This window comes from Anas platyrhynchos, chromosome 33 (assembly GCF_047663525.1).
Source record: "Anas platyrhynchos isolate ZD024472 breed Pekin duck chromosome 33, IASCAAS_PekinDuck_T2T, whole genome shotgun sequence".
Classification (NCBI taxonomy): Eukaryota; Metazoa; Chordata; class Aves; order Anseriformes; family Anatidae; genus Anas; species Anas platyrhynchos.
The window spans coordinates 9,447,227-9,502,500 of NC_092618.1; the positions used below are offsets into that span (position 1 = coordinate 9,447,227).

The following is a 55,274-nucleotide window of genomic DNA, read 5'->3' on the forward strand; positions in this document are numbered from 1 at the left end:
TCACAGTGAGATTGTGCAGTGTGCCTCAGGACACGGGAGCTTTCATCTGCGGGTCCTCGCTCAGCAAATTTACCACCGAAATAAAAAGAGAGAAAAATACCTTCAGCTTTCGGAGCGGGAGACTATGGCATGGGTTTCAGCATAGCAAAAACGTGCACAGTGGAACACACCTGATTTCAACCGGTTCGTGAAGTTTTACAATTTAGGAAGAACAAAAAGCGGGGGCTTCGTCCTGCCCAGAGGTAAATCTGACTTCCAAGAACAAGAGGAGGTTTCTCGAAGGCACAGCCTAGACAGATAACAGCTGTTACAAAGCAAACAATACGAGTCCATATTTCTGTGCCAGCGAATAATTCCAAGAGAATATGGTAAAGTACTTAAAGTACTTTCAATTTTCTTTATTTCTTTTCTTTTTAAAGTAGTGCTTATATTTTTATTTATTTTTTTTCCATAGGGAACCTCTACTAATTTTACTTCTTTTGTGAGCAGCATGTATACAACATACCTATGGCAATAAATAACTCCGCATTGAGACTTTCTATAACACATCATTCCTTGAAGAGATGAGTAGTTTGGTGACTCTGCTGTGAGAAAAGAAGTCTGAAGATCCTGAGAGTACGTCTTTGCTGCTGGTCAGTAACCAAATGAAAAAATAGTGCATTTCACTACAGACAAACCTAGTCAGAATTTAGCTATGTTGCTGCCTTGATACCAGAGGTGTATGCTATAAAAGAACCAGTAAAAAAATCTTGTAAATCACACACTTATATTTAATATATTGAAACAAAATAGTTAAGAATGCAAGAACTGTTTACAGATTAAAAAAATATTTTTTAAACCATCTGATCTTAAAAATAGACAATAGTAGTGAAGCTTAAAATACAACCACTCGCATTAAAATGTTTCAAGCAATACCACCTTGGTGTGTCCTGTCAAATGGCCATTAAGATAACGCATCGGTTGTTAAAAAGGTTGTGTTGGTTGGAGTCACTTTTTCACAATCCAAGTCTACAACAGTTTTTCCTTTGCTGGAAGATCCCGAGCACTCCTGGTGCAAACTTTCCCGCCTCTCTGCCAGTTTAGAAGTGGATCGAGCCATCGAGCCACTTTGACTTCCATTGGTTTGAGAGCAGACGTTATTAACTTTAGTAGTTTTGTTTTTGTGGTGATTGTTGTAGACTTTGTATTTCATGAGGAGGATGAAAATGAAGACAAGAACCGAAGCCACAATGATGCCCCCAATAATGATGATCATGGTTCCTCCAAGAAACTGCGCGTGAAGGGATCGGCACTGCTTGTATTCCTCCTGGGTTGTGAACTGCACGCATCCGATCACTCTGGTTGCAGTCAAAGATGTCAAGCCATCATCATAAACAGCAAGGACACAGAGGTCGTACTCACGTCCTGCAACCAGATCAGTCAAGAAGAAGGATTTACTAGCAGCAGGGATCATCCTGGAAAAGAAAATAAGTACAGTAAACATCCAAGCTGATCGAACCTAAGGAGACCAATTCAAGCTATCAGTGCCTGCTGCAAGGAAACCAGCAGAGCAGAAGACAAGCATGGCAATCGGAACAAGCAGAAACAGCTAACATTCCCTGGGTTACTCGGTAGGGACGGAAAATACAGATTTTAGCAGCGAAAATGTCTTTACCTCGGCCAGTTCAAACAAACATGGACTGGAATGCACAAGCTTGTGGTGGCTGGAGGAGAAGTCAGACCTGATTTATTGTTCTGATCTGCATTATCTTCAATTTCTGCAGTTTCAGCCTAAAAGGGGGCATTATGTGCCCCATGCGGAATGGAATACTGTCAACGTTTGAAAATCTATAAAGGAACATACTTAAGGGCTTAAACAGCAGAACAGGATCAACTGCAACACTCGGTAATTAAAATGTATTCCAGTAATCTTACACCCACAGGAAGCACATTGCGAAGACGAAAGGAAAAAAGGCAAATTCCAACCTTTGGTCCACAGATTAACCTCATTCCCACCTTCCAGCAGCTCCATGGTGCTCAGTGTCTCGTAATCAGGCAGCCAGTAAGAACAATTAGAGCAAAACATGTGCACTCACAGCTACGTGGCATCTTCTCCACTCAAATAACAGCACAGACCGACCTCCTCCCCTTGATCCAGCCCTAAACCTTGGGATTGTTCTGCGTGAATTCCAATTATTCATTTACCACAAAGAAGCATGAATGGGCACTAAACCAACAGATGAAAAGGATCCCAGGATCCCAGCTGTGTGCTATGTTAACACATTCCCACAGACCACGGTAATGACCGTATGAATCCCAATATATCTCACGGCAGATCAGCTCTCTGTATATTTGGCTCAGATATCTCGCTGGAGCGAAGCGGGGCTGTTGCAGAGGAGTCAGTTTAAACAAACTACATTTGTTCAAAGTGAGTGGGAACGTGGCCTTCTCCTGGCCACCAAGCCTTTTAAAAGAAGAAGAAAAAACAGAAGAATCATAAGCTGTGTTTCCAATTAAAAGAGGGAAAAAAAACACCCAAACTTTCTGCTTGTCATACATTTTTTTTTCACGTAGTCATCCATTGGACTATGTGTATTTAGACTGGAAAGAAAGAAGAGCTACACCTTCAAAGGAATGATCTCCAGACGCATGCCTACTTCATGTAGAACCACCAATTTTCTGTAAATATGGAAAAAAAAAAATGCCCATGTACCATCATTCATAGAAATCCCCCGAGATCTCCAGCCCAGCATCCCACTCAGAGCCTACCCCCAACAGAAGTTCAGGTCAACCACACGTCTACCTTGCCAACCCTTGAAAACCTTCCACGAGCTCTCCAGGCACCGTTCCAGCACTGAACTACCCTCCTAGTAGATATTTTCCCCCTTATCTCCAATCTGAATTTCCCAAACCTCGACTCTTCATTTCTAACAGCAGCTTCATGACCTGCAAAGAATGTGGCCACGGGCTGGGCTTTAGGGCTAATGAGATTATTTTTTTATTATTATTTTGCAGGAAAGGCAGGGTTGGAGAGGAAGCTGCGCAAAGACCCATTTGTCAACCTGAAACACCCAAACGGCATTAATAAGTCCTAGTGTGTGCATAATGAGAAATAAATTTGAGATAAATAAGATAAACGAGAAAAAAAATCCAGCATTAATGCATGGGAAAATGTACAAGGTTAGCAACTGCTGCAGACCAGCAGAACAAGCCCTCGGAATTATTCATGGCCTGACCTTCACCATCCCAAAACGCACACCAATGGCCAATTATCAGATAAATAGCTAATTAACATTTCAGGCTTCCGCTTAGCCCTGTTTTATAGTGACCAACCACCCCAAGAGATGGACTGGGGAACTAACTTCATGGCCTATTCTGGCCAGCAGCCCTGCCTCATCCTTAAAGCTTGCTGGGGTTTGGGCATCCCAGCATGAGCACGGAGTCAGTTCAAATACCAAACTGCACGAAAATTAAGCATAAGAGAAGATCTTTGCTTGTCACACTGACGAGGCGGAGATTTTTGTTCGTCTGCCTTCACCGCTAAAAATCAGCCGTGCCCCCTGGAAAAATACCACTGGCGACTGCATCCGATCGCGGCACAACGTCTAAAATTGCTTGACATCAACAAAACCGTCACCCGACCTCAGGGCACAACACGCCAAAAAAAAATTAAGGGATGTCAGAGAGAACGGCTGCAGGAGGCACTGCCTAGAAGACCAGCTGAGCAACGAGAAGCAATCGATAGCAAACACCCCGCAGAAAGCATCTTGTAGTGTTTAGGAGCCTGCCCATCTGTGAGAGGGAGGTGTAATTGCCAAAAATTATGCAAAGTACCGTTTTCCTAATGTCCGCATTATCTGGCTTATTCAGCAGCCTTTGATGCTCATTTTTCTTCTTTCAAACAACTTTCTGCAATACGTTATTGTCGGGATTATTCAGTGAAGGGCTTGGTATTGAAATTTGGCTAATTACCATGGGAAGCTATGTACAGCATGCGCTGAAATACTTCTACAGTCATCATCATCCCAAAAAGAGGAGGTTCTAAATCCTCAGCACAAACGTTGAATAAGGCCAAATATGTATTTGAATTTTATCGTTTTTTTCTGGTAACGCGAGGCTATTTTCAACCACATGGAGAAGGAGAAGCGTGAAGTCCTGATAAGGCAGCAGATAAGGATTCATCAGTGGCTAAGCAGTTCTGGCCAGGCATGTCTCCAGGGAAAGGCAGCTATTTTGGCATATTTAGGAAGTTTCAAGGAAATCTCTACAAATTCGGAAGGACAGCTCAGAACTGCGTATGCAGGCAGTCAGGGCTGAATCTCTGCGTGTGCTCGTGCTTTTGCCTGCAGAGCATTTACTTCTGTCCTCCCTGCAGCTGATTTACCTTATGTAGTAAGGCTAAAAAGGATCAAATCAGCTTGACAATTAGCACGGGCTTGCCTGTAATGGTTATAACGAACCTGGCAGACCTTTAGGGCCAGGCAGGGATGAGGAGGAACCACCCTAAAGCACACAGGTAGGTTTGGGGAGCAAATGTGTCACCTGAGAGCTTTCTCGTTCCACTAAAACCCATGGTCTAGGGTTTACAAAGCAGAACAAACATTCCCAGGAACACTTAATTTGACCTAATAACAGCTTAAGTGGAGTGGACTATGTAGGTCCAGGCCTATCGAGGGTGCTGGAGGACCTGTGACAACCCAAGAGACTGGATTTGGGGACACCGTGGGTCTCAGCAGGATAAAAACTCATCGGTCTCTCCATGACCCGTGGCTCCGTCTCCAACTTGGAGCTCTCAGCAATCAAAATCTGCTGAAATAATGACTTTGAATGAAAGACATTTCACAATAGTGATGCAAAAAATGAAAGAGTTTTATCTGCCACGAAATTCCCAAGGGGGATGCAAAAAACTTTTCCTTGGTTATTCTTTCTGGGGCTTTTGCTTTTTTTTTTTTTTTTTTTTTTTTTTTTTGTCTTTTAATTCCTCAAGAAATGTTCGCATCTGTATTCCACCATAACTACCAATAATTAGACTTTTATCAAAAAATCTTAATTCACATTTCAGCCTTCTGTTACCTCTAGACACTGCTGAAGCCACAATTTTAGGTGCAAATCCGTCAAATCGTTTTCCTGTAAGTGGTTTAAGAGCAACAGCCTCCATCCCATAATCCACGCCAGAGTTTCCCCTGCCATCTGCAGTCAGCCAGGAACAAGTAAAGCCCTTTGGTGAAAGCTCAACTGTGAAATCTGCTCACAAAAAAATTTGACAAAACACCGTTTTCTGGGATTGGAAATATTTCCTAGCAACACTGTCAACAACAACAACAAAAAAGCAAACCCCAAACCCAAAATAAACCGAGCAGCTTGAAACAGAGATGGAGCTTTTTTTTTTTTTTGGTTTGTTTAGACTCTAATTAACGGTAATATAAGAAAATATAATACGATTTGCAAAACTGAACTTCTTTCCTGCCCTTTCAGTGGTTCCAGTCGGAGGGGAAGGTGCAGGGGGGGAAGGAAGGGATGGGGAGGCTGAGGTGTTGGAGGGACCCCACCTTTTGGAAACTTTTTGAACCAATTCTGTCTTTTTGAACCAGTTCTGTCGTTTTGAACCAATTCTGTCTTTTTGAACCAATTCTGTCAACAAGCTCCCGAGCACCCAGTTTACTCAACTGATTAAAGGGATTAAAAAGCAATCAGTGTAGAGTCTGTTTATCTCGCAGAAACATCCACGGAGATCTGAATGTGATCTATGGCATCTGTGGAGGTAAAAACAACAACAAGACTGTTCTCAGCATAAAATCCTCGTCTCTTCCTGAACCCGGGCTGCTGGCTGCATCTTTCAGCAGAATTATATTCACGTGGTTGATGCTACAGGCTGGAGACGAAATGACCACGCACCGAAAGATGGAGTTATGAAGCTTTCACACGCATCATGCCAAAATTTTCGATAGAAGCAACCATCGATTCTCACGTGGGCTATTAAAAAACCATACTTCGGAAACAGCTGGGGCGACACGGGAAGGTTTTCCCCCTTCAAAAACTTGAAATGTTTGGGAAAAAAAAAAAAAAAAAAGACATTGATTTTTCACGCTTGGATGTTCTGCTCCATCGTGCAACAACTGCCAGCCAATATTTGAATCTGCGAGGGCTGCTTAATTTATAAGCCATGGTGAAGCTCCAGCAGCGGTCAGTGCCTGGGCAGCCTCTTTAACGAAGACCAAAGGGACGTGGGGAGGACAATGGAGAAACGTCTCCCGTGCTGCGAGGAATCCAGCTGCGGAAGGGAAATCCTCATTAACTCGGCGCACACCAGCTACGAGCCCAGAAGGCTTTTTTCCAATCAAGGGAAACCTGCGGAGGTTTCCAAGGAGAAATTCCCTAAAGAAGCCTGGGAACTGCCATGACAACAGCTACGTCGCAAGATAAGGAAAAAAAAAAAGCTACCAAAACGCAACCCAAAGAGCGACCGTCACGCGATCCCTCCGATTTCCAGACACCAGTGGCTCCCGCATTTCCCAACTTCTTTTTGCTCCCTCCTCTTTTCTTGAGGTCATCTAGGTGAAGAAACCCAACCGTGACCATTAGACCAGGATTTCTTCGAGCCCCGATGAGCCGCCGGCACACAGATAGGACGGACAGCCCCGAAAATCGCCACGCACACCAAAATCACCGCATCGTCCCCAACGCATCTCCTCCAACCCACACGCATCCCTCCAACCATGCGGGGCACGTGCAAGGTCTTCGAAATCTGGCATCGTCCTGCTGCTTCTCCATCGCACCGCGCTGAACTAATTTAAGGATTTATTTATTTTTTTGAGCAGACGTAGCGTGGCTGATTCCAACTGCTTTTCACGCAACAGATGTAATCATTGCTATATCGATCTGGCAATATATCACCTTTTCCCCGAGAGTGACAGCTCTGCCCTTTAAACAACAGTACTTTGTACTCCCTATTAAAAGTGATCTGCCTCTCAATTTCTAATTTTTTTTCCTCTCAACAGCGAAAACAAGGACATATTATCGTCTGGTTTATGCAATATACAGTCTCTCAATTATCTATAGAGAAGCATCACTGCTAAATACTGATCTTCTAATTTATAGCCTGTAGTTGTGGCTAATTAAAGTTAGATGATCACCAGCTATAAAAGAATAAATTCAATGCTTCGGAGACTATTGCCTTTGATGTTATGAGAGCCAGCTCCTAATTGACTCGGGCATCAATCAGGTTGTTATGAAGCATTAGTAATCTGCTGCTTCGATCAGCGGCGGTACAAATTGAAGTTCATCTCAGAAAGGCAGCGTCACGGGTTTGAGTTTGCTGGCCATTTGAGGAAACACCGGCAGACAAAACGGGAGCCCCTGCAGGGGGTTGGGTTCGTGTCACCGCTCCCCTGCGCTCCTTTTTGTGTTCCGATGAGCCTCCTCCTGCGACCTAAAAGGAGTTATTTTCATAAATATGTATACGGGCTCATTTAACAGGCAGAAGAAATGGAATCTCTATATGTACACACAAATACACCTCATGACAAAGCAGCCAAAATAAAAATAGGGTGGTTTCACTCTCGGATTAATTATCACCTCACAAAGCTTGTGTAAGGTTTGGCACAATGACTGTTTTGGTATCGGAAGGCAGTTCTGCTGCTATCTCTTCCCCGAGGCTAACGTTGGAAACCTGGGCAGGCCACTTGAGCAGTGACAGTTAAACTAAAATTACAGCATTGTGAAAGTCCAAGCCGCGCGGGGACTGTAATCAGCATCAGGATTGGAAGCTGGTTAAAGAATACAGACCCATTTATATCCCCGAGAAGAAAGTGGCTATTACGATTCTTGATTCACTCCGTACAACGGCAGCACGGGGCCACTTCCTGACCTTTCTCCTGCAAACAAACAAAGCTCTTGCTTTCAATATTGATGCTTGCCACAAATTGCTACCTGCGCCTTAATTTACTGATTCGGGATCATTGCTACTCACCGTGCCCGATGCTTCACTCGGATGCAATTTTCTTGCTCCCTAACTAGCACCTACCCTTGGTTTTGCTAACCAAACCTCACCTCCTTCCCAGGAGGCAGGTCAGTGCCGTGGTCACTCCAGAGGGAATTTAAGTGACTCACCCGAGACGAGCAGAGCCAGATGCACAACTCCTAATTTTTTGGGGTCCCCTTTCCGTATTCAGCACTGGGGAAAATGCTGTGGGGCTGCAAGGTGGGAGCAGCAAGGGGAATTATGGTGCATTTACATGCACATAGGGTCCATACGTTATTCTCGTCCAGAAATATTGGTGGCAGTCCAGAAGGAAAATTAGGAAAAACATCACCTTTACTCTCACAGCATCCTAACGCAGACACAGACAGGCGTGCACTTACCCCGAAATACCTACCCAGAGGGTGAAGGCAACGGGAAGGTGAGGAAAAATAAGGGAGTCAAAGGAGCAGCTAAAATTCGCAAGATAAAGCAGAGTTACCATAGAAACTGCTCACCCGTGGTACCACTCAACTTGACGGAAGGGACGGCTCTCTGCTGCATCCTGCACCGTTTAATGCTTTTCCCAGGCGTTGCCTGCCAGAAATAAATTACACGGCGCCAGAGCTCCACCTGTGCTGGAGGTGGAAGGCAGCTCGCCATCCAGCTCCTCTGGCAGGGCTGAATTCCTGTGGATCCTGCACATCTCCACACCTCTGCTGGGAATCTCCGCATCCTTTGCATCCCCAGCCACCACCAGGTTGATGCCGCGGAACAGATTTTATACACCGGTGCCACGGGCTGGGCTTAACCACACGAGAGGGGCAGCGAGCAAGCAGAGGGCTCCTGGCTCCCCAGTCACACGGTGTGCAGTGCTTAATTGCTTAATTGCTACTGCGCTCAGCTTAAATCGCTCTGACATTTACAGCGGGGCTTGAAGAAGGAGCAGTGCAGATAACTGCACATGCAGAATTGCCGCCCAATTACCACTCCCATCACTTTAGCACGAAAACTTCCTTTAAGGATCTCTAGCTGATGATTGCTCGCTGTGGGAACTGAAGAAGAACACGCAAATTTTCATCTCGGAGAGGCCCATTACACTAGGGTGTATTACATTACTTGAAATCGCTGCTCTGTGACTTAAAGCATCAAGTGTTTTATCTGTTGGTCATCAACCTGGGCCTCTCACTTAACGGGAATTTAGGCTGAGAAAGGGACATGCAGATGGAGCACTCTTCCCCATCTCTTCCACATGGCTCTTCTTTCGGCACAAGAGCATTCAGCAGCAAGAGCATTCGATTCAGCTCTTTGCAGACTGACTAATTAACGAGCTGTCGCATGAGTCGGAGGCTTTGGGAAGGTAAAATTCGCCAAGAGCAAATCACTGCGATTGCACCAAGGCTGCCAAGTCATCCGACCAGTCTTATGGGAAAGGATGCACGAATGTCACCAAACAACCCTTATCCTGCACCCACTGCACCCCACTGCCTGCCCAGCCCCAGCCGCTGCTCGCCGTGCTTGGATTTACTTTGAGATTTACTCCAAAAATTGAATCAACGCCCCTTAAAAGCCCCGGCCACCACTATTGAGACATCTCCGCTCCGTGTTTCCCTGCGTTTCACAACTTTGCAGATCCCTCCAGCAGCAGTGTCACAAATGTGCTTGCAGATGACAATTAAATGAGGCTTCAGCTCCCAGCCAGCTCCTCGCCCTCCATCAGATACCAACAACCACCCTCCCACCACTTCCTCAGAGGTCCTTGCTTATCCTCGCCCAGTCTTTCCGCATCCTTTCCAGCCCGTAGCCATGGCAACGCCAGGATGGCATCCTTCCCCACAGGGACTCTGAGGATGGGCATTTTAAGATGAGGCTTTTAAAAATCCCAAGCGACTGCAAAGTGAAAGTCTCTTTCAAGGACTTCAACATTTTTCATATGCAGTTCCTTTTTATTTTTTATTTTTTTTTTATCTTTTTTAACAAGAATTTGCCTGCAAAGGTAGGCATTTGAAATATGAATCCCAGGGGAACAACTACCCTACATTCCCTTCCTTAGGGGACTGCTTACTAAAGCAGTATATTTGAACCCAGCCTTTCAGCTGTTAGATGCAATTCCCCTTTTGCTTATTCCTCCCCATACCTTAGTGCAACCAGCAGCATTACATTAGGTAAATCATCATGGCTTGGTTTAGAGAAGTTGATGAAATGCACAACTCTGGAATATTAACTCCGTATCAAATGCTGGCTCCTGCTTTAATGTCACTCTACCCCTCTTTCCCCCCCCCCAAGCTAATCACAAACAAAAGCCTATAAGCAGCAAGGCATGTAATCAGAAACTCAACCGCCCTGCCCAGGGAGCAACTATAAAAATCTGCACAACATCCACTGAAGCTGAGCAGCAAATAGTTATTCCCGAGTAAATTTTACCAAATAAACTCCAGCCGATGAATCAGCGCCTTTAAAAGTGAAACCCACACAAAATTTATCACCTAAAGCTTCCCGGGCAATGTCCAATTCCCTCCGTGAGCTTTGTCCCTGTGACAGCATGGAAGTGGAATAGAGGAATTGCGTGAGGACTTTTAGGGGCTGAAGGTTTGGCATAATACACAAGAGACATAGTATGGCCACGCATATTTGCCATACAGGCAAAATGTGGCCTTGGGGCATCTCTGGACATCTCACAGATTTGGGCATCTCGATTTCTTTCCTATATATTTAGGTAAAGCAATTACACTTAATCAGCACGAAAGGTAACTAAACTTTCCATCTTAATTTCCCTGGCTGTATTAACTGAGATAATGCTCATCAGCCTCGCTCCGTCCATTAAACTGGACTCTGAAGATTAATTATGGCTGTAAAGGGCTTAGAGATCCTCGAGAGGCAGCAGAGAAGCGGGTGCATTATGAGTTTTTACAGCACAACTCCTCAACGATGGGAATTTAACGAGCAAAGTTGTCCCCTCGTTCGCAGCCACCGCCTGCAATTAGCTGCCGTCGCAGGGAATAATTCAACCCACGCTCTCATCACCTCTTTCTTGCTTCCACCTCCACGAGGGAGGAGGTGCGGGGTTACCTGTAGACGAGGATGTCATCAGAGGAGCTGTTGTACTGGATCTGGTACATGCGGATCCCGGGGAGGTGGTGCTGAGAAGGCCACTGGATGAGAGCAGAGGACGAGGTCAGCTCGGCGACCACCACCACCTTCTCTTGCTGAGCCTTCGTTTCGTTCGGAAAGCTCGACTTGGCAGATATCAGAATATCCGAGGGGCCTGGCTCCGCGTCTTTATCGCAGTTGGTGCTGTTAGCGAGGTTGGGGTACGGGGTAACGAGGAGCTCCACCGGAGCCGTCGACTCTCCCGCGGCATTTGATGCGATGCAGGTGAACGTGCCCTTCTCCGTCAGAGACGTCACCAAAATATCCAGGGTCCCGTTCTCGTAAGAAATCGTCCTCGAGGTGTTAGAGACCAGCTTCCCGTCGGGTGCAATCCAGCGAACGTAGGGGTCCGGATCGCCCACGGCTTTACACTTCAAAGAGACGCTTTGGCCCTCCGTTACGGTTAGCTTGGGGGTTCGGTGCGTTATCATCGGGGGCTCGCAGACAAATTCCTCCTCTTTGATGGACCAGAAGTATTTGCCCATCAGCTCCGGCGGGGAGGCGCAGGTTTCCAGGTCGTCTTCTCTGGTGAGGCGCCTCAGCCACACCAGCTCGCAGTTGCAGTGCAAAGGGTTGCCCCCAAAACTCAGCACCAAAGATGACAGCGGAGATCCTTTGGACTTGGCGTACACGGGGATCCTGGAGAACAACGGATCGGGAGGGATCTTCTTCAGCTTGTTGGAGGTCATGTCCAGACGGGCAAGCTTGTGAAGATTGGAGAAGATTCCCTCCGGCACGAACTCGATGAGGTTATGATCCAAGCTGACCGTGTTGACGTTGGAAAGTTTGGCGATTGTTTCCCAGGGAACGTTCACAAGGTTGTTGTAGGACAGATCCAGGTCTTCGATGGTTTCAATAAAGTCATCCAACGACCCGGGAGAGATATAGCTTAGCTGATTGTTACTGAGTATTAAATGCCGAAGGTTGATCAGACCTTTGAAATGATCTTCGTTGATATAGGTCAGTCGGTTACTATCCAAGTGTAAAGCGTGAAGGCCTTTCAGATCAAAAAATGCGTAAGGCATGATTTGACTTATTGTATTCCTCGACAGCGTCAAGTGAATGAGATTGGTCATGTTCGCAAAATCCTTTCTCCTGAGTGTCGTGATGAAGTTGTCCATCAGCCTCAGCTCTGCCGTTCTCCTGTCGATGCTGGGGGGCACGAAGAGGAGCCCCGTCTTCGTACAGAGGATGGTGAAGGACGGAGACAGGTTTTGACACATGCATCTTTTGGGGCACATCATGGCCTTCACGGCTGTGCTAATAACCAGTAGGTAGACAACCAGCCTTTCCATCGTAAGAAAAATAGCAGACCTAAAAGGGGGGAAAGAAGAAATCCATGTAAATATATTTTAATTGAGCGTTAGAAATAGGTTTACACTGCCGTTGTCGTTATTCTTTGCGTGGGTCAGAACCTCATTTCGAACTGTGCAGCGCTTCATTACTCTGTGGTAATGCTCGCCTCATTTTTTTTTTATTTTTTTTTTGCCATTATGGATTTCTAGCAGCTTTCTTTGGCTTTCCCCAGCTCATCTATGCCCTGCCTATACCAAGCAGGGAGCTCCTTGGAGAGCGCACATTTCAAGGCCAGGGATTTTTCCCAGGCGGTGGCAGAGAACTAAAACTTTTCCAGCAAATAAAGAAGGAGAAACACCTTCAAAGGCATTGCTGAAAAGCAAGCTTGTGTTTAATCGGAGAAGCAGGTATATGTTTTCTGATTTTTTTTTTTTTTCTGTGCAGCTTTAGAAACTAAATTTCATAATTACACATGGTTTTGGTCAATGAAATGATCTCCGTGCAATCTTGTGCGTGCCAAGTTATTTCCCATTGTACCTGAAGTGCTTGGCTGCTATACCAAGGGTTGATTTTCGTTTCGACTTCACCTCCAGCTGGCTGGCAAATTGCTAAGCATTAAGTGTGGTGACTCAAGCGACCACGAAGGCTCCCCATCTGCAATGTAAAGGACTCAAACTCCGTGTTTCGCCCAAGTGTCCTGGTACAACCCTCCTCTAGAAGAACCTTGTCGTCTTTCTGCAAACAGCACACGTAGTTTGACTTCACATTCAAGCCCTGGCACACTAGAGACCACCAATTAAAGTTAATTCCACGTGCAAGCCCTCTTGTATGGTGGGTAAATGCAGAATGCTGTAAAATAACAAGCTATTGCCTCTGAGAACGAGCCATGCAACACAAGACTTAATCCTCAGTTCAGCACAAAGCTGGGACAACAATAACCTGCTGAGTCACAAGGGCACAATTTGAGGTGTCAGCAGAGTCCCATGCTATGTTTGTATATATATATTATATTTTCATGTATATATATTTTATTTATTCAGGGTTACCAGGATCTAGAGCTCCTTTACAGGGAAGCAGATCTTTAAAGTACAGAATTACGGTAGTACAGTTGGTCTAGAAATCAGATTTTCCACAGAGGAAAAAAAAATATTAAAACCAACTGATCACTTATAAAGTATTATCACTTTTTTTTTTTTTTTTCTAATAAGCATCTTCTTCATGTCTTGCTTCCTAATCATTTATCTCAACAGTTTTCCTACTGTCACTCCATCCTGCGCCCTGAACCCTTCTTGCCTCTAACGGCTCCAGCTTTTCACTCCTGCGAGGTACCAGTGATTAACAGATGCGTAATTATCCAAAAAAATGGACTGCTGTGCAATATTGTAATTCCCTTGTTTTGTCATTAACAAATATTAATGCAACTTTAATGGATTAACTGCCATCTGGGCTGTAAGAATCCAGTTCAAAACCATCTCACTTCAACCATTATTCTGTTAAAAAATAATTAAACGTTGCTAATGTGAAACCGTGGCACTAAAATTAATGATTTTTAGAGCCAACAATAAGCATAGTGCAATTACCCTTACAAACTATATGACAGTCACAAGGAAATTGCGACTTGTAAAAGGAAAGCTGCAAAGAAGTGAATTACTGCTATTGCCCTGGGTTCTAGTTAAAAGCAGCTTTGGTACTAGCACCTAAAAACTGCACTGGGAATATACCTGATTGCCTGGTAACACAATAGTATTTTTCAAGATGGTTTAATCCACAGCATCTTAACAGAAGGAGGTAAAAGAAATAAATTTGTGTTTATAGGACTGTGCACAAATCTAGGGCATAAGCAAAAAGAACTTTTTTTCCTGAACTGTTGCTTTCAACTCATTGCCCTGGTTTGCTTCTGCATGGTTGCAGTTTAAAATTCATACCAAAAAAAATTGTTTTAGTCATGTAATTCCGAAATAATAAAGATTTTGCTGGCAGATGAATGGCAGTACATCCACATCTCAGATTTTTTTGCTGAGATTTTTTGGTTCGAGATACGCGACAGGAGATCAGTAGCAGGAAAACATTATTAAAAAAAAAACAACATTGGCTATCGCTTCAAGTCTAAGCGATGTTAAAAGAAAGGGATATTTAATTCCCACAATTTGCAGCTATTGGGCTATTAACTTTGCTCCGTCGGAAAGAGTTTGGATTGCCTTGGCTGTAAATGTAACACATTTTAACAGCTTTAAATTGGTACTGTGGTATGGAGATTGCTTACACTCTGCAAAACACACGCACATGCTTCAGGGCGGATAATAAATGCTGTTTTACCAGCCTCAAGGAATAATTCCCGTCCTCCAAAAAATAAAAAATGAAAGGCCCTATTTAAATAGGAACTCGAAGTCAGCTTGTGGGCTTGGTCCAAAAAAGCCCAAAGCGATTCTGTTTCTAGCAGTGCTGCCGAGCTGCCCCACGATGAAAAAAACCCAGCACGCTATCCTAAATGCAGCAGACCTTGGCTCCTTGCAGCGCAGAAATAGCAATGTATAGGCGGTGGCTAATATCTATTTCATGCCCTCATCACGTAGAAACACGTCCCGAGATGTTTCATCCGTAAAATATTGCTTTTCCAGCAAACAAAACCCCAAACCCATTGTACAAGGCATTCCTGCAGCAGATATCCTGGCCAAGGGTAGTAGGCTGAGCCCCTTCATCTCCCAAATATTATTTTTTTGCCATCCCACCGCCATGCCAACCTGCTCATTGCCCCAACCAGGTGCTCACCATCTGCATCTTTAGACATAACATCAGAAAAAAGCTTTATTTTTTTCTCGGGGGAAGCATCATTATTACTCTTCTCTGGTCCAGCATTAACCACCACATTGGAAAAGTCTCTTTAATTTCCCAACAATAAATAATGTGCTTAATTTACTGTTGCTCGCTCCACCTGGCACCGGGCGAGAAGCGCTTCCAGTAAATGTTTAAAAAGCATATTGCTAATTTCCCATTTTTTTTCCCCAAGACCAACACACTGGGAGTGCATCTCTTGATACACTTGGGCATGGAGCAGATTTGCTGCAAACGCTTCATTTGGAATATTTAGTCTGAAGCCAAATTACTGTAATTGATGTTAATACAACTTCTTGTTTTATAAATCTAGATCACGGCAGAATAAGAACCCCCAACTATTTAATACTAAATGACATCAAAATGCAGAATGTTTATTCTTTTTTCTCACGTTCTTTAGCGTTCAGACAGGCCAACTATGCAAATGAACTCATTTGCATTTTCCCAATGCCCACATTTGCATGGCGATCGCCTGCTGCCTGGGGGAAGTGCATTGGTCACACAAGAAAAAGTCACATTTGCTTCACCTAATGCCTCAATCATCTGTCAAGCCCATCAACAGCTCTGAAAATCTTTTTTTTTTTTCTTTTTAATTATTTGTTATTTTTATTTTTCAAAAAAAATGCTGGTTCCTGTTCCATTTCCTAAAGCCTACCGTGTACCACCTCCTGTGGGAGGAGGAGCAGGATCTAAGTGACGATTGCCACCAAAAGGTTAAGCACTTTATGGATTTACTGCGTGCATACCTGCGCTCCATCACTCTCTCTTTCCCTGTATTAAGCTGTTTTCTCTACCAAAAATCCTGACCTGAAACCATTCAATCCTTGGTTGAGGTAGCCAGGAGACCAGCGTCAATTAGGAAACCGAAGCAGCTCCTGTGGGTTTTAATGAATGGTCCAAGGTCTGCTGAAGATGAAAAGCAGCAAGTGAATTATATATTGATGTTTTATTTAAGGACAGAACAGGTAATGCTGCTTCAGAGCTTCCGCGCTCATAAACGAGCTATTCTTAGCCTTGCTGTATGTCTTTCGTGGAGGCTACACTTAAGCACAGCCAATATCAGCAATTAGGAGCTTTCATTCTTTATTGGAAGACCCATTAAGGACTGCGACACATCCACCACCCCGTTTCTCGTAGAGCAGCCTTAATGAAAGAGTGGAAGAAAGCAGGAGGTCAAGAGAAGGCAAAAACCCTGTTAGAAGCTCCCTGCCTAATATTCAGAGGATGAGTAATTCCTCCAGCCACGAGAAGCCAGCCACTTGGTAAAACAAATGGAATAATGGGTTTATTGTTCACCCAAGCACAGTCGGTGTCTGACAAACCGCGGGATTTCGGTAGCGCTTCGCTCTTCCACGAGCTCTTCAAGAGGGACTGATTTCAGCGCACCGGGTCTGTTTGGTTATTTTCCCCATCCAGGAAATTCCCTTCCCCTTCTGAACGTTATTTCCTCTTGCGTGTTTGATGCTGACTTGAAGGCTGGAAGCAGTCAGAAAACGGCAGTTTTCTCTGCGGAAAAAAAAAAAAAGCCGGAGTTCCGCCCAATTACCCACTAACTTTGTGAATTAAAAAAGCCAACCTCCTACATGGGAAAAACGTGCCGAATTAGTTTGTTTTTAGCATGGCAATAGGAAGGGATGGTGCACTGAGTGAGCGTTGCGAGGCTGTGAAATGAAATCACAGTCGTACAACGACACGCGCCCGATCCCTGGTGGGAACGGCTGCTGGACAGGGCACAAATCCCAGCACTTGGCTTTGCTTCAACCACTTCATGGCGTGCAGATAACACCAAGCTAGTTAAAGGTAAACTAAAAGCTAATGTCAAAACCCACCAAAAATACCATAGCAAATTCCCTCCGTTCAATCCAATGTTCTGAACCAACTGCTGTGGGTTCTCCCAGTATGACCACTAAGACCAGTGCTAACCAGGCCACAGTTGTTACTTGGAAGTGCATTCATCTGAGACTTATTTTTCAGAAATGAAACATCAAGAAATGAAGTGTCCACCTACTACTACTACGAGGCGTTTGCTACGAGGAGGTGTTCAATGCCGAATGCTACCAACTCTACCGCTTCCACATTTTAACCAGCCCCAAATGTTTTACAATTGATGACAGCTAATGACACTTCTAACAAAGCTGGCAGACAATAATTTCATTACAAATCCCATGCCACCACCGTTCCCACCATTCAAAGTCTAACAAGCATAAAATTGCACGCTCGGTATGTATGCAGGCAGGTGTGTCATTACTCTGACAAAGAAATGATAGTATTTGTAGACAGTGCTTTAACAAAAGAACAATATTCATGCGAAAAATCACCTTTAGTTGGATATGAAGAAAGTGGGCTGCATGGAAAAACGCATCTCTTTCTACAGACTTATTTTAATCTCTCCAAAGTTCCCTAAATTCCCTTCTGCTCATCCCTGTCCTTGTGGTTAGTAGGATGAAGACAAATTGTGAGCAGGGCATTGCAAAGCTGATCACTCCATCCTTCCAGCTCATACTCAGGGATCCAAGACCAGCATAACACCAGGATTTATTTCTTTGTTTATTTGTGCTTTATGCAATTCTGTTTTTATGCAATTCTATTTTTATGCAATTCTGTTTTTATGCAATTCTGTTTTTATGCAATTCTAATTTTATGCCATCCTAATTTTATGTAAACTGCATTACACTTTGGAAGCGAAGTGAGTTGCCCCTCTGTGGGACAGCCAAAATGTGATCTGTAAGAATAAGGAGGCTGCTTTAAACCACGTTGAGCAAGCCTCTAAATCCGTTTCTTCACTGAAAAGGAAATATAATCTTTACACTTAATCTACACGTCTGCTCATTAGCATGTGAGGAATTAACGGGAATACTCAGAGCAGTTCAGCGTTAATGCATTCCAACAACTCACTGCTGGCACCGACGGGGCTATGCTGGAGAAAAATCAGTCTATGGGATGTAGAAGCTCTGCTGTAACCCAGCAGAGCGTGCTTTATCGGCCGACCTCTGCCGAAAGCCATTTTGTCAGCTGCTGGGAAGTGTCTTGCCGAAAATTGTTGCTATCGCTGCCTTGCCTCCCCGTTGCGAGGGTGCGCAGATGCCTTTGCCCGACAGCTCTCAGCATTTCCAAGGCGTCTGGACCCTAGGGAATAACTCCTCTGGGCTGCACTGGGAACCCGCTGGGAACCAGGGAAAAATTAAATGGGGTCCTTCCAACGGTGTGCCCACACCTCAGCATCTGAATACTTTGCAAAACCGCAGCCCTTTCTCTTAAAAAAGAAACAGAAATTCAAAAAAACAAAAACACCCAATAATGGCTTTATCCTAGCACCACCACACATCCCAACTCCTTTTGGAAGCCCCACTGCTGTCACAAAGAGTCAATCTTGCCTGCAGATACCTTGGCAAGACAGAGAATGACCAACAAAACGCAAGCAGCACATGGCAGGGCTCTTTTTTGCAAGAGAAATGCAAAACTCAGGGTTTGTTCAATGTCCCCATCGCCCTACCTGCCTTCCACCCTGCTGCCGTCACCCAAAGCAATGACATTTTCACGAGGCTTGCCCAGCATGAAGCTGTTCCCAAAGAGACTTGTGAAGCCCCTCGACATCAGGATTAACAACGTCTTTTTTAAATTGCAATTGCTCAGAACAATTCCGCAATGCATACGGCTTGTTCCTGGCTCGCAATTTCTTCTCCTAGCTTGGAGCAGATTCTCTCTCTCTCTCCCTCCTTCCCTGATTAAAGCATTAAATCAGAAAACTGCGGGTGCCATGAAAGCAGAAGTTTGTAGGAATGAATCCTCCTTGTCAGGAGACGCCAGATCAGTCATCATGGCAAGAAGGAACACAGCAGCTACAAAGACCAGCAATTGATTGTGCCCTACCCAAAACGCTTAAAATTACACTTAAAATCACAGTGTTCCCGAGTTCTTGTGATATCTACTCGCTCACCTATTTTATCCTTGACTGCCAAGTGATTTGCCCAAAAATACAGAGGGTCAGTAAAGGGCTTCCCGCAGCCATCCTGGGCTTGCCAAAATGGGACCTTTTTGGTTCCCCAAGCCCACATTCCTGCTCTTCTCTTCATGGAATCATCTGGGTTAGAAAAGACCTCCAAAATCATCATATCCAAGACCTCCAAAATCACCACGTCCAGCCGTCAGCCTGACCCCCCAAGTCCCGTCACTACACCACATCCCTTGGGGCCACGTCCACACATCTCCCAAATACCTCCAGGGGTGGGGACGCCACCGTTTTATTAACACAAAGCCATAGACACCCCTCAAAATTCAGTATTAACCTGACCACGCTTAATGGAATTTATTCAACAAGCTCTACTGTCATTCCTAATTAGCCTTAAGAACTGGGATGCTGTCCCAGAAGCGTATTTGGGCTCCTGATATAAAATTCTTCTAACAAGGCTGCTATGGAGGATAAAGAGAAGCGTGTTGGCTGCATCTTCTAAGATGACACAGCAGTTCAAAAACTCACCCAGATAATTAACACGCACGTCAGCCAACCAAAGGCTTACGAGCAGGTCATTACCGTGCCTCCACGTGGTGGTGTGCGCGAGGTTTATTCCTAATTCCCATGTTTGTCACTGGCCAGAGGATGTCGAGAGGCTGACACGCCGCCTTCGAGCACAAAAAGCATGCAGAAAGTTAATCCCAACTGGCGTTTTCATTCAAAAAAAAAAAAATGAAACAAAAGGTGCAGCAGAGAGGGGGAACAAAAGAAAGCAGCGTGTTAGCTACACTTTGACCTTCATGGGTAAAGGATTCAGAAGCATTTAGGGGAGGAAAAAAAAAAATCAAGCTCCTCAAAGGCTTGTAGCAAACTGAGCATCAAAAACTACCACCGTTCCCTTCAGAAACAAACGCTAAATATTTAATAAGACAATAAGCCGGCACACAAGGCTTAAAAGGCTATTTTACTCCTCTTTGAATTATGAATCCCATGCAAGCGACCCCTCCACCGCAAAAGATGCGGTACGTGCGTGTAACAATTAATTTCTGACCGCTAAGCATCCCTCGGATTATAGCACTGATTTCAGCTTTGCTGTTGAGAAGCAGAAGTGAAGAGGATTATTATTTTTTTATTTTTTTTTGTGGTCTTACTACAGAGAAAGAGTTGAGTGCTCTGGTGAGACAGATGGACAGACATTTGGCAAGACCTGCAGCCTTCAACAGAAAGGGAATGCGTCTCTATAATCGTACAAGCATCTGCTACACACGAGAGGAAATCCAATACCAGCTAGAAAATGAGCCCTCTCGGGGTCCCCGGGGAGCAGCTCCTTTGTGAAATGCTCGTAATCCTCGGAAAAAGGCTGGAGTGGAGAGTGGTGCACGTAGAGCCGAGATCACAAGTTTGTGCCTCGTCCTTTCATGTACCCTGCAAGTAGGACGAGGAGTCCTCCAACATCATCAACAGCAAGAGAGAATCAGCGGAATGTGCGAATTTACACCAGGAAGGACTGATAAAGTGTGATTCCTCAAAAAAATCTGGCTCCATCTGACTCCCTAAGGAGACAAACCAACCGCGAGGGTTGATGAACCTTCAGAGCTTTGCTTACCACTAAAAGTTAAACGAAAAAAAAAAAAAAAAAAAAAAAACATAAAATAAAATGGGGGTGGGGGATTAAAGAAAAGCAAAACGAAGCCCCTGTTTTAGTGTTTGTTTTTTAAAATGATTTCAAATTGGATTATCAAGCGACATAATGCCTGCTTGCTTCTGGTATGCATAACACGCACCGCAGGAGCAGCCAGCGAAGGGAGATTATTTATGAGCGCCAATTACTCTGTTTTTGTCACTTATCTTGATTTCCACTGCAGAGATAGCTGTCTTCACGACTCAAGCAATAACAAACAATAAACCCCAAAAGGCTTTCATTTCAGAAATGAGAAGCTCCAACTGGAACACGCTTGCTCTAACACAGAGATCTCGACCCTACGCAGGAGCTCAGGATGGATTTGAGCAGCTAATTAATCACCCACCCTCTTTCAGAGGCTGGTTCTGCAGAGCTCTCCTGTACCTATAAGCCTTTTTTTTTTCTTTTTCCACCAGAGAAATTCCTTAGACGACAGCGCATGGAGACAAAAGTATTTTTAGAAATAGGAAGCACTGAACGTCTCCGGCGCACGTTTAATCAGTGCTCAGCCAGCCTGGCTGAACGTGGCTTGCGAGTGTTTGTATCCAAATATGATGGTTTTATTTGGTTTGGGTTTTTAAACATGCCCTTCTCCTTCTTGTAAGCTGAGGTTGAGCCTGTGAGTAGGAACAGAGAAAGAGAGTGCCTTGGCAAAATCCACTGCTGTTTAGAGATAGCTAGATAATTAAGCCATTAATTCAAACATCTGCATTATCGCATAATTGCCTCCAGGCAACACTAAACCTCAGCTTTTTGTGGTTTTCAGAGGCTGGTTAAGGACACTTGTCCCCTTCCAAAGGTTTCTTGCAGCTGCAGTCTCCCGGTTGGTCTCATTTTCCTGATGCAGAGGAAGAAGAAACCAGAACTCAGCCCCTCAACATCTGTGCTAGGCACAACACCCAAGGGGCTGCTTAAATAAAAATTGTACGCATTGAAATGTGATGCACACGGGTTTTTCTGGATAATATCCAGGCCCAGCCAGCTTAACCGTGCTGGCTGGGGTGAGGGTGTCCGCAAGAGCTCATGAAAACAGCCACAGGCTTAGCATCACCTACAGCACGCCTGAGCTGCCTCTGCTAGATGGGGGCTGTCGGTGAGCCAGCGAGATGTTCTCACGTTGTGCATGGAGAAAAGCATCAAGGGCATCTCTTTCAAACACCTTCCTTCCGTTAAATCGGAGCAGGTAGTCAGCACCACCAAAACAACCCCACACAATGTACAGAAAAAAAAAAATACGATATACGATGATCTGCAACATTAAGAATTTACCTAATCCAGGAAGAAAATGAGCTGGTTTTTTTTTTTCAGAGTAAGAGCAAGCACGGCTATAAATATTGAATAGGGTCTAAACACTCTCATTCTCCCCCAAGACTCTACAGTATGCAAATTATTAAAAATGGAAGATTATTTGGAAGCATTCAGTGCACAAATACCACGCAAGCACCAGAAAGCTTTATTTTCTCTCTAGCGCCTGACAAGCAAAAGGGAGCACAGCTCTGCAGGCGTTATTATTTAGTTATTTAGGAGCACACACATCACAGAGGAAGACTTTTTCCCCTCCATACAACACACAGCAGTTAGGTCATACCCATTACTTATTAAGTCGAACCCACAAGTAATTAAGGATGCTGCTGTAGGGCTCTCATGGCACCTGTAAATCCTCTCCCTTCACCATAAATACCTTATTTAACTGACAAGGTCGCGTTTTTCGCACAGGATCAACCATGCCTGACCCATTTCTGGCAGGTGGTCGTCTTCATCAACACTCATGGTCTCTTGACTGTGCTTCTGCACACTCATCACAACCTTCCCCTCCCAATTAAAACCTCTTCTGCAGGCTGAGGAATGCAAGAGTTGAACTTGAAGGCCAAGCTTTTTGACCTTTCAGTAACCCAGGACAGTTGCTTTTGAAAGCCGAAGGATTTCCAAATGCTCCTCGTTGGACATGGAGTTAGAGGATTGTTATTTCTGACACCGTCCTCAGCATGGCTGCTGATTAAATGCTTTGCAAAGCACTATGAGACGTTCCACCTCATGAAAAGCATTATGGAAATCCAAGCCACTCACCGCTGTGAGATAATCATCAGAAAACTCCAGACCCTTTTTATTATATTCGTGTAAAATTTTGTTATGCTGCTCCAGATGACTCTAATTGAGCAGACGTGGGAAATTAAAGCATATCCAATGCTGGCCTAACCTTGGTGACCTCAAAACTTTATGCTTTTTCATGTTTCTCATAAAAAAAAATGAATTAGCCTTCAATGTTCTGGGCTTTTGGAGGCAACGTCCTTTCTCTAGAACCACTGCTAACCCTCTCTGCAAAAGAGAAATGCATTAGAAGCCAAAAACTAATGCCCAGACACTGAGATTTATTTAACTGTTGGAAGGAAGGGGAATTGAAGCAGCACACGTTTTCCTAGGGGTCAGAAAAGATAAAACAAGCCAAGTGCAGCGAACTGCAGCATGCAGAGTCTGGTTGGGGAATACTTTTTGACAGGGAAAAAAAAAAAAAAAAAAAAGATAACTAAATGGTTTGTTAAATTCATTTGTCCTTAACCCAACTTGCTGTGAAGTCCGTAACTTCATAAATACTATTAAAAATAGATCTGTTTTACTCTCGGATGGACTCTGCGACCTGCGGGTTCTGCATCTGACCGGGATCATTTGGCATGCATAAATATTGCCTCTTTCATTCATGTTCAACAGGATGCTCCAAATTCTGTAGAATTGCAGGTTTTTAACGGGATGTTCCAGAGGTTAATATACTACTGAGATTGTTTCAATTTACCATCGGATAAAATGACTATCTATACAATTAAGTCCATTCTGGTGAATTAATTATCTCAAACTGGAGTAAGCTATTAATAATGAACTGAATTATTCATGCTTCAATTCCTTTGCAATATCTGACCTTCTGCTAATGCATGCACCCTCCCAGGTTTTGGTGGGTGTGCAGGAGAAGCACGTAAATCCCTTGCCTACAAAGCCCTCGGAAATGTAATTAAAAAAATTAAAGGGGGGGGCGAATCCAAAAATCAACCCCATTAATTGTCATATCTGGTTGATGCTTAACAAGTTAAGACCTTCTTTGTGTCCCTGCTGACAAAGTGCCTTTGCCAGGCCTGGACCACCATAGACTGGACAAGATTTGCTTTTAAAGTAGTTTAAAGTTTGTTTTAACGTAATTTTCTGGATTGAAAAATGTACTAATATCTTCCTGAAAACCTACAGAGCCAAACCAAGCAACGCCGTGAGCATAGAAAACAAATAATAAGATGCAAAATAACAAAATCTAATGACTTGATGGAAAACAAACTAGGTGTAGATGACCTTTGTACAATATCAGTCTGGGGGACTGTATTCATCCTGGCTCTAGTGGCTATTGCCTTTGCTAATTGAAGCACTTAATGTGTTCCAGCTGCTATTCGGGTCAGTGCCCTGTTCTCCAAAAACTGTTTTTTTTTTGTTGTTGTTGTTGTTTTTTTTTTCTCTAAATGAAGATTGTTTTCTTTCACACAAACTTAATTCTGAACCAGCTATCTCTGGACACCAAAGAGATGATAGTTTAAGGATAGAAGCGCTGCCTGCTTTTTTTTTTTTTTTTTTCAAGGAGATTTTATTGTTATTTAAATTTGTTTGGAGGCCTAAATGCGAGAACGCTGCTCTGAAGCCTTAGAGCTTTAGATAAAATACAAAGAAACAATCTTTAGAAATATGTAAGGGCCCATCTCCTGGTGGAAAAGGGGCAGTTTAAGCTGTTCCACTTTCAAAGTGACCTCCAAGTTGAGCACCAAAGCTGCTTTTTGGGAGCCTGGTGCACTTTCTTTAAGGGGTTAGAGGTCCTAGAGGTGATGGATTCTCCTTTTGGATGCGGTGCAGCATTGTGGCCACCCACCCTGAAATTAAGAGGTCCCATTCCCTTTGGGAATTGCACTTTATCAGCAGTGCAAGGGGTGAGGATACTACAGGGGTTGGATCCCAAACAGGGTGGCTCGCTGCAGGGGGCAGCCAATTTCTGCACAATTTTTGCCCAAGCACCTCTCGAAACCAGGCAGAATTGCTAAAAAAGCCAGGTCTTCCTCCGAAACTACAAGGTGCAGAATAAAACAGGCCCAAGCATCCACCGCAGAATACAGGACAAGGCACCCCAAGTGCCCAAGGAAATAAAATTAAATATTGATCTACCCTGCTATGCACCCCAGTGCTCATAAACCTGTGCCAAATGCTGGGCTGTTAATAGGTCCCACTCCCATTCGCAGGAATTAGATATACCCTGACTGTGCAAAACGCATGAGATTGACTTTCTCTCAGATTAAGCTCATTTTCCCCAAGAATGCATCAAATTGAGCATTTGGGAGATGTCAGAGGCTCTCTGGTCAGAGATTCAGCCTCCTGCCAGGTACTCGGCAGAAGCAGTACATTCTGTTCAACAGCAAAACCGGACCCAAATCCCCAAAATCCAGGAGTGCTGGCCTAGTTAAAACGCCGTACCAACCCATTACATTAAATTAAACTCCAGGTTTCTGCAAAGGTGGCTGCTCACGAGCAGCTCTGCAGCAGCAGCCAGGCTGGAGATGGGAATTTCCTCATTTCACTGCAATTCCATGTAAAATGAACCCATCCCCGCTCCTTCCCCATGGGCTTGGCATGACAAGGCTGAACCTGATGTTGTAAAGCAGCAGATTTTGGGGATTATTCACAGCAGGCAGCTGTGTCCTTCCCATTCTCCCAGTTCTTCCTTCCCTCTCCCCCTTGAAGCTATCCAAACACCTACATCTTGCTTTAAAAAAATAATAATAATAACAATATTTACAGACCCTGCCGCCTCATCTCATTTCCAATATAACTGTCAATTCTGGATGCAAAACGAGTGACTTCGTTAGCTTTACGCTGCCGGAGAAATGAAGATTTCTCCAGGGGAATACAGATGTGCCAGCAACATTAAGAAAAACTCCTGCGCTTCGTCATTACGGGGTGGGGGTGGTGGAAATCCTGGGTGCCAATTAAAAGAGTCTGAACGTTCATTTTGCTCGGTGAGCTTGGTTAGCAAACAATCTAGACCTCCAGAATCTATTAATAAACCAAAAACTATTAATAAACCAAAAACTGTACGATGAGGTGGTTCAAAAGCAAGAAGTCTCCAAACATCATCCAAACCCTTAGGGTCTCCAGTATGGGGTTCTGGGGGGTCTTTCAATACCCAGTGGCTGCAGCAGTCTTTTCCGTCTTTTTCAGGCCACCAAAACAAGTCCTGAGATAAAAAAGAGGAAATTTGCACCCTAAAAAACACCCACTAGAGCTTGGCATTGGGGTTTTGTGCCCCTCACCCTATGTCTGAGTTCTGAGTTTTACCAGCACCGTCAGCTTATTGCAAGGTTAATTAGCGTCAGGATGCCACCGCTGGGGATGCTTCCCGTGGAGGCATCAAGATTGACATTTTGGAACTTACTTTTGGCCACAGAAACCACATCTTGCGGCTCCTCGACGCAGAACGGCTGGCATATATTTTTAGTTGCCGTGGGACTTTCACATTTCACCATTTAGCAGACACGGGAAGGGTTCTCGTGAGTCAACAGCTAGATGGCAACATAAACCGCAGGCACGGGGAAGTGAGGAAATGCAGAGAAACTTCAAAAAGCTCTTAAAAAAAAAAAAAACATACTGTCAGTCTCAAAACTCCTGACAGATCTGAACAAGGGGAAATTTCAGCTTGAGGCCTTTCTGAAGTCTGATGGACAGCTTAATTGCCTTGCTAAGGACGCCAATTAATTGCAAGAGAGGAACAGTAAGCTGGGGACAGCGGAGCAGCAGCAGAATTTAAAGCCCGAGATTTAGCAGCAAAACCAAGAGCAAGACAATAAGGAAGAGAGACCTTTCCCCAAAAAAATGAATGAGAAAGGAAAAGTGTGGAGTCGGTGACACCCCGTTTGCTGGTTTGGGGAAGGAATAAGGTAGAAAGTGAAGAATTGGGATGCCTGACGCAGACCAGCTCCTCCACCTCTGACACCCCTTGATTCACCGATTTGGGGAAGGAATAAGGTAGAAAGTGAAGAATTGGGATGCCCAACTCAGACCAGCTCCTCTAAATCTATACAAGCCATCAGGCTGCTGCGGGTTTTGGTGATGATGAGGATGGAGGAGCTGGACCACGACCATGCCATAGTATCTCGATGGCTTGCAGAGAGGCTGAACTTCTGCTTGCTCCCAGCAGCTGCTCCAAAATCGTATTTGCTCATCGTTTTCTAACCTACGGAGCTCCTAATAAATCACCTTGGCTTCACAGCTCCAAAGACACAGCTCATTAAGCAGGCAAGAAACATGCAGGGCACAGCACTTCCCAACCTGCTTCTGAACAAGCCAAGCAAACACAAAAAACACAAAACACCTTCTGGCAAATGAGTTCATCTCCAAAACCAAGATCCATGGGGAAAGGTCCCTCTAATCCCCCCCTCAACAGAATAGAGCTTGTTCTGAGGGCTCCCATGACCACGGGATGAGGTCTGCGTGTTTTTGGGGCTAATCCTCCAGAAATAGGTGTCATTTTGACATCTGGTGCTAAAATCTGGTCGATGCCATCCATCTGTTGAGGTGGGATTCGCACGATGGGTTATAGATGCTGTCTCAATGCCTCTGTAGACCCAGAAACTCACTCTATCAGGGGGATTAAAAAGCAAGAAAACCGACCCCAAAACAAATCCGTTGACTGACAGCAAGGAAAGTGAAATATTTCGGATGAAGAGGTCATAACAGCTTGAGTGAAATACTCCAGCTTCAAGGCAAAAGATGATGGAGGAATTAAGTTGCACCAAAGGTGATTTCCTTCCCCTAAGCCATACCCAGATCCAGGAATACTTTGCACTGGTATTTCCTACCTTTGTGATCCCCAGGAAAGATTTAAGAAAGTCAAAGTAAACTGGGGATCTTTTCAATCAAAATAAAGATTCGCTTCCCTAGCTCTTCTCTCAGAAAGGCAGCGAGCCAAGCATACAAGGAGAAAACAGAAATAAGACAGAAAATCAGAAATACGACAGAAAATACAAAATAGGGTTTACGGTCAGTATCTAACAGAGCTTCCCCTCAATACTGGTTATGCTCAATATTTAACGTTCATTTTGTGCATGAGCTCCTTTGTCTGTTGAAGTGAACTTTTCCCAAAGCCATCTGATTTCATGTTTGGGGCTGCACAGCACGGGGAAATAATAACCTCTTCTATTGAAAATAGAATTGAATTTCTAAATTGCACAAAGATTTCAAAAATCTAGCTGCTACTTCAGGCTAGGAGAAAATCCTGGTTCTTCTGGATTTTATGATGGCCTCAGATTTGTCCTGGCTGTTTTCAGTGTTATGGGAGTAAAAGAGATGAAAATAATAGATCCTTCACTTTTATTTAGAAAATGCTCCCACACTGGGCTCACTATGCTCTAAGTCACAGAGACAGAAATGTTTTGCACTCCTTATTCTCCTCTGAACTGAAGCAACTCAAGACTTACCCCGATGGCCCACCAGGCATAGACCTGCTGTATCGAGCACAGGGACAACGAGGGCAACTCAAAGATGATTAAAAAAAAAGAAAAAAAAAATGATCACCACATATCACCATTATGAGCTGCATCATAATTAAATCGGTGAGTTAAAGTTTTTTCTTTTGCACCGTTATTATTTCCAGACTGAAGACACGAGGATGCTGCAACAGTCCTGCTATTGAGACAAAAGAATTAGCTAATCATCTTGTGAATTGGAGATCACTTTAATTACATCTGGTATATTCTCATTATCCTCCTACTATGCTACAACATTTTTTTGTTCTTATTCTTTTTCATCCTCTCCTATTGTTATGCTCTTATTCTCATTATTTTATTATTCTTATTCCCCCCCTCCTCTATTAAGTATGGTGAGAAAATGGTCAATACATTCAGGGCAAAGAAACTGTTTTTTACGGTCCTTAATGAGATTTTGCATAGATATTAACGCCTTTGAGTGGTAAACTGCGGTCTACAGCACATAAAGCGATTTTATTTTTTATTTCTTTTTTATTCCAGGCCAACTCAGAGTGCCAGATGAGGAAGGGGGATGTCAGGCATGGTTCCTAATCCCAATTCCTGCTGCAGCCCTAAATCAGCTCGTGGCGTTGATGTTGCTGCAAGTGCTCAGGATCCTCTGCACAGTTTCTGAAATACCACCAGAACTCTTCCTCTACCAACAAACATCCAATTTATTACAAAAAAATAATTAAAAAAAAATCACGCATTATCACTCAGTTAACAGAGGAGTTGTTTTAAACCAGTCCTGAAGGTGCAAAACCTACGTGAGGATTCCCGAAACCCAACAGCAAGACAATCGGTGAGTTTTGATGGAATAAATCAGCGTTTGCTGACCCCAAAATAAGAAATAACATCTTCTGCCTGCCTGGAATAGCACATCTGCACGCATCACCTAAAATCGGGAAGCCTCTGAAGTGTCGCCCCAGGCTGACACCCTTCAGGACACATTCCCCTGTCTCCAAAAGCTTCTCTGCTAAATCTGAAAGGAAATCGGTGAGAATTATGCTCAGAACAATACACGCTTATTAACTCAGTCTTTGCATCTTCCTTCTGTATCTCGGACCTGAAAAAAATCAGGTCCTAATAGCAAACTGCTGAGCATCCAGAAGGTTAAGGACTCAAATCCTCACCAAACCCCTTTTCTCCTCCATTTTAGAGATGCACGCACCCAGGTATACCCCAAACAATCCTCGACACACCACAAAACTCCCAGTAAAGCTGGCTTTGCTCTAGTCAGGCTGATTTCTAGAGCAATACATAAAGGAATGAGCCGAGGCATGTCACGTCTCGGGGGTTTTTCTTTCAGGGCTCAACCTCCTTCCCACCTACGCTACAGCTTGCGCATAATTTATATGAAAAATGCAGTGCTGTCTTTAAGTGACAAAAAAATCTATACTATCCCAGCTTGGTTTCCTGCTGCCTAATGGCAGCAAGAAATGGCAATTATCCCCTAAAGGTGTAATAAATGGAAAAGAGAAGAGGAGAATAATTGGTAGAGAAGCAGAAAAAAAAAGAAACAACACGCTAAAAAATTCAGCTATATGGACCCAGAATGTGCAAATACTTTCCTGATGTTGTGCACCTGCCTTCAACAGCACTGGCTTTGCTTCAAAAAGTTTTCCCAGCTCACGCCTGTGACTTTCCAGCAGGCGATGCAAGTGATCTGTATGATGCTACCTCTTGGCAAACTCAGTTAAAATTCTGCTGAAAGTCCCTGGCTGTGAAAAAATCAGAGGTAGAGTCATCGTTTAAATGCTTTTTTTCTCTTTTTTTTCCCTGTGTTTACCTTGTCGTTGTGCAAACAAACAAAAAACCCCCACGTATAACATAATCCAACACTAACATGAGACAAAGACCTAAAGCCAGGTTGGATTGCGTGATATTTAAGATGTCTTGGTTGGAATTCAACCTCAAGAAGCTGGTTTTAAACCATTATTTATAGAAAAATACAGCTCCTTGGCTCAAAGCAGGGTCACCAACAGCAGGGACCGCATCCAATGGATTTGGAATAGCTCCACAACCTGTTCCGATCACCCTTACAATTAAAATTAAAAAAAAATTAAATTAAAATTAAACATAATCCTTATGTTTAAAGAATTTCATGTATTTCATTCTGCACACAACACCTCTTTTCCCGTCACCAGATAGCACCAGGAAGATCTTGATGGCGATAACTAATTAATTTTGGTTTGTTAACTTCATTTTGTGTGAAAAGACGCAAAATACCTACTCCGAGGCAAGGATGACCCCGGCCTTGAGGGTATCCAAAGGATGATTAACTAGGAAACTATTTAATCAAGAAAACCATTTTGTAAGGAAGAATCTGACACGCATGCCCTTGAGTTTGTTACTAATTGCACCAAAACCAAATTTTTTCTTGGACAACAATCCATCTGCCTTTGCATCCTCTCACACGTTGGTTATTTCCCACCAGAGCCTTCTTTCCTCCAGGCTGAGCAGTCCCAGGGATGCTCCAGGCTCATCGTCATCTTGGTGGCCTTTCAGGGGACTCTCCCCAGTCCCTCCCGTACTGGGGAGCACTGGGATTCCGCTGAAGCCCCGAAAATGCTGCGTCCTTCCCTTCCACCACTTGCTGAGCCGCTCCGAAGACCGCATGAATTATTTCCGAACAACTCGCTCAGAAAAACACTCTCAAAAAAAAAAAAAAAAATGCACAATAACTTTCTGGGTCGTACGGAATCAAATCGGCCAGGATACATCGGGGGTCCGCGGAGACCATAAGAAAAAATCGGCAGCCTAATTATTCATCCGCGTTGGCACCCGCGGATAGAAGCGACGCATTCATCCTTTTCCTTCAAGACAACCCCAAGTGACGGCTGAATTTGTCTGAAAGAGCTCTCCCCTCCCAGGAAGGGGGCTGCACGTGGTGCCAGCGTTTATTTATTCCCCTTTCTTGCTGCTCAGATGGAAAAATGCCCAGGTCAGTCTGCCGCGCTGCAATAACCTTGTTTTATCTTCGACGCCTGTCTCTTCTGTGGCTTTTGTGCATACGCAAGCAGCTCCTCGCGGCGCTATCAAAATAAGTAATAATGGTGTAGCTTGTTTGGGGAGCAAGCTGTACTAAATTATTCCGAAGGCTGATGTCTCAATGAGGAAAAATAAAGTAGCTGCGATTTGGAGATCAAGCAAGTTCAGACCTTTTCATCACGTCTTTAGACTCGCAAATTTGGCTCTCGGAAAACCAGGGGCTATTTCACCAAGTTCTCCTTCTTCAGGGAAAAACCCTTTGTTTGAAGCCTGCACGGATGGAGCTGTTTATCTCCCGAATTGTTTCTGGCAGAGAAGCCATTTCTGGTATTACGCGGACTTAAAAACAGTCCAATAGGCAAACACAATCCCGACGGGAATTTAAGGACCTGCACACTTACACTTAATAAGTGGCAGCACTGCTCCAGTAAATCTAGGTTATTGCTGCAGCTCTAATTGCACTGGATCTCTCCTAGACGTCGTTTCTCTTCCAGCAGTACCCTGCAGAAAACAACACACACGGCGCAGCCACGCTATCTCTGGGATGGGAATCGGAGGAGACGACAGCCCAGGTCTAACAAACCGAGCTCAAACCTGCGAGCTGCGGATGTCTGAGATGCCCAGAGAGGAGTATTAATCTAAAACACCAAAGGCACTGCAAATATTGCGTGGTTACAGGTTTGGCAGGAGCAAAACGAGATGCCAGGGGTGCTCCAGCTGTGCGGTGGGCTTCAGTTTAAGGTCAAACTGGCTAAAAACTCCAATGCAAAGCCATCAAGCTTGCAAGATTCCTCCCCAGCGCAGACCACCCTGACTCCGTACATCTTCCTTCCCCATGCTACACGAATTGCTATTAAACCTCCAAAATGCCAAGCCCCACATTGTCTGGGAAGGAGCCAGCAGCCCCATTGCTGGATCTCCAAGCACTGCCATGCAAACCACGTTTTATTTGCACCAACAAAAATGATCTGCCGGGCGATTCCCTCCGCTGAACAATGCTCATGTGTCCTCGGTGCCAAGGGAGTCATATATTAAATATCGGGCTGCGGAGGGCAGGCTGAGGTCTCTGAATGGCGTAATGGAGTAATGATCCTGGAGGCAGAGGCCAAAAGCTGGACGGATAGACACCCTCTCATCATTCCAACTTCCATCCTCAAGCAAAGCGAGGCAAACGCATTCGGAGTGGCGAGGGCACAATTTGCAATTCGTGACCCATAATTACTGCTGCTGAAAACAAGGGCAAGGAAAAGGAGATGGCAAAGCAGCAGTCCTCGCGTGCACGGAGGCTGCTGGTGAAGCAGGAGAAGAGCAAACCCACGGCACACAACCCATGGCGAGGGGGCTGCTCGGATGGTTTTGGGTAGAGCAAAGTTACCCTCAGCTCACAGCCAGCTAATTTGGGGTCGTGAGTGCTGCTGTAGGATGTAAAAGCAGCATCTAGACGACTTCAGTCCTATGGGAGGATGGCGGAGAGCCACTGAGAGCCTCATAGTGAGTGCCCCTGTTCTCACCTCAGTGATCACCCGGAGGAGTGTGAAAAGCTTGTAGTGAAATTCTCCTCCCAGACAGAAGAAATAGTGCTTCGCCACCAGATGTGGCTAAACTATCATTTAAGGAGGTGCCAATTTACCCCAAAACCACCAACAGTGGTTTTGGGGTAAATTGGCACCTAACACAAAACTTGTCTTTCTTTTTTAACCTAGGCTACATTTGAGATTATCTAAAGTGTTAAATATTTTCTTGATGAATTTCAGATTTTTAAATATTTTCTTGATGAATTTCAGATTTTTACAATGTGGGGAAACGTGGAATGGGCATTAAACCTCTGTCACAAGGTGCCTAATTCAACAGAGACTGGCTTTACACAGATGCAAATGGTTTAATCTGAATTACATTCCCAGTAGATCACTTGAACTGCTCTTAATCCTTGTGTGACCACTTTTGATCATAATTTAAAGGGCTGCAAATCAGGATTAGCCGACTTCGCTCATCGACAGTGGCTGCTCACATCTGAATTCCAAACAAAATAAATCATCCACTTAGGGATTTATATTGCTCTAACTCCCTCTAAGCTAATGCCAATTTGCTAAAGTCATAAAGCTGTTGGTTTAAGAAGAAAAAAAAAAAATTAAAAAAAGAAAAAGAGATGACCATGGCAAACAGCTGTGGAAACCAGACAGGAAAGCAACGATCCTCCAGCACCTGCCGATGTGGCCACCAGGACCATGGGTCCCCTCCCAGCTTTGGGACAGCCCCAAAATTCATGAGAGTCCCAATTCATCCTTTATTTTTATTTCTAAGCAAGGTTCTGCAGCGCGGGGATGCAAACCGGCCTCCGAGCCACCTCTCATCCAGCAACAGCCCCTTTGGCCCCTTATTTCACAACAGCCAGCTGGGCGAGCTGACCATAAATACAGAAATAAACTACTTCAACTATTCCTTTTTTGCATTTCCAAGGAGTCTAAGGCATTTTTGTACTCTGCAATTAGTAGGAATATCTGAAACACTTCCCTATGCTGCTGAAAGACATCGCATTTTGTCCTCTCTTCTACAAGAGGAATGAAGTGTGCTCGCAAGCAAAGCCTAGCTTCTGCCAAGTTTTTGCAACTAAAGATAAGTCTCTTCAGGTCCCAGCTAATGATTCTTTTTTTTTTCTTTTCCCTTACTTTACAATTCATCCTGTTCCAAGTGTTTAAACCAAGTCCTTGACACAGGAATCCTAATGCTGCATTTTTGGTCAGCAGCCATAAGCACACAGGTGTCATTACAAAACAGATTGGAAAGGTGGAAAAAGGAAAAACAAAATGAGGAAAAATAGGAAAAAATATTGTCCCTCATAAAAAAGGGAAAAAAATAGGAAAAAAAAATCCCTCAAATTCCCTAAGACATTTTACTGAGGGATGCAGATGCAAAGTAGAATCATCCCCTATAAACATATATTCTGCCAGCCTTTAATAATAATACAATAAAGATGTAAAAAAAAGAAACAACTTGCTTTGACAGTCCCCTTTTCAGGAGGATTTGATAAATTGGTGTTTTATAGGCACAATTTTAAAGCTTCATTTTAACACCATCTCAAAGGCAGCAACGATTGTATTACATAGCAGTCACAGGTGAATCAGCTTTCGTAAAAACCTTTGCAAACAGCTGAAAAGAAAGAAAATGAGGTAGAGAAATAATGACTATTATACGCAAGAAAGCAACTTTAAAGGATGCAGCATACATCAGGAAAGGCATTACCGTCCTCTTGTTAAATTCAAATACGCTTTGAGATGCAGAAAAGTTCTTTTTTTTTCCCCGAAAGCACCCAGACAAAGGCAAATAGCTCCTGCTGGAGCGTATGCCATGGAGAAAATGTAAATGTAAGAGCAGACAGAGCTCATCATCGCAGCCTTTTTGGGGAGGATTATGTTCTAGTGAGTAAAGAGTAATGAAAACCCTGACACTGAGATTTACCACGCGAAGCCTTTTGGATACCCCAGGGTTGCGTTCCAGCATCCTGTGCTCATCTCCTCCTCAAAGCTGGGATCTTCCAGGCTCAGGCTGGGGAGCCAAAACCACGACAGCAAAAGCATGCCACCCTCTTGGGAGTGAAGACTTTGGAGCATAAAAACGTGGTTTTTGGGGGGCAGAAAACACGTTTCTCCTGCAAAGAAGATCCCCCTGGATCTTCCCAAGCCTCAAACCCACCAGGACAGAAGAGGAGCGACCTCCACAACTCCACCACTGAAACCTTGGCGAGACCCCAAAGAGCAAACCTGATTTCCTTCTAATTAATAGGCTGTAGCCCATCACTTCCAGCACCTTAAAATTCTGTAGACTTGTGAGTACCTCTCCAGTGCGAGAGGCTGGAGGCTGAAAGCATTTTTAAGTGCCTTTTGATGAACACACTGACTTCTTGCTGGTGCCTCCGGGCTTAATAATGTTATCACCTTTATAGCGTTTGGGATTATTTCCCACCAGACGGGGGAGAAAGGTGCCTGAGCAGCTCACAACCTGTTAGTAAACCTCTCCTGGTCCTGCTCCATGCCTCCACTACCGAAAAGCAAAGCAAAGAAAAGCAAAGCAAAGAAAGGAAAAGCAAGGAAAGGAAAAGCAAGGAAAGGAAAGGAAAGGAAAGGAAAGGAAAGGAAAGGAAAGGAAAGGAAAGGAAAGGAAAGGAAAGGAAAGGAAAGGAAAGGAAAGGAAAGGAAAGGAAAGGAAAGGAAAGGAAAGGAAAGGAAAGGAAAGGAAAGGAAAGGAAAGGAAAGGAAAGGAAAGGAAAGGAAAGGAAAGGAAAGGAAAGGAAAGGAAAGGAAAGGAAAGGAAAGGAAAGGAAAGGAAAGGAAAGGAAAGGAAAGGAAAGGAAAGGAAAGGAAAGGAAAGGAAAGGAAAGGAAAGGAAAGGAAAGGAAAGGAAAAGAAAAGAAAAGAAAAGAAAAGAAAAGAAAAGAAAAGAAAAGAAAAGAAAAGAAAAGAAAAGAAAAGAAAAGAAAAGAAAAGAAAAGAAAAGAAAAGAAAAGAAAAGAAAAGAAAAGAAAAGAAAAAAGAAAAGAGCAACAAGAAATAATAAAAAAAATCAATAATGATAATGATGATGATAACGATACTACTAATAATACAAGGGAAAAAAACAACAACAACAAAAAAAGCACAAAGCAGAGAAACGACAAGAATTTTCATTTTCGCTCTTCACTGACAGCAAAGGGAAGGCTCCCAGCAGAAGAACCGAGGGCATCTACATTTTAAAGAGAAAACTTCAAACGGATCAAACCAGCCGTTCTTCCAGCAGGACCCAGCTCCCACCGTTCCCATCCTCGTCTCCATAAGAAACGTCTTCTTAGCACTTTTCTCCAACCTGGAGGCCACTTTTGGTCATCTCCTGCTCATTTATAGCAATTTTTTTTTTTTATTGTGCTGCAAAAATCAGAACCAAGCTGGCTTTCTAAGTCAAATGGAACACCATGAGTGATGTGATTTCTTCTGCCTGGGTAATATTTGTCAGGGAATGCCACTTTTTTTTACTGATAGAACGCAGTTTGCAATTCAGATCTTAGTTTTAGGGACCCAAGGAAGGACATTTTTCTTGATAAAAAGCAGAGAAAAAGAAGGAAATTCATGGCTTCAGAATGAGGATGGATTAACCTGCCATGGGGTGCGGGCTGAGTTTTGGGTACCTTCAGATAAGAGCAGTGTCACGAAGAACCAAAGCTTTGTCAAGCCTCCTTGCCCACTTTTTCTCTGATTTTGGCTTAAACAAAGAACTTTTGGAGCAATCCAGAAGCCACCCCCTGACCTGGACAGAGGTCCAGAACAAATCGCGTGCTGCTGACTCATCCTAAAAGATAACCCAAAAAAAAAAAAAAGGAAAGCATTTCAGGGGTAAAACTTGACCTAAAGACAAAATATTCAGCCCCGTGCTGTGGCAACCTGATGCAGCAGGCTGTGCTTGATGAAGCATTAAGACAAAAACAGGCATCTTGGAAGGGCTCTCAGCATTTTGGCACAGGACTCCCTACACAAAATGCTGTGCTGTCACTCATTCTCATGCAAATATCCCTTAGGATAAGGAAAAAAAAACAAAAAAAAACACACACAAGGGGAACTGGCTGTGCGCATCCAGCCCTGGGGCATCCTGCTATTGAAAGGAATTCAAAGGATTAAGCAGTTTTAGAGGGCAGCACCAGCCCTAAAACAAATCTTACGATTTGAGCCGCTTGTCAGGAGTTCAGCCTTACAGGAAAACAGCCACAAATTGTATTTTATTATATTCAAACTTCATACCCGTCCACCTGGAATACGAGACCAACTGCAGAGGTCAGGCTAATTTAGCCACCCTCAGCCTCACTTTTGATGCAAAATATATATATATCTATTTAAATATTAAATTAAGAATGCACGTTTTGGTGTTAATATAATACAGAAAGCCAGCAGCCCTACCCTTAATGCAGAAAAAAAAAATATATATATATATATTTATATATTATATGAAACTAAGAACGCCTATTTTGGTGTTAATATAATACAGAAAGCCAGCAGCCCTACCATTAATGCAGAAAAATATATATATATATATATTTATATATTATATGAAACTAAGAATGCCTTTTTTGGTGTTAATAAAATAGAGAAAGCCAGCGCCAAGCAGGCACGTGGACATCTCCAAGCTCCTGACCTGGTTTAGGTGCCTTGCATTTCCCCACCAATAAAGAATGGAGGGAAAATGTGCAATCACAGCAAAATCCTGCCACGCAGCAGCCCCCTGCTAGGGTTTCTCTGGGTTGCTGATGGCGTTGAGTGATGCTGGGGTGTTCAGAGAAAGGGATCTACTCGCAGGTGGGTTTAAGAGTCTGTAATTTCAGACAGAAACGGCTTCTAATTACAGTGGGAGAAGGAAGACCTGTGAAAACAGATACTGCTGTATAACCTGGCTTCATTTTTCAATGAAGAGAGGCTCAATTAGCATCCAAATTGCCAATGTGGCCACATTCCCCTGGTCTGTCTAGGACATACCCAACCACTTGTCCTCCGTATGTTTAAAAACCATTTCATGGGCACCTCACATCCAGCGAAGAACCCCAAATCTCAGTGGTTTGCACCGATATCAGCACTCAATCTCCTAGCAGCAGCCTAGAAATTCGATAAAAAGCCAAGTTCCTCCTAAATTGCAGGTCTGGTTTGGTGAATATTTGGGATCGATGGGAGGAGTCGAGGTCTGGACGAAGGCATTTGATGGGAGCTCTACCAAAGCCCATCCTACCAGCTTAATTTTTGCGTTTAAAAGAAGGAAAAAAATAGAAATAACAATGCTCTGAGAACTCTCATTTAATAAAAAAAAAAATAACATCAGGGAAAGAAGCAGCACTCGAAGCGCTCTTGCTGATTCAAGTGCGTTGGGCATGACAGGAACCCAAGCTCTTTTTGCCCTGAAAAGTGTTTTTTTTTTAGTTTTTTTTTTTTTGTTGTTGTTTTTTGGGAAATGTTTTAGCCTCAGAGCAGCTGAGCCGGACAGACGGCAGCTCGGAGCAAGGCTATTTCGGAATTCACGAGGACGTCACCCGGGGGGACCCGTGCCAGGAGCCGTGCTTGGTTCCAGCTGGAAAGGAGGAGCCGCTCCGCACCTCCAGCCTCTGGTGGAGGCCAAGCGGAGGCAGCGGGAAGGGAGAGGCTTAATTCAACCAGCCTAAAAAAAAAAAGCCAAAAAAAAAAAAAAAAAAAAAGGGGGTGGAATAAGGGCTCCCTCTCCTCGTGTTACCCAAGCAAAGGGCACGGAGCAGGAGCCACCAGCTGCGGTTGGAGCAGTCGCAGCCCCAGCCGGTGTCACAGCGGCCGTGTAGTGACATGACCTCCTTGGTCCAGGCTTGGCTCAAATTCAGCCCAGACAAACAAACAGACTGCAAAATCTGTCCCTGCCACCCCTCGCTCATTATTACGCAGAGATACTAAAGCCTAGCGCAGAGCACACCAAAAAAAAAAAAAAAAAAAAAAAAACACAACAAACCAATGCCATTTGGCAGCTGTTGTATACCATGAATCTGCAGAATAATTTGGGGCGGAATGGGACCTGCAAAGGGCATCTGGTCCAGCCCTAATCCATCCTTCTCAACGGCTTCCATCGGAGCTGAAGCGAAAGGTGAAGCCTGAACCATTTTCCCAGGCAGAAAAAAATGAGAAAGAAGGCTTTTCTGAACATAAAGGTCAGCTGGCAAAAATAATCCAAGGAGGCCAGCGATGGGAAAAGAAAGACTTCTAATTCATCACAGCCACAAAAGGTCCTCTGCCAAGGCGAAAACCAGCACCATCCTGCACATGTAGATATAGCAATTTATAGGCACATCACCAGTTTGCTGGGATATTTCCCAAAACACGGATTCCTGCGGGAATAATCCTGTTTGGTTCATTCCGAGAGGTGCACCCCTGCGTTTCATTTCCTGCTCCTCCACCACGCCTGTGCTTGGAATCAAGATGCTGGCTTTGCAAAACCAGCCTCCAGAAGACGTTTTCCAATCAATACGCATTATTTCCATCACAGCCAGGGCTCCCAGCACTCGTCCCAGAAAGCAGACAGGCGAATACAGCTCCGAAATGCAAAGCAGATCCAGCTCGGAGCCGATTCTGCCTCATGTTAGACATGCACGAAGGAAAAAAAAAAAAACAAAAAAAAAAAAACCCACACCACTAGCAACGTGGGCATGAGCTATTAACTCTTTTAGCAGAGCAATTTGGGAGCTTTTTTTACACGCTGCTTGTCTGCCTCCCTCCCACCTCCCATCACTTCCACTCCTCCCCGCAGCCCCAGCTCCCGGGGTTCAAAGGCAAGTGGAGGGCAGCGGGATCTGCAGCCTCCCGGGAGCAGCACGGACCCAGCGTGGGATGCACGTGAGCACCACCACTTGCTCCAACACCACTGAGATCCCAGCACTGAGGAGAGCCACCACGGTTCCAACAACAGGAATCGTACAGAAAGGTACCATAAAATAGTTATTTTCGGATAGAGGGGGACCAAACTCACGAGGGCACTGATGCTGTCATCTAAATTGCATTTCCTCACCTCGCCCAGAAATTTAAGGGAGGGAAGAATTAAACAAGAAGACCCAATCCTGATTTCCCAATTTCTCGTTGCCAAAGTGCTGCCCAGTTCCAACCCAGTGCCCCCCAGTCCTTATTTCTGTGGGCATCCATCTCTAAGCCGGTCACCACCAGAGATCCCAGAGGGGATGGAAGCAGCCCAGGGGGTGAAGAATAACCTTCAGAGCCATGCCAGAACACGGAAATGAGCCCAAATTTCATCCAAGACTGCACACACCTCGCCAAAATATCACCCACTTAAAGCTCCCTGCTCACCTGGCCCAGTGCTTGCTTGCCAAAAAAAAGGACAATGGGGAAAACACAAGGGAATGACTAAAAAGCTATTTGGGATATATTTGTTCTCCAAAAAAGTGTATGCTTGCAAGCACCTAGAAAACAAGCGGCTGCTAAAATTGGTCGAATTTAACAAAAACTTCACACTTTTATATTATAAAGCCTCGTCGTGAAGCCGGTTGGGTGCCACAGAAAAGCCACGGGAAGATTAATAATTCAGCTCGGAACGAGAAAAATCAACGCACACGGAGCAGGGATAGAAGAAGTTATTTGGTCTTGGCGCTGAGTGCCTACGACAGGGCTCAGCGGAGGCTCAGTGATCCTCGAAATTTGTCTGGAGGTGTGATTGTTCCCGACCAGAAAAGAATATGCACATATTTCATAGGCACTCTGCTCGACGGTGAGCTCCTGCCACTCCGGGGCTAAGTGTGGGATCAGAGACGTGGGGATAACAAAATAAAGCAGCCAGGCTCTTCTGGGTTTATAGAGGATCCAGGATTTCCCACCACAACAAAACTCCCTTTGCTCAATCCACATTAGTGAAAAAAATCCTTCATGATGATAACGGTATTTTTTTCCCCATTTTTCAAAATGAGTTCAATGCTAGATGTCATGTTGTCTGCCCTAGGCACCCAACCAAGAAAAATCCCAATTTGGGATGGATGCAAGCGTCTGCTAGAAGCAGATTTTTGGGTTTTGTTCTTTCTCTGGGACAACACGTGAAGGAAGGGAAGAGGGAAACTGAGCAGCAGGAGCACCAGGGGGGAATCCAGCTAAAACCAAGTAGGGCTCAAGCAGCAAAAAATCAAAGACCTCTTGGTCCACGCCATGAAGTTCCCCTTAATATCAACCACAACCATCATTATTTAAAAGTCTTCTTTCATACCTGCAGATGCAATAGGAAGCATTTAGCTTTTGTCCATCCATCTCCTACATCATGCAAAGACCCGGAGCAGACAGGGAGCCCATCCAGAGCGCCGCCCGCATCGTCCTCGTCTGAGCATCCAGCGTCCCCTCTCCGTGGCCCGACCTGGGGGGCACAGAAAGGATTGACAGGCTAAGTAAAACTCTATCCTGCCAAAAAATTTCAAGAAAATTAGGAGCTGCGGACGTCCTTCTGGCTTTTGGACATCCGAAAAGCACATTTTATGGAGAGAAACCAAATTATTTCAAGCAAATTAGGAGCTGCAGAGGTCCTTCTGGGTTTTGGACACCCAAAAATCATGTGTTATGGAGAGTAACCAAAACCATCGTGAAGACAGGGGCTGTGAGATGTCAAACAACATTTTTTTTTTGGTTTATGCTCATTTAGGAGCACATTTCTCAGGAGCATCCCGCCCCGTTCGTGTCACTACCAGAAAATGATGGGAGCTGCTTTAACCGAGCAGAAAGTTTGGCTGACGGTGCCAACAGCAGCCGAAAACGCTGCTCCCGCCAGGAGCCAACACCACGGGCCGTAAATGTGCTCATTTCGCATTCGAGCAAGCTGCCACGCAAAATTTCCAGCACCCAAAATCTCGCAGCCACCCAGGCCCTTTATGGGATTTGGGAGCATCGGGCACCAAAGCACAGAGCGCAAATCCCATGGATCAGGATCACGGACCACTTAACAACAGCTCTTTTTCTAATAAAATTCCCCGTGCTGAAACCACATGAAATATTCAGAGTGAGAATAAAACCCGCGTGCTAAGTGGCAACACCGACTCTAACAGCATGGGTTTTTTTCCCATTGCTCCTCGCTCCAATCTCAGCGCTCTCCCATAGCACCACCACTAAAAACACCCCCAAAAAAATAGCGTGGAGCCACCAGCCCTGGGAGCGCTGGTGCAAATCCCAGCTGGGGATGAGATTTCCCCACGTGCACACCGCCAGAAGGACGCGGGCACGGGCCCTCTCGCGGCGAGCGAGGCAGAGGAAAATCCCCCCCCCCAAGCCTCAGCATGGAGAGAGAAAATGCTGCAACTGCCTGCAGCAACGCCGGCGATCGGCGAGTCTCCCGGGTTACCAACTTGGAAAAAAATCACACGGGAGGTTAAGAACATGTAATTTCCCCCAAAATTAGGAGAAGGTGGGGAAAAAAAATAATAACAGTCGGTCGCTTGTGAATTATGGTCATCCAGGCACGTTAAAAAATTGAGCATTAAGTACAACCAATCCTCGCTGCTGATTTTTTTTTTTCTTTAATAGGCTGTGAAAGGTATTTTTTAGGTTTATAAATAGATTAAGTGCCCTGCGTGCTTCACAGGAAGAGTTTGCACTGACACACATCCAGCTGCGAAATGCAGACGGCAGGCAAGGACTGCAGGTGGTTTGGGGGCTCCTTCAGAGCCAAGCCTTCCTCTGCTAGACCAAAACCCTGCTTCCACCCTGATTTTCGGGGTAACGTGGCCCAGCGCCTCCCAGCTCCTGCCCTGCTCTGCTCGCCAGGTGGGTGAGGATGAAAAAACTCAGGCCGGCTCCACAATCAATGCAGTCTTTTTTTTTTTTTTTTCCCCTCTATTTTCTGCAGAGAATCACCTTATGGGGCTCAATGACAGCACAAGCACCCCCTATAAAAATGCTTCGGTACCCAGAGCATCCTTGGGTACCCAGAGCATCCTTGGGTACCCAGAGCATCCTTTGGTAACCCAGGACATCATTTGGTACCCAGAGCATCCTTGGGTACCCAAAGCATCCTTTGGTACCCAGAGCATCCTTTGGTAACCCAGGGCATCCTTTGGTACCCAGAGCATCCTTTGGTACCCAGAGCATCCTTGGGTACCCAAAGCATCCTTTGGTACCCAGAGCATCCTTTGGTAACCCAGAGCATCCTTGGGTACCCAGAGCATCCTTGGGTACCCAGAGCATCCTTCGCCCCTTTTCGGAGAGAGAACAAGCCCGGAAGGTCGTGCCCCTTGGATGTGACCTCGAGCTGGCAGGGGCCTCTCTCACACCCCTCCGCACCGCCCCGTCCCCTGGCTGCACAGCCGAATATTGCTTGCAGAAAGGGCACGCAGCACTCAAGATCCTAAAAAAAAAATAAAAAAATAAAAAAATAAAAAGAGGACTGCAAACCAAGCAGGTGTGCAATGCCACCCAGGAGTGATGAAAGGGAAAAAAATCCCCAAAAAAAGCACTGGAAAGGCTCAGTAGCCATCATCCTCACGACTCCAAGCCAGACATTTTTTTTTTTCTCTCTCTTTTTTTTTTTTTTCCCCTCCTCTCTGCAAAAAAGCTGCATCGCGGGGCTCGGCGTGCGCCTGCAATGGGCAGGGTGGATCCCACCTCCCTCGGCGGAGACAGGGCAGGCAGAGCCGGCAATGACACTGCAATTTATCAACAACTAGTGGGGCGAAAAAGGAGAAAAAAAAAAAAAAAAAAGAAAGGAAAAAAAAAAAAATAATAAAAAAAAAAAATTAAAAAACCTCCGAGCCCCCTCCACCCCCATCCCCATCCTGATTTTCCCCGGTGCTGAGCGCTCCGAAGCGGGAGCACAAAGGCGGCGGCACCGCTGCCAAACCGGAGCATCCCCCCCCGGTAGCGACCCCCACCCCCCGGACCCCCTCTTTTCCTCCTCCTCCTCCTCATCTTCATCCCCGCTCACCTCTCCCCGGGGCCGAGCCTAGCGCGGGGGCGCCCCCCGCGCCGCGCCCGCCGCTCCCCCGCCGCCCATGGTCGCGGCTCCGCTCCCCGCGGAGGCTCCCGCACCGGCGGAGCCGGCCCCCGCCGCTGCCGCAGGGGCCGCGCCCGCTCCGCTCCGCCCCGGCTCCGGTTCCGCTCCGCCCCGGCTCCGGCTCCGGCTCCGGCTCCGCGCAGCGGCGGCACCGGGGGGGCGGCACCGGGAGGCGGGGACGCGGCGCGGCGCGACCCCGGGATCCGAATTCCGGCTGAATCGCCCCAAAAGTGCAAGTTTTTTTTTTCTTTTTTCCTTTTTTTTTTTTTTTTTACCCCCCCCTTTTTTTTTTTTTTTTTTTTTTTTTTTTTTTCCGGGAACGGGATTGCCCCTTAATTGTAAGGGGGCTTTATTTTATTATTTTATTTTATTTTATTTTATTTTATTTTATTTTATTTTATTTTATTTTATTTTATTTTATTTTATTTTATTATTTTATTTTATTTTATTTTATTTTATTTTATTTTATTTTACTTTATTTTATTTTACTTTATTTTATTTTACTTTATTTTACTTTATTTTATTTTACTTTATTTTATTTTACTTTACTTTATTTTACTTTACTTTACTTTACTTTATTTTACTTTATTTTACTTTATTTTATTTTACTTTATTTTATTTTACTTTACTTTATTTTACTTTACTTTATTTTACTTTACTTTACTTTACTTTATTTTACTTTATTTTACTTTATTTTACTTTATTTTATTTTACTTTATTTTATTTTACTTTATTTTACTTTATTTTACTTTATTTTACTTTACTTTATTTTACTTTATTTTACTTTACTTTACTTTACTTTACTTTACTTTACTTTACTTTACTTTACTTTATTTTACTTTATTTTACTTTATTTTACTTTATTTTACTTTATTCCCCGTAAACGTGATTCCCCCTTAATTATTCTTTTTATTTATTTATTTTTCCCGGCAAACGGCCTTCTCAGTTAATTACAATATCTATTTATTTTTCCTGGTGAACAGGCTCCCCCTTAACGGCACGTTAAATACGTATATGTATATTCCCCTAATGTATTTATATATTTTTTCCCACTAATATAATATATATATTCCCACTAATATCATATATATACCCACTTTTACATATCTATACACTAATACACCATTCCCACTAATAGGGTTTTCCCATTAATTGGCCTTTAATTATAGGGTTTTTCCAGACTGTTAATTGGCCTTTAACTCCACGCCTTTTTTATTTTATTTTATTTTATTTTATTTTATTTTATTTTATTTTATTTTATTTTATTTTATTTTATTTTATTTTATTTTATTTTATTTTATTTTATTTTATTTTATTTGTTTTTTTTGGTTTTGTTTGTTTGGGTGGTTTTTGTTTTGGTGGTGGGGATTAGTCGGGATTACCGTTAGTTACCCGTTAATTATTCTTTTAGCAGACGAGGATTCCCCTTTAACTGCGTGTTAATTACAACTTTGTTTTCACTGATGGGGAATACCCGTGAATCGCCTGCTAATTACAAGTTTCCTCAGTGATTGAATTACCCGTTAATTGCCTGTTAATTACAAGGGTTTTTCTTTGCAGTTATGGAATGAGACGTTAATTACAACCTGTTTTTTTTTTTTTTTTCCTTTTTTTTTTTTTCTTCCCGGTAATTGGAATTACTTGTTAATTGCCAGTTAATCATGTGGATTATTTTTTTTTTTCAGCTGGTGAAAAAATAGATTTATGAAAAAATTAAAATAATAGGCGTAAGTAGGGCTAAGCATCTTTACTCATGTGGCATCGGGTGAGGCTCGTCCGGTCCAAGAAGGGGGGCTCGAAGGGTTGGTTTAGGTCAATTTTGGCTCCTTTGGGATTTTCTGTGACCCTAAAAGGGGAACAGGAACACGCTCCGGAGCTGTGTGCTGCTGAACTGCTAAAGTGGCCTTCTTGCCATGGAAAAAAATCCTTTTTTTTTTTTTTTTTTCCATGGAAAAACTCCTTTTCCACACACAATATGTAGAAAAGGGTATAGAAGAAGGAAAAAAAAATACACTTCAAAATCCTTCCTTTTCTCTTCCTTTAGCCAAAGCAGCTACAAAACTCCAAATCATTCGAGCATCGTGCTGCAGAGGAAGTCTTCGCAATTTTGGGGTCATGAAAGTAACGCATTGGGTGCATGGTTGTGTTCAAATCCCTTGACATTCCCCCCAAAATTATTGAGCTCGTGCCTTTGTTTCCTCCTTCTTTCAAGGACCTACGGGGATTTCCTTTGTACGCCGAGCTTGTTGTGCCCATTGCACAGGGCTGAATGTTGAGGTCATCCTTTTGGTACAAAAAAAAGGGTACATCACCCTTTTTCTCTTTGTTTCATGACTTTAAAACCCCACGGTGCCAAGAGCCAGCTCTACCTTTTTGGCTTCTCCTCGTGTCCCCAGGAGACTTGTGCTCATGTTGATGTTGTTTCCAGGCACCAAAACTAGGCAATACACCCCAAAACGATGTTGCGGATGAAAGCTGGACCAAGAAACTGCTGAGACATCACCGAATTGCCCTGAGACTACCCCGTGAGCCCCGACACGACCTGTTCGTGATCTCCTTGACTTCAGGAGCTGGCTTCTGAGGATATTTGGAATTGCACAGGGATAAAGGGCAGCCTCCGCTGTGGATTTTGGAATACCATGAGAAGATGTTAGGCTCTTATCACCACCGCGGGACCCCCGTGCCTGCCCTTACCAGCCCACCAGCTGCTTGCTGGGAGCCCCAGCAGAGAGCTGGAGCAGCCGAGGGTTGTTTGGCCACAACACGACGGCGTGAATTCGGAGCTTAAAAGCCAGCGTGTGTCAAATCCAGGGCCTTGGCAGCAGGCAGCGCAAACATCTGTGCGATAAGCCTCCAGGTAGGAAAAATGCCAACGGAAGGAGACAGAAGCGACTCCTAGACACAATGGAGCGCGGATGTAAAAACGCGGCTTACGAATTGCACAGACAAATTGCTATCCAAGCACGGCGTATAGCTCCTGGTTATTTTTATTTTATTTATTTATTTCGAGAAATCCTTGCTTACCACAGCAATCCCTCCTAACTGTAGCTGTTGACGATCGTTTTGCAAAACACACAGCCAATATTTCCGTTGAACCCGAGGTGGTGGATTGGCTTTCGAGGTGGCCCAGCAAAACCAAACAGCAGCTTTGAGGAGCTCCGGTTGCTTTCGGAGGCACTTGCATCACTGCCCCGTGGTGGTTTCAGCCCAATGGTCCCATTTTGGGACTGGCGTGATGAGGATTTGGTCCTATAGATGCTGCCTGAGCAGAGCGCCGCCAGCTATTTCCCCTCTCCAGTTGTGTGTTGTCCTAGAATAAGATCAAGAAAATATATATCTGTTAACGTCTGTAGGCTGGAGGCATTTGAAATGGGGAGGAACCGCATTTCTTCAGGCTGCAATCTGAATTTATTTGCATCGCTGATGACTTCAAAATTAGAAGCAGTTATTGGTGTCTGGCTTTCTGGAGGAAAGCAAAGGCTGCAGAATTGCAAGTGCAACTCATGTATAATGGATGCCAGGCTTGTAGTCCATGGAGAAGGTGTTTTTCCTGCACAGGAGGAAGGTTGAGCAGAATGCAAATGCCTTGTTCAGCCCGAAATATTCCATTGGCATCAGTGTGGGAGAGGTATCTGATATAAACCTTAAATACCCATCAGCTTGCTTCATGCCTGTGGGGAACCAGCAAATTAGACCCTGTGGTTTAATAAACAATCCTTTGATGGAGGAGGAACTATGCAAAATATTCTTCCCATAAGGCTCGAAACCAAATCGGCTCCCTGCTGTACCTGGGAGGGGAAAGCACGGCAGCGCTGCTGCTACGAGAAGGAAACTTTTCCAAGCAGCCCGCCTGCAGGAAAATACAATAACAGGTTGGTCGGCGGGTTTATTTTCCTCTGGGCTTCTCCATTTTCCATTCCCACTCGTATCCAGCTCCACAACTTAGGATGTTAGGAGAAATTTCTTTATCGAAAGGGTTTCGTGGCATTGGAATTGGCTGCCCGGGGAAGTGTTGGAGTCACCATCCCTGGAGGTCTCCAAGAAAGGAGAAAAAAAAAAAAAAAGAAAAAAACCCACTCTACTAAAAAAAAAAAAAGAAAAAAACCACTCTACTAAATTCAAAATCTACAGATTTAGAATTTAGTAGAGTGGTTTAGTGGTGGGCTTTAGTACTAGAGGTGGGCTTTAGTACTAGAGGTCTTTTCCAAGCTGAACTGTGATTCTACAACTCCTAAATTCAGCAGTGGGAGATTTTTCGTGCCTTTAATCCTTGCAACCGAAGGCAAGGCCGAGCTGCTTTGAATTCTGCTCTATGCCCATAAAATAAAGCAGGAGGGAATTAGGTGCTACTTGTTAGGTTAACCCCTGCTGCCTCGACAAGGATGTCGGCACCTCGTTGCTTATCCCCATCGCTGTCTAGAGGGAATTGCAGACCTAGCCGAGCGCCTGGGTGCCCACATGAACTGTCACCGTGATAACCAATTGTCTGGTAACTCTCTGAAGCTCCAGCAAAAGAGTCAGCAAGGCTTTTCAGCGGAATACCGTGTTTCAGCACTTGTTGCCATGCCTCCAGGGCTGTCTCCTTGAGCTAACAAGAGAGGGAGAGTGGCTTTTTGGAAATGCATTGTGACACCTCCTTCTAGAGATGGCTAGATATCCTATCTGTGTTCCTCACGCTGTGAATCATCGCAGATCAGAGCACCCTTCTCCGCCGAGGCTCCAGCAGCCTTTAAATGTTACAGGCTCGCACGCCAGCGTGAGCGGGTTTTTCTGAAAAGCCAGCCCACGTCCTATTCTTGTCATCTGTCCCCTTCTCTTATTTCCCCTTGTTCCTCGTTTGTCCTTTCATACCGTGAGTCCTGGCATCTCTGTGCGATGCCACTGAGGCTGGACACATCTGCTGCCAAGTGCTCCCTCCTCGTTTTATTTTTGCTGGCTCTTTTTGAGGCCAATAAATACCTTTTGGTCCCCTTTACAACTGCACCCACATCTCCTGGCCTCGTGGTGCCTCTCTGCTTTCGGATGAGGAGACTTTGTTGACCTTGATGGTTTCCTCCTAGGAGGACATGGGTGAGGCTGGTTCAAGATGTGACTTCTGCACTAAGCTTTTCTTTTAAGTGGGGATTTACAGATTTTGGCTGGTTTCAGCTCAGCCTAGTCGTTTGTCTGCTCTGTTGCCCTAGAAGAGGCTCTTCCATAGGCAGTGATCCTCTTTGTCCCTGTCCTCCAAGCAGACATTACAAAAGGCTCTCTGTAGGTTGGAAGCAATAACCAGGTGAGCATTAAAACAATCGTAAAAGATGCCATTGGACCTTATGGGGAGCATCTTGAGTTATTTTGCAGCTACTCGATGAAGCCTTGCTGCCAGATCTAAAATCGGTGCCATCCATATGGAGAAGTCAACGCTGGCAGAGAACACGTTCCCTTGGTCATCTCTTGAACCCATCCTTTTCCTCTCCGAAAATTCATTCCTGTTGGAGCTGACTGACATAAACTCCCCTCTCTTGGATCTCCAGACCCAAGCAGATGATTGTTTGGAGCTTCCAGCTGACCTGGAGGATCCCAAGGAGCTGCTGAAGTGAGATCTTCCTGAAGTCCTGCTGGGGTTGGTCCCTCAAAAGCCTCCCCTACTTGACTTGTTGGCCTAACGAAGCTGCCCTGTGAAGCTAATGGGGTTAAACAGTCTCCCCTAACTCCTAATGAAATATTGGCTTATATCTGGTGTTTAAAAATCCCCTGTGGATGAAATGAGATGTATATTCAAATGTATTTGTGCTCACCATGGTGCTGGGCTCTGCAGGGCGAGGTGAGGCAGCTAGCAAGGGTAAAGATGTTTGGGAAGAATGCGTCTTCCCTGGGGAGACCCCGAGGAGCTGACTTTGTAGTAAACGTGTGTCCTGAGCTGACCTGTTCAGAAAATCAGGAGGAACACTTCTGGAGTGCTCGATTTCCTCCCCATTTTCTGGGCATCTAAATGGCAATGCGCACTGGTGGTGCTGCATGGTCACCGATGTGATCCAACTGCTTTAGATCCCCAAAACCGTCCACGTTGTTTCAACCTGGTCCTTGCTTTGCTGCTGGAGCTCTCTCCAACCTGCTTCACACTATTAGGATGCTCATTTTGTTTCATTCTTGGTCTTAATTTGTCTCGTTTGTCACAAATTTATTTTGTCTCATAGGGAGATTTGTTGCATACTCTCCATTCTGGTTGGAGCTCGGCATTTCTCCTCAATACTTTGCAGTCTAAGATTATTGCACGAAAAATACCAGAACTCGGCTTAGGCTTCCAAAAATAACAAAATCCAGTTTGGAGATGTGGCGATTAATGCCAGCCCGCCGCACGCAGCCTCTCCTCGGAGCACCGGGGCTGCATTGCGGACCCGAGCGCGTATTTGCCTCAATAGGGGCCGTCCTTTTGTAAAGTGCCATATGCGTGCCACATTGCAGCTGGTTACCATGTCAACCTCTGAACGATCCTTTTTTTATTATTATTATTGAAAGGCGAGAAGGTAGGTACACGAAGTCCATTGATCTCGCTTGCCACCACTCTTTCATTGCACCGCGCCGCTTCTTCCTGGGAATGCTCTCGCATTAACAGAGGGGTTGCTTTGGGTTTTATTTCTTCTCCGATGCTCTCCGCCGTGATTCTTCATAGGGGGCTGTGGTAGTCAGCAGAAGGGAAAGCGGTGTCATACGAAGACCAAATTGGCAAAATCTCTATGCGTGTGGTCCTCTTTGTGCCTCTTTTCGGGAAGCTGCTGCTGGGAGTCTGTTAGTTAAATACGGACCCGAGGCTTTTTGGACAGCATAAGGTGGTGAGATGAGGCTTGCCAGGGCTTCACCTACAGCTCTTAGTGGTAGAGGGGTTTCCTGAGACCCCCAAATCCTCGATTTGTCTTGTTGGGATGCTCTTTTTCTTTTTTTTTCTTGCACCTGGAAATATCAGCATGACGCCAAATATTTTGACCACGTCTTAGGCATTCCCTCTTCCTTATGGCTCTCTGCTGGGGGGTGGAAGACTTGCTGGGGAAAGATTGGCCTTTGGTTTGTTCCAGAAATCAAACGAAGAATTCTAGACTCATCAGAGTGATACCTGAGGTGGATGAGCAATGAACTAACAGATCGTTTAGACTGATGCATTCATACCCAAAACTCATTTGTTCTCTCTGATTTGTTCGCCTGTGTCCTGAAAACACAACTTCTTGTGGTGCCTGTGCTCAGGTTGTACCAAAGCTGGCTCATTTTTGCTCCAGTTAATGAAGAAGCATGGCATCAGTCTGCATTGAAACCAAAAGTCAGACCAATCATCCCCAAAAAACGGTTAGGGCAAACACGACCAAGACCACTGCTTGGTTTTTGTGATAACCCCAGATGTTGAATATCGTAGAAGGGAAATTAACAGAAGGAGGAACGTGGAGATGGAAATGGAGATGGAGAAGACCTTCTGGATAAGCCTAAAGATGAAAAGCTCTTTGGTTTGCATTCTGGCTTTGTTCCCTGCCCAAGTTAAGATGCGTTCCCATCCAAGGAGATGCTGTTCGTCAGAACTAAGGATAAATACCCTCTATCCTTCAGCTTCCTCTCGCTGTGGTTCTTGGTTTGATTCAGCGTGATTGCCGAAGCCCCAGCTCCTCTAAGTGGAAGTCTTCATAATGCTCATCACTTAATGCCCAACACTTCGAGGCTTGTTCAGTCTCAGAACGAAATCCCGAAAGAAACGCCACAACTTAAACCATTTATTTTATTTTTTTTTAACTTTTCCAACTTGACAGAAATTGAGCTCATTTCCTTCGTGCGTGTGCTCAGACGTGATTTGTGGCATCCTCGTGCTGGTGCCTCTGTGGTTAGCCAGTTTGCTGGTAACAAAGCAAGCATCTGCATTCATGTTGGCAGGGATTTCTCATTTCACAGCTGGAGCACTGCTTGTTAACTCTCCTCCACAGCGACGAAATAATCTGGGAGCAGAGCTCACTGAACTTTTTCCTATTAAATTCCAAAAGTGCCCGACCCGGCCACTTTCACCTCTGTGGCAGCATCAAGATTAATGCCTGTATTACTGCTTATAGCCCAGCATACAGCAGTCAAGCCTGTCCGTGATAAATAACACTTTTCCATGCAATGGGACTAAGTGTTCTGACCTTTTGCTGTCGAAAGGCAATAACAAGTTGTGGGCTGACCCCAGCCAGCAGCTAAGATTTTTTTTTTTTTTTTTTTCTTTTTCTGGGACTTTTTCCATCAAGTTCAGCCTTTAATTCCCTGGAAAGCTAGCTGGGTTGTTTGCTGCTCGTGCTTACACGCTGCCTGCTCCGGTTGACTTGATGAACTACTTGCCTGTATTTTATACGACCTGTCCTTCCTAATAAAATCATACCTGGTGACTTGAGAGCCGCTTTAATAGAAACTGAGTGAGAACAGGATTGTGCTGTTGGTGGGGCTTTGCTAACAGCTGTTCCTTAACGCTCATCCAGGCTGTTGACTATGACTAAACGTGAGTCTACTCCGGAATACATGACCTGTGCCACCGGTAACAGGTTTTATTCCCCCAGGGTAAAGCAAAGAAATACAGCAGCATGTTTGCTAGCAGAGTTTGTCTCCCTAACATTAATATTAAAGGTTTCTACCCCTACTACGTCTCTCTCAAGCCCCAAACTTGCAGCAGAGGTGTCCAAAGTGATAAAATATGCTACCTCCTGACATCTCTCCCTGCTTGCTGGATGCGGTGGAAGCCAGTGCGTTGTGTCTGGCAGCGAGATTTTTATTTCAAATGGAGCAGAGAAGGGAGCAAGAATGATGTTCGGGAGCTCAAACATGCAAGCAGCAGAAATTTCTCTTAACCACTGCTTTACAGCTGGTGTAAGGAATCGTATGGGTTCCTGCATGGGCAGCGTCTCCTTTACCAGCCCATCTGGGTTTTATTCGCCATCTCGTGAAGTTTGTCTTGAGGATCAGGCGTGCTGCTCAAAATAAATCTCGTTCTGCACCGGAATTTTTCTTAATGCTGCCCTGAAGTGGTCAGGAAGGATTTACAGGCTCATGCATCAACCCTAGAGCAGGCAAAATTGTCTTTAAATGGGATTTTGAAGTGATAATCTTCCCTCTCAATGGAAGCGGTTTTAATTTTTCTTTCAGGAAGCAAGGTTGGGGGCCTGGCGCTGGCATGTTGTGGCTTCAGTATTTAAGTAACTCTCAGGGAAAATAATTGCAAACAGAGCAATTCCAATCAAACAAGCGTTTAAGGTATTACTGCTGCGTGCAATGTGCGACTGCTCCCATTCTCAGGAGTAACGTGCCAGAATAGTTGGAGGAAATTTTTTAATTCAGCCTTGATTATCGTTATTTTTTTGAACTTGCTTTCGGAAAGAGTTGCTGCAGGGTGGGCAGCCATCCTCCAGCAGGCAGCTGGATGTTTCCGAATGCCACCTCCCATCATCAGGAGATGGGGACGGGCTCCTGGAGAAAGGAAATTAAATCCTGAAGTGAAAAGCTCTGTATGATATTGAAAAGCTCTGGAGAGGCACGCTGGCAATTTTTGTCTTGTCTGAAGCAAGCTGCAGGTCCTGAACCTGCAAGGAACACGAGTGTGATTTGGACTCGGGTGAATAGTTCAGCCGCCGCTTTCCGTTTATTTTTTATTGTATTATATTTTTTTTGTCACTTGGTTATATGTTGTCTCTCACCCACTTTTCGTGCTGCCTCAGTACTGAATCATCTCCTTCGCATATTAAGTTTTAACAAAGTGCTGTAAGAATGACTTCATTACATATATTTTTTTTTAATTATTAAAGCAGCTCAAAAGCTCGACGCGAATGGAAGCGACAGGCAGGTGGATGCTCAGGACGGGCGGAAATAATGTTCAACTAGTTCAATTTCAGGATTCCGTAACGCAATATGATTTAATAACACGGTCTGTCAGCTTGCTGTACAAAGGTGGAAAAACCCCATAGCTTCCTCCTAGGAAATACAAAACAACCTACTTTGGAGCTGGTTTTTTTTTGTTTGTTTTGTTTGGTTGGTTGGTTTTTGTTTTTGGGGTTTCTTGTTTGTTTGTTTGTTTTTTGTTTTTTGTTTTTTGTTTTTTTTTTTTTCCTATGTGAACTTAAAAAAAAAAAAAATAGCAGAGATTTTGGGGGCAAATTTCTACCCTTTTGGAACCAGGAGGTGGTGATTTTGTGCTGAAAAAGGAGGTTTAAGGCTTTCAGGAGGTACAGGCTTCCTCGCCACCGCTGCCTCCGCTTCACCCAAGCTGCCAAACAAAACCAACAGCTGGGGAGAAGAAAAGCCACTAATTTTCATGTAAATACAAGTAAAGCTTTGGTACAACAGAAGTAGCAGAACCATGCAGAGGCTGATCTAGGGGGGGTCCTGTCGAGGCCATAAAATGGTTTTCCTGGGGCCCCAGCTGAGGAGGAACAGTAGAAAATGAAGAACAACATGTACAGCTGGTGATAAGGGGAAAAAGGCTGCGGTGCCAATTGTGCTTGGCGGAAACCTTCTCCCCGTCGATGATCTTATTATCCATCTGTTTGGGAATGGCCATAATGGTGTTAGTCATGACTTTCTCAAATAGAAATAGAGAGGATTGAGTGGGAGTGAAAGCCTGCTGCCAGGGGGGGAGAGGATGGAGTCCCGCAGCCAACGCAGCCGTCTGAAGCCTTGCAAGTCGAGGAAGAGCAAACAGAGGAAAGCCACCTCCACCTCGTCCCCCGTGCTCGTGCTTGAGAACACCAAAACTTCCCAGCAGAAGGCTGGAGCGATCAGGGGGTGGCTGGGGATGCCGGTCCTCGGGTCCCTCGAGGGCATCTGGGGACGGTCAGAGTAAGGCTGGTGGTCACACACGATGAGCGACCTCCGCTAATTAATTCGGGGAATATTCCCATTAACACGGTGTAATGCCCTTGAAGGTGAACTCTAAGAGAGAAACTCGATGGATGAGCTCCTCTCCAGTCCAGTCATTCCCCTCCAGTCTGGGAACAAAAAGACCCACTACATTTTCTTGTTAAAATTATTTTTTTGGGGACAGGTCTTGCTGATGGTTTTTTTTTGGGGACAGGTCTTGCTGATGTTTTTTTTGGGGGGGACAGGTCTTGCTGATGGGGTGATTTTTGGCAAGGAAGCTGCAGGTTGTTTTGGCAAGGATGCTCTGGCTTCTGGGTGAAGTCGACTCTTTATTTTTGAGGCTCAATGCAGGCAGTGGTTGTGGAGCATTTGGGAAGCGGAATGGGCTGGGCTGGATTCATCCCCACTGTGCAACAATCCTCCCAGAGGTGAAAATACAAATATATAATACAAATATTATATTATAGTAATACATCTGCTGCTGCTTCATGACAAGTGCAGGCAGAGTGACCAAATCTGTGTTTTTTGTTTTTTTTTAATTATTATTATTATTTATTAATTAATTAATTT

The 55,274-nt window shown here is 44.5% G+C and overlaps 1 protein-coding gene across 3 annotated transcripts; it reads right to left on the minus strand.

Annotated features, from left to right (window-relative positions):
- Positions 1-747: 747 nt before the first annotated feature.
- On the minus strand, positions 748-43,968 carry LOC119715018 (leucine-rich repeat and fibronectin type III domain-containing protein 1-like protein). Of its 3 annotated transcripts, none has more exons than XM_038172157.2 (4): positions 43,800-43,968; positions 41,103-41,246; positions 11,006-12,400; positions 748-1,454 (listed from the first exon to the last, which is right to left on the minus strand). In XM_038172157.2, the coding sequence occupies exons 2-4, from the start codon at positions 41,141-41,143 to the stop codon at positions 944-946; spliced, it is 1,947 nt and encodes a 648-aa protein (XP_038028085.1). In that variant the 5' UTR covers positions 41,144-41,246; positions 43,800-43,968; the 3' UTR covers positions 748-943. The 3 variants fall into 3 exon arrangements, with proteins under 3 accessions (XP_038028085.1, XP_038028084.1, XP_038028086.1); XM_038172156.2 differs by lacking the exon at positions 43,800-43,968 and adding an exon at positions 26,297-26,487 and having other exon boundaries at positions 41,103-41,241; XM_038172158.2 differs by lacking the exon at positions 43,800-43,968 and adding an exon at positions 26,297-26,487 and having other exon boundaries at positions 1,262-1,404; positions 41,103-41,241.
- Positions 43,969-55,274: the final 11,306 nt, after the last annotated feature.

What these genes read in the sequence shown, in the direction of transcription:
- LOC119715018 (XM_038172156.2), bottom strand. Translation starts at nt 26,349, where the DNA reads ATGCCAGCCGTTCTGCGTCGAGGAGCCGCAAGATGTGGTTTCTGTGGC. An exon ending in TGTGGTTTCTGTGGCCAAAA is followed by an intron (nt 12,401 to 26,296) that starts GTAAGTTCCAAA and finishes CCCCCCTTTTAG; the next exon opens with GTCTGCTATTTTTCTTACGA. An exon ending in GATGACATCCTCGTCTACAG is followed by an intron (nt 1,455 to 11,005) that starts GTAACCCCGCAC and finishes TTTCTTTTCCAG; the next exon opens with GATGATCCCTGCTGCTAGTA.